The 72,089-nt window shown below is 40.5% G+C and overlaps 3 protein-coding genes across 3 annotated transcripts; 2 read left to right on the forward strand and 1 right to left on the reverse strand.

Moving 5' to 3' along the window:
- Positions 1 to 16,452: 16,452 nt before the first annotated feature.
- Vom1r2-ps1 (vomeronasal 1 receptor 2, pseudogene 1) lies at positions 16,453 to 17,494 on the reverse strand. The gene has a single exon (XM_063280766.1). The coding sequence runs from the start codon at positions 17,492 to 17,494 to the stop codon at positions 16,547 to 16,549; it is 948 nt and encodes a 315-aa protein (XP_063136836.1). The 3' UTR covers positions 16,453 to 16,546.
- Positions 17,495 to 45,447: 27,953 nt separating this feature from the next.
- Positions 45,448 to 46,823, forward strand: Eif3el1 (eukaryotic translation initiation factor 3, subunit E like 1). The gene has a single exon (XM_039100808.2). The coding sequence runs from the start codon at positions 45,466 to 45,468 to the stop codon at positions 46,801 to 46,803; it is 1,338 nt and encodes a 445-aa protein (XP_038956736.1). The 5' UTR covers positions 45,448 to 45,465; the 3' UTR covers positions 46,804 to 46,823.
- A 9,145-nt stretch (positions 46,824 to 55,968) lies between these two features.
- Positions 55,969 to 58,242, forward strand: LOC120097724 (vomeronasal type-1 receptor 2-like). The gene has a single exon (XM_063280908.1). The coding sequence runs from the start codon at positions 56,894 to 56,896 to the stop codon at positions 57,848 to 57,850; it is 957 nt and encodes a 318-aa protein (XP_063136978.1). The 5' UTR covers positions 55,969 to 56,893; the 3' UTR covers positions 57,851 to 58,242.
- The last annotated feature ends 13,847 nt before the right edge of the window (positions 58,243 to 72,089 follow it).

The raw sequence follows: 72,089 nt of genomic DNA on the forward strand, positions 1-72,089 counted from the left end.
TATTCTTTGGTTGGTGGTTTAGTCCCTGGGAGCTCTGGGGGATTTGGTTGGTTGATACTGTTTGTCTTCCTATGGGGTTGCAAACCCCTTCAGCTCCTTCAGTCCTTCTCCTAACTTCTCCATTGGGGTCCCCCTGCTCAATCTGATGCCTGGATGCAAGCATCCACATCTGTATTGGTAAGGCTCTGGCAGAGTCTCTCAGGAGACATCCATATCAGGTTCCTGTCAGCAAGCACTTCTTGGCGTCAGCAATAGTGTCTGGGTTTGGTGGCCGCATCTGGGATGGATCTCTAGGTGGGGCAGTCTCTGGATGGCATTTCCTGCAGTCTCTGCTCCACTCTTTGTCCCCATATTTCCTTTAGATAAGAGCAATTCTGGGATAAAATTTTGTATGTGGGTGGGTGGCTCCTTCCTTCAACTGGGGGCTGTGCTTAACCTCTGGATATGGTCTCTACAGGTTCTCTCTCCCCTTTGTATTTCAGCTAATGTCATCCCTGTCGGGTCCTGGGAACCTCTTGCTCTCCTGGCATCTGGGACTTTCTGTTGTCTACCCCAATTCCCCATCCCCATTGCTACACACCTTTGTTCATTTTTCTGACCCTCTGTACATCTTCCTTGTCTCTTTCCACACCTGATCCTGACTGCTTTTTTCCTCTCCCCTCTTATCTTCCCCCTGTCTTACCCACCATTTACTTCCTATGATTATTTTGTTCCCCCTTCTAGGTAGGACTGAGGCATCCACACTTGGGTCTTCCTTTTTCTTGACCTTCATATGGTCTGTAAGTTGTATCATGGGTATTACAAGGTTTTTTTCCCTAATATTTACTGATCAGTGAGTACATACTATGTGTGTTCTTTTGTGACTGTCTTACCTCATTCAGGATATTTTCTAGTTTGATCTATTTGCAGGTGAATTTCATGAAGTCACTGATTTTGATATCTGAGTGGTACTCCATTGCATAAATGTACCTCATTTTCTATATCCATTCCTCTGTTGAGGGACATCTGGGTTGTTTCTAGCTTCTGGCTGTTATATATAGGGTTGCTATGAACATAATGGAATATGTGTCCTTGCTATATGTTGGAGCATCTATTGGGCATATACCGTGGAGAGGTATAGCTGGGTCCTCAGGTAGTAATATGTCCAATTTTCTGAGGAACCTCCAGACTGATTTCCAGAGTGGTTTTACCAGCTTAGAATCCTACCATTAATGGAGGAATGTTCCTCTTTCTTCACATCCTTGCCAGCATTTGCTGCCACTTGATTTTTTTTATCCAAGCCATTCTGACTGGTTTGAGGTAGATTCTCAGGGTTGTTTTGATTTGCATTTCCCTGATGACTAAGGATGTTGAACATTTCATTAGGTACTTCTCATCCATTCAGTATTCCTTAGTTGAGAATTCTCTGTTTCACTCTGTACCTCATTTTTTTTTATATTTATCAAGCAGGTTGTATTTATGTATTTAAAGGAAATATGGAACAACAACAATTAATAAAAAGAAGTTATGGGTTTCAAAGAGAGCAAGGAAGAATATATGAAACAGCTTGAAGGGAGGAAAGGGAAGGGGTAAATAATGTAATTGTATTACTCAAAAACAAAAAAAAATAATAAAAATGGCTACTGGAATGACTGATATGACAATGAGCTTGATTTGCTAACACCACATTGGATATTTATATCACAATACCACATTGTGCCACATCTAATATACAATTGTTAGTTAAAAATTTAAAGGGAATAAATAAATGTAAAGAAAAGATGGATAGCATTGGAGAGGATGAACTAGAGTATATATTGCTTTAATTTCAAATATATTTTGTTGAACTACCACATGTGAGTCCCACTTCTCGGGAAAAGTAGCAACTAACAATAGATCATACATATGTCTGTACCTCATTTTTTTTTATTAACTTGAGTATTTCTTATCTACATTTCGAGTGTTATTCCCTTTCCCGGTTTCCGGGCAAACATCCCCCTAATCCCTCCCCCTCCCCTTCTTTATGGGTGTTCCCCTCCCCATCCTCCCCCCATTGCCGCTCTCCCCCCAACAATCACGTTCACTGGGGGTTCAGTCTTAGCAGGACCAAGGGCTTCACTTTCCACTGGTGATCTTACTAGGATATTCATTGCTACCTATGAGGTCAGAGTCCAGGGTCAGTCCATGTATATAGTCTTTAGGTAGTGGCTTAGTCCCTGCAAGCTCTGGTTAGTTGGCATGGTTGTTCATAAGGGGTCTCGAGCTCCTTCAAGCTCTTCGAGTTCTTTCTCTGATTCCTTCAACGGGGGTCCCGTTCTCAGTTCAGTGGTTTGCTGCTGGCATTCGCCTCTGTATTTGCTGTATTCTGGCTGTGTCTCTCAGGAGCGATCTACATCCGGCTCCTGTTGGTCTGCAATTCTTTGCTTCATCCATCTTGTCTAATTGGATGGCTGTATATGTATGGGCCACCTGTGGGGCAGGCTCTGAATGGGTGTTCCTTCTGCCTCTGTTTTAATCTTTGCCTCTCTATTCCCTGCCAAGGGTATTCTTGTTCCCCTTTTAAAGAAGGAGTGAAGCATTCACATTTTGATCATCCTTCTTGAGTTTCATTTGTTCTAAGGATCTAGGGTAATTCAAGCATTTGGGCTAATAGCCACTTATCAATGAGTGCATACCATGTATGTCTTTCTGTGATTGGGTTAGCTCACTCAGGATGATATTTTCCAGTTCCAACCATTTGCCTACGAATTTCATAAAGTCATTGTTTTTGATAGCTGAGTAATATTCCATTGTGTAGATGTACCACATTTTCTGTATCCATTCCTCTGTTGAAGGGCATCTGGGTTCTTTCCATTTTCTGGCTATTATAAATAAGGCTGCGATGAACATAGTGGAGCATGTGTCTCTTTTATATGTTGAGGCATCTTTTGGGTATATGCCCAAGAGAGGTATAGCTGGATCCTCAGGCAGTTCAATGTCCAATTTTCTGAGGAACCTCCAGACTGATTTCCAGAATGGTTTTACCAGTCTGCAATCCCACCAACAATGGAGGAGTGTTCCTCTTTCTCCACATCCTCGCCAGCATCTGCTGTCACCTGAGTTTTTTTTTTTTTCTTTTCTTTTTTTTTATTAACTTGAGTATTTCTTATATACATTTCAAGTGTTATTCCCTTTCCCGGTTTCCGGACAAACATCACCCTCCCCCCTCCCCTTCCTTATGGGTGTTCCCCTCCCAAACCTCCCCCCATTGCCACCCTCCCCGCATAGTCTAGTTCACTGGGGGTTCAGTCTTAGCAGGACCCAGGGCTTCCCCTTCCACTGGTGCTCTTACTAGGATATTCATTGCTACCTATGGGGACAGAGTCCAGGGTCAGTCCATGTATAGTCTTTAGGTAGTGGCTTAGTCCCTGGAAGCTCTGGTTGCTTGACATTGTTGTACTTTTGGGGTCTCGAGCACCTTCAAGCTCTTCCAGTTCTTTCTCTGATTCCTTCAACGGGGGACCTATTCTCAGTTCAGTGGTTTGCTGCTGGCATTCGCCTCTGTATTTGCTGTATTCTGGCTGTGTCTCTCAGGAGCGATCTACATCCAGCACCTGTCGGTCTGCACTTCTTTGCTTCATCCATCTTGTCTAATTGGGTGGCTGTATATGTATGGGCCACCTGTGGGGCAGGCTCTGAATGGGTGTTCCTTCAGTCTCTGTTTTAATCTTTGCCTCTCCCTTCCCTGCCAAGGGTATTCTTTTTCCTCATTTAAAGAAGGAGTGAAGCATTCACATTTTGATCATCCCTCTTGAGTTTCCTTTGTTCTAGGGATCTAGGGTAATTCAAGCATTTGGGCTAATAGCCACTTATCAATGAGTGCATACCATGTATGTCTTTCTGTGATTGGGTTAGCTCACTCAGGATGATATTTTCCAGTTCCAACCATTTGCCTACGAATTTCATAAACTCGTTGTTTTTGATAGCTGAGTAATATTCCATTGTGTAGATGTACCACATTTTCTGTATCCATTCCTCTGTTGAAGGGCATCTGGGTTCTTTCCAGTTTCTGGCTATTATAAATAAGGCTCCGATGAACATAGTGGAGCACGTGTCTCTTTTATATGTTGAGGCATCTTTTGGGTATATGCCCAAGAGAGGTATGGCTGGATCCTCAGGCAGTTCAATGTCCAATTTGCTGAGGAACCTCCAGACTGATTTCCAGAATGGTTTTACCAGTCTGCAATCCCACCAACAATGGAGGAGTGTTCCTCTTTCTCCACATCCTCGCCAGCATCTGCTGTCACCTGAGTTTTTGATCTTAGCCATTCTCACTGGTGTGAGGTGAAATCTCAGGGTTGTTTTGATTTGCATTTCCCTTATGACTAAAGATGTTGAACATTTCTTTAGGTGTTTCTCAGCCATTCGGCATTCCTCAGCTGTGAATTCTTTGTTTAGCTCTGAACCCCATTTTTTAATAGGGTTATTTGTTTCCCTGCGGTCTAACTTCTTGAGTTCTTTGTATATTTTGGATATAAGGCCTCTATCTGTTATAGGATTGGTAAAGATCTTTTCCCAATCTGTTGGTTGCCGTTTTGTCCTAACCACAGTGTCCTTTGCCTTACAGAAGCTTTGCAGTTTTATGAGATCCCATTTGTCGATTCTTGATCTTAGAGCATAAGCCATTGGTGTTTTGTTCAGGAAATTTTTTCCAGTGCCCATGTGTTCCAGATGCTTCCCTAGTTTTTCTTCTATTAGTTTGAGTGTGTCTGGTTTGATGTGGAGGTCCTTGATCCACTTGGACTTAAGCTTTGTACAGGGTGATAAGCATGGATCGATCTGCATTCTTCTACATGTTGACCTCCAGTTGAACCAGCACCATTTGCTGAAAATGCTATCTTTTTTCCATTGGATGGTTTTGGCTCCTTTGTCAAAAATCAAGTGACCATAGGTGTGTGGGTTCATTTCTGGGTCTTCAATTCTATTCCATTGGTCTATCTGTCTGTCTCTGTACCAATACCATGCAGTTTTTATCACTATTGCTCTGTAATACTGCTTGAGTTCAGGGATAGTGATTCCCCCTGAAGTCCTCTTATTGTTGAGGATAGCTTTAGCTATCCTGGGTTTTTTGTTATTCCAGATGAATTTGCAAATTGTTCTGTCTAACTCTTTGAAGAATTGGATTGGTATTTTGATGGGGATTGCATTGAATCTGTAGATTGCTTTTGGTAAAATGGCCATTTTTACTATATTAATCCTGCCAATCCATGAGCATGGGAGATCTTTCCATCTTCTGAGGTCTTCTTCAATTTCTTTCCTCAGTGTCTTGAAGTTCTTATTGTACAGATCTTTTACTTGCTTGGTTAAAGTCACACCGAGGTACTTTATATTATTTGGGTCTATTATGAAGGGTGTTGTTTCCCTAATTTCTTTCTCGGCTTGTTTCTCTTTTGTATAGAGGAAGGCAACTGATTTATTTGAGTTAATTTTATACCCAGCCACTTTGCTGAAGTTGTTTATCAGCTTTAGTAGTTCTCTGGTGGAACTTTTGGGATCACTTAAATATACTATCATGTCGTCTGCAAATAGTGATATTTTGACTTCTTCTTTTCCGATCTGTATCCCCTTGACATCCTTTTGTTGTCTGATTGCCCTGGCTAGAACTTCAAGAACTATATTGAATAAGTAGGGAGAGAGTGGGCAGCCTTGTCTAGTCCCTGATTTTAGTGGGATTGCTTCAAGTTTCTCTCCATTTAGTTTAATGTTAGCAACTGGTTTGCTGTATATGGCTTTTACTATGTTTAGGTATGGGCCTTGAATACCTATTCTTTCCAGGACTTTTATCATGAAGGGGTGTTGAATTTTGTCAAATGCTTTCTCAGCATCTAATGAAATGATCATGTGGTTCTGTTCTTTCAGTTTGTTTATATGATGGATCACGTTGATGGTTTTCCTTATATTAAACCATCCCTGCATGCCTGGGATGAAGCCTACTTGATCATGGTGGATGATTGTTTTGATGTGCTCTTGAATTCGGTTTGCCAGAATTTTATTGAGTATTTTTGCGTCGATATTCATAAGGGAAATTGGTCTGAAGTTCTCTTTCTTTGTTGTGTCTTTGTGTGGTTTAGGTATAAGAGTAATTGTGGCTTCGTAGAAGGAATTCGGTAGTGCTCCATCTGTTTCAATTTTGTGGAATAGTTTGGATAATATTGGTATGAGGTCTTCTATGAAGGTTTGATAGAATTCTGCACTAAACCCGTCTGGACCTGGGCTCTTTTTGGTTGGGAGACCTTTAATGACTGCTTCTATTTCCTTAGGAGTTATGGGGTTGTTTAACTGGTTTATCTGTTCCTGATTTAACTTCGATACCTGGTATCTGTCTAGGAAATTGTCCATTTCCTGAAGATTTTCAAGTTTTGTTGAATATAGGTTTTTATAGTAAGATCTGATGATTTTTTGAATTTCCTCTGAATCTGTAGTTATGTCTCCCTTTTCATTTCTGATTTTGTTAATTTGGACACACTCTCTGTGTCCTCTCGTTAGTCTGGCTAAGGGTTTATCTATCTTGTTGATTTTCTCAAAGAACCAACTTTTGGTTCTGTTGATTCTTTCTATGGTCCTTTTTGTTTCTACTTGGTTGATTTCAGCTCTGAGTTTGATTATTTCCTGCCTTCTACTCCTCCTGGGTGTATTTGCTTCTTTTTGTTCTAGAGCTTTTAGGTGTGCTGTCAAGCTGCTGACATATGCTCTTTCCTGTTTCTTTCTGCAGGCACTCAGCGCTATGAGTTTTCCTCTTAGCACAGCTTTCATTGTGTCCCATAAGTTTGGGTATGTTGTACCTTCATTTTCATTAAATTCTAAAAAGTTTTTAATTTCTTTCTTTATTTCTTCCTTGACCAGGTTATCATTGAGTAGAGCATTGTTCAATTTCCACGTATATGTGGGCATTCTTCCCTTATTGTTATTGAAGACCAGTTTTAGGCCGTGGTGGTCCGATAGCACGCATGGGATTATTTCTATCTTTCTGTACCTGTTGAGGCCCGTTTTTTGACCAATTATATGGTCAATTTTGGAGAAAGTACCATGAGGAGCTGAGAAGAAGGTATATCCTTTTGCTTTAGGATAGAATGTTCTATAAATATCCGTTAGGTCCATTTGGCTCATGACTTCTCTTAGTCTGTCTACATCTCTGTTTAATTTCTGTCCATGATCTGTCCATTGATGAGAGTTGGGTGTTGAAATCTCCCACTATTATTGTGTGAGGTGCAATGTGTGTTTTGAGCTTTAGTAAGGTTTCTTTTACATATGTAGGTGCCCTTGTATTTGGGGCATAGATATTTAGGATTGAGACTTCATCTTGGTGGATTTTTCCTTTGATGAATATGAAGTGTCCTTCCTTATCTTTTTTGATGACTTTTAGTTGAAAATTGATTTTATTTGATATTAGAATGGCTACTCCAGCTTGCTTCTTCTGACCATTTGCTTGGAAAATTGTTTTCCAGCCTTTCACTCTGAGGTAATGTCTGTCTTTGTCTCTGAGGTGTGTTTCCTGTAGGCAGCAGAATGCAGGGTCCTCGTTGCGTATCCAGTTTGTTAATCTATGTCTTTTTATTGGGGAGTTGAGGCCATTGATATTGAGAGATATTAAGGAATAGTGATTATTGCTTCCCGTTATATTCATATTTGGAAGTGGGGTTATGATTGTGTGCTTTCATTCTCTTTGTTTTGTTGCCAAGATGATTAGTTTCTTGCTTCTAGGGTATAGCTTGCCTCCCTATGTTGGGCTTTACCATTTATTATCCTTTGTAGTGCTGGATTTGTAGAAAGATATTGTGTAAATTTGGTTTTCTCATGGAATATCTTGGTTTCTCCATCTATGTTAATTGAGAGTTTTGCAGGATACAGTAACCTGGGCTGGCATTTGTGTTCTCTTAGGGTCTGTATGACATCTGTCCAGGATCTTCTGGCCTTCATAGTTTCTGGTGAAAAGTCTGGTGTGATTCTGATAGGTCTGCCTTTATATGTTACTTGACCTTTTTCCCTTACTGCTTTTAATATTCTTTCTTTATTTTGTGCATTTGGTGTTTTGACTATTATGTGACGGGAGGTGTTTCTTTTCTGGTCCAATCTATTTGGAGTTCTGTAGGCTTCTTGTATGCCTATGGGTATCTCTTTTTTTAGGTTAGGGAAGTTTTCTTCTATGATTTTGTTGAAGATATTTACTGGTCCTTTGAGCTGGGAGTCTTCACTCTCTTCTATACCTATTATCCTTAGGTTTGATCTTCTCATTGAGTCCTGGATTTCCTGTATGTTTTGGACCAGTAGCTTTTTCCGCTTTACATTATCTTTGACAGTTGAGTCAATGATTTCTATGGAATCTTCTGCTCCCGAGATTCTCTCTTCCATCTCTTGAATTCTGTTGGTGAAGCTTGTATCTACAGCTCCTTGTCTTTTCTTTTGATTTTCTATGTCCAGGGTTGTTTCCATGTGTTCTTTCTTGATTGCTTCTATTTCCATTTTTAATTCCTTCAACTGTTTGATTGTGTTTTCCTGGAATTCTTTCAGGGATTTTTGCGATTCCTCTCTGTAGGCTTCTACTTGTTCTCTAAGGGAGTTCTTTATGTCTTTCTTGAAGTCCTCCAGCATCATGATCAAATATGATTTTGAAACTAGGTCTTGCTTTTCTGGTGTGTTTGGATATTCCGTGTTTGCTTTGGTGGGAGAATTGGGCTTCGATGATGCCATGTAGTCTTGGTTTCTGTTGCTTGGGTTCCTGTGCTTGCCTCTCGCCATCAGATTATCTCTAGTGTTACTTTGTTCTGCTATTTCTGGCAGTGGCTAGACTGTCCTATAACCTGTGTGTCAGGAGTGCTGTAGACCTGTTTTCCTGTTTTCTTTCAGCCAGTTATGGGGACAGAGTGTTCTGCTTTCGGGCGTGTAGTTTTTCCTCTCTACAGGTCTTCAGCTGTTCCTGTGGGCCTGTGTCTTGAGTTCACCAGGCAGGTTTCTTGCAAGGGAAAAGTTGGTCCTACCTGCAGTTCCAAGGCTCAAGTTTGCTCGTGGGGTACTGCCTAAGTCCTCTCCGCCTTGGCAGCAACCGGGAAGATCTGGGCCGCTCTTTCCAGGAGCCTCCGTGCACCAGGGTTCCAGATGGTGTTTGGTGTTTTCCTCTGGCGCCTGGATGTGCACAGAGTGCAGTCTCTTCTGGTTTCCCAGGCGTGTCCGCCTCTCTGAAGTTTCAGCTCTCCCTCCCATGGGATTTGGGTGCAGAGAACTGTTTATCTGGTCTGTTTCCTTCAGGTTCCGGCAGTGTCTCAGGCGCAGGGGTCCTGCCGCTCCCGGGCCCTCCCCTACGGGAACCCAGAGGCCTTATACAGTTGCCTCTTGGGCCAGGGATGTGGGCAGGGGTGGGCAGTGTTGGTGGTCTCCTCCGCTCTGCAGCCTCAGGAGTGCCCACCTGATCAGGCGGTGGGGTCTCTCTCCCACAGGGTTTGGGAGCAGAGAGCTGCTGCGGTCCGGGATCCGCCGGTGTGGGACTTCCGGTAAACACAGGAAGTGCCCGGCCTTAGAGGAATTTTGCCTCTGTCGTCACCTGAGTTTTTGATCTTAGCCATTCTCACTGGTGTGAGGTGAAATCTCAGGGTTGTTTTGATTTGCATTTCCCTTATGACTAAAGATGTTGAACATTTCTTTAGGTGTCTCTCAGCCATTCGGCATTCCTCAGCTGTGAATTGTTTGTTTAGCTCTGAACCCCATTTTTAATAGGGTTACTTGTCTCCCTGCAGTCTAACTTCTTGAGTTCTTTGTATATTTTGGATATAAGGCCTCTATCTGTTGTAGAATTGGTAAAGATCTTTTCCCAAGGAAAAGAGGAATTTTGCCTCCGTGTGTCCTGAGTTCACCAGGCAGGTCACTTGCAGCAGAAAAGTTGGTCTTACCTGTGGTCCCGAGGCTCAAGTTTGCTCATGGGGTGTTGCTTATGAGCTCTCCGCGGCTGCAGCAACCAGGAAGATCCGTGCCACCCTCTGTACCTCAGTTTTAAATAGAGTTATTTAGTTCTCTGGAGTCTAATTTCTTGGGTTCTTTGTATATTTTGGATATTAGCCCTCTATCAGATGTAGGATTGGTAAAGATATTTTCTGAAACTGCAGTTTGCCATTTTGTCTTATTGACAGTGTCCTTTGCTTATTACAGAAGCTTTTCAATTTTATGAGGTTCCAATTGTTGATTCTTGATCTTAGGGCATAAGCCGTTGGGGTTCTGTTCAGGAAAATTTCCCCTGTCCCCATGTGTTGGAAGCTCTTCGCCACTTTCTCTTCTTTTAGATTCAGTGTATCTGGTTTTGTGTGGAGGTCCTTGATCCACTTGGACTTGAGCTTTGTACAAGGAGATAAGAATGGGACTATGGTGAATTGTGTCATTTCCCTAATTTCTTTCTCAGCCTGTTTATTCTTTGAGTAAAGAAGGCTACTGATTTGTTTGAGTTAATTTTATACCCAGACACTTTGCTGAAGTTGTTTATCAGGCTTAGTGGTTCTGGTGGAACTTTTGGGTCACTTAAGTATACTATCATATCTTCTGCAAATATTCCCTCCATTTAGTTTAATGTTAGTTACTGGTTTGCTGTATATTGCTTTTACTATGTTTAGGAATGTGCCTTGAATATCTGATCTTTCCAGGACTTTTATCATGAAGGGGTGTTGAATTTTGTCAAATGCTTTTCAGCATCTAATGAAATGATCACGTGGTTTTTCTTCGAGTTTGTTTATATAATGGATCACGTTGATGGTTTTCCATATATTGAACCCTTCCCTGCATCCCTGAGATGAAGCCTACTTGACCATGATGGATGATCGTTTTGATGTGTTCTTGGATTTGGTTTGCAAGAATTTTATTGAGTATTTTTGCATCGATATTCATAAGGGAAATTGGTCTGAAGTTCTCTTTCTTTGTTGGGTCTTTGTGTGCTTTAGGTGAAGCATAATTGTGATTTCATAGAAGGAATTTAGTAGTTCTCTGTTTCTGGTTTTTTTTTTTTTTTGGTTTGGCATAGCTTTATTTTATTGGATATATTTCTTTATTTACATTTCAAATGTTATTCCCTTTCCTGGTTTCCTGTCCATAAGCCCCCAATCCCCTCTCCCTCTCCCATAAAGGTGTTCCCCCCATAAATCCCTCCTTACCACAACACCCCTCCAACATTCCCCTGCACTGGGAGTTCAAACTTGGCAGGACCAAGGGTTTCCCCTTCCACTGGTGTCCCAACAAGGCTATTCTCTGCTACATATGCAGTTGGAGCCCTGGGTCAGTCCATGTATAGTCTTTCGGTAGTGGTTTAGTCCCTGGAAGCTCTGGTTGGTTGGCATTGTTTTTTTTATGGGGTTGCAAGCTCCTTCAACTCTTTCAATATTTCCTCTAATTCCCCCAAAGGGGGTCGGTCCTATTCTCAGTTTGGTGGTTTGCTGCTAGCATTGATCTCTGTATTGGACATGCTCTGGATGTGTCTCTCAGGGGAGATCTATATTCAGTTCCTTTCCACACACATTTTTTAGCTTCATCAGTCTTATCTAGTTTTGGTGGCTGTATATATATGGGCCACATGTATGTCAGGCTCTGAATGGCCATTCCTTAAGTCACTGTTCTAAACCTTGCTTCCATATCCCCTCCTATGAATATTTTTCCCCCTTTTAAGAAGGAGTGGGAGCATCTGCATTTTGGTCATCCTTCTTCTTGAGCTTCGAATGGTCTGTGGATTGCATCTTGGGTAATTTGAGCTTTTTGGCTAATAGCCACTTATCAATGCGTGCATACCATGTGTGTTTTTCTGTGATTGGGTTACCTCACTCAGGATATTTTCCACTTCCATCCATTTGCCTACGAATTTCATGAAGTCATTGTTTTCGATAGCTGAGTAGTAGTCCATTGTGTAGATGTACCACATTTTTTGAATCCATTCCTCTGTAGAAGGGAATCTGGGTTCTTTCCAGCTTCTGGCTATTATAAATAAGGCTGCTATGAACATAGTGGAGCATGTGTCTTTGTTGTATGTTGGAGCATCTTTTGGGCATATGCCCAAGAGAGGTTTAGCTGGGTCCTCAGGTAGTTCAATGTCCAATTTTCTGAGGAACCTCCAGACTGATTTCCAGAGTGGTTGCATCAGTTTGCAATCCCACCACCAATGGAGGAGTGTTCCTCTTTCTCCACATCCTCGCCAGCATCTGCTGTCACCTGAGTTTTTTATCTTAGTCATTCTGACTGGTGTGGGGTGGAATCTCAGGGTTGATTTGATTTGAATTTCCCTGATGGCTAAAGATGTTGAACATTTTTTTTTCCAGAGCTGGGGACCGATCCCAGGGCCTGGCGCTTTATAGGCAAGTGCTCTACCACTGAGCTAAATCCCCAACACCATTGAACATTTCTTTAGTTGCTTTTTGGCCATTCGATAATCCTCAGCTGAGAATGTTTTGGTTAGCTTGTACCCCATTTTTTAATATGCTGATTTGGCTCTCCGTAGTCTAACTTTTTGAGTTCTATATATATATATATGTATATATTGTGTGTGTTTCTATTTTTTTTTTAAGAAAATTTTTTATCTTTATTAACTTGAATATTTCTTCTTTACATTTCGATTGTTATTCCCCTTCCCAGTTTCCAGGCCAACAGCCCCCCTCCCCCTCCCCTTCTATATGGGCGTGCCCCTCCCCATCCTTCCCCCATTACCGCCCTCCCCCCAACAATCACGTTCAATGGGGGTTCAGTCTTAGCAGGACCAAGGGCTTCCCCTTCCACTGGTGCTCTTACTAGGCTATTCATTGCTACTTATGAGGTTGGAGCCCAGGGTCAGTCCATATCTAGTCATTGAGTATTGGCTCAGTCCCTGGAAGCTCTGGTTGGTTGGGATTGTTGATCATATGGGGTCTTGAGCCCCTTCAAGCTATTCCAGTCCTTTCTCTGATTCCTTCAACGGGGGTCCTGTTCTCAGTTCAGTGGTTTGCTGCTGGCATTCGCCTCTGTATTTGCTGTATTCTGGCTGTGTCTCTCAGGAGAGATCTACATCCTGTTCCTGTTGGCCTGCACTTCTTTGCTTCATCCATCTTGTCTAATTGGGTGGCTGTATATGTATGGGCCACATGTGGGGCAGGCTCTGAATGGGTGTTCCTTCTGCCTCTGTTTAAATCTTTGCCTCCCTATTCCCTGCCAAGGGTATTCTTGTTCCCCTTTTAAAGAAGGAGTGAAGCATTCACATTTTGATCATCTGTCTTGAGTTTCATGTGTTCTGTGCATCTAGGGTAATTCAAGCCTTTGGGCTAATAGCCAATTATCACTAAGTGCATACCATGTGTGTTTTTCTGTGATTGGGTTACCTCACTCAGGATGATATTTTCCAGTTCCCTCCATTTGCCTATGAATTTCATAAAGTCATTGTTTTTGATAGCTGAGTAATATTTCATTGTGTAGATGTACCACGTTTTCTGTATCCATTCCTCTCTTGAAGGGCATCTGGTGAACCCCATTTTTTAATAGGGTTATTTGTCTCCCTGCGGTCTAACTTCTTGAGTTCTTTGTATATTTTGGATATAAGGCCTCTAATTGTTGTAGGCCCAATCTGTTGGTTGCCATTTTGTCCTAACCACAGTGTCCTTTGCCTTACAGAAGCTTTGCAGTTTTATGAGATCCCATTTGTCGATACTTGATCTTAGAGCATAAGCCATTGGTGTTTTGTTCAGGAAAATTTCCACAGTGCCCATGTGTTGGAGATGCTTCCCCACTTTTTCTTCTATTAGTTTGAGTGTATCTGGTTTGATGTGGAGGTCCTTGATCCACTTGGACTTAAGCTTTGTACAGGGTGATAAGCATGGATCGATCTGCATTCTTCTACATGTTGACCTCCAGTTGAACCAGCACCATTTGCTGAAAATGCTATCTTTTTTCCATTGGATGGTTTTGGCTCCTTTGTCAAAAATCAAGTGACCATAGGTGTGTGGGTTCATTTCTGGGTCTTCAATTCTATTCCATTGGTCTATCTGTCTGTCTCTGTACCAGTACCATGCAGTTTTTATCACTATTGCTCTGTAATACTGCTTGAGTTCAGGGATAGTGATTCCCCCTGAAGTCCTTTTATTGTTGAGGATAGTTTTAGCTATCTTGGGTCTTTTGTTATTTAGATGAATTTGCAAATTTTTCTGTCTAACTTTATGAAGAATTGGGTTGGAATTGATGGGGATTGCATTGAATCTGTAGATCGCTCTTGGTAAAATGGCCATTTTTACTATATTAATCCTGCCAATCCATGAGCATGGGAGATCTTTTCATCTTCTGAGATCCTCTTCATTTTCTTTCTTCAGAGACTTGAAATTCTTATCATACAGATCTTTCACTTTGCTTGGTTAAAGTCACACTGAGGTATTTTATATTATTTGGGACTATTATGAAGGGTGTCATTTCCCTAATTTCTTTCTTGGCTTGTTTCTCTTTTGTGTAGAGGAAGGCTACTGATTTATTTGAGTTAATTTTATACCCAGCCACTTTGCTGAAGTTGTTTATCAGCTTTAGTAGTTCTCTGGTGGAACTTTTGGTATCACTTAAATATACAATCATATCATCTGCAAATATTGATATTTTGACTTGTTCTTTTCCGATCTGTATCCCCTTGACCTCCTTTTGTTGTCTGATTGCTCTGGCTAGAACTTCAAGAGCTATGTTGAATAAGTAGGGAGAGAGTGGGCAGCCTTGTCTAGTCCCTGATTTTAGTGGGATTGCTTAAAGTTTCTCTCCATTTGGATTAATGTTATCTACTGGTTTGCTGTATATGGCTTTTACTATGTTTAGGTATGGGCCTTGAATTCCTGTTCTTTCAGGAGATTGTTTTGCAGCAGACGTAGGCTACCGTAGAGAGCCACAACTTATCAAAATTCAGAAGTGACCTTGGGGTACCCATTCTCAATTAATACAATGCAATCTTTACCCCTCAATCTCAGAGTCGACATTAGAAGAGGGGTTCCACAGATTGTAAGTCCCATAAGACTAGTATAGTTACTGTAGTACATGACAGGGAAGCTGCAACTATGCAATCTCAACAATGTGGTTGTCCAGATGATACCTGCATAATGACAGCACCAGCGGAGATGCCAAAATGGTTGGGACAATTTCACAAGACCTCACCCCCAAATGAAGAATTATAGGGAATCGATGACTGCTGAGAGAAGGGGAATCAGTATAAAGCCCCTGAGATTTTATCCATCCTTAAGTAATCAGCCTTTGAAACAGATACAGACAAGCAACACTAACAGGATTCAGTAGTTTACATATATTCAATGTATAATATGTATGTGTAAGTATATGTATATAATAGTAATAATTATAAAGGAAGAGTCCATGAGTTTGAGAAAGAGTAGGGTGATAGGGGAGTGTGAGGGCCTAAGGGGGAGTTGGAAATGCTGTAAATGTATTACTAGGTTTTTCTTGGCAGACACTCCAATCCAATTCAAGTTTGAATACAAAATGTTGTGCTTAGTTGCCAGCAGTTGCAGAAGATTTTATATTGGGTTATGTAAGAAAACATTCACCCCAGATAGAGAAGCTTATAACATATCAAAGGATTGCAGTCATGGCAAGATTGTTGAAAATGTTTTATTTGAATTCATTAGAAAAGTATGGATGATCAGATCCAGAATGATAAGTGCATATTCTTTTTCATATTTGGTTCCTAGTTCCAAATCTTCAGATCAAAAAGAGACCATCACAGAAAGCAAAAACTGACCACAGTGTTGTAGATATCAACAGATTGTGTGGAGCCCCACTCCAATGGCTACTTCTACACCAAAGTTCCTGCATCTATGGCCTAGGGAACATTGCAGAAGAGGAGGTAAAAAGATTTTAAGAGCCAGAATACCAGTAAGTTTGCCATGAAAGAGTCTCATCTACAAATGGCTATATAATCAAGATGGACACAATGACAATAACAATGGACAAATTAACTTGGGGGGATTCTCATGGAGGTACTGATCTTAGACAAAAACTTATATGCAACTTAGGACTGCTTGAAGGAGAATTAGCATCTCCCAGGATGAACTCTTTTATTGGTTGTCCAATGCAGAGTGGTCATTATGTATGCAAACAACAGAAATAGATTTAGCATATGGTATATCTATATATTGGTGCATATACATATATACACACACATACACCTGTGTGTAACGATCATAATTGAGGGACAAAGTGCTATGAACTTAACAGTGTATGTGGGGGATGGAATAGGAGAGGGAAGGTATAAGGGAAGGTTGTTGGGTGGGTCAGGAGGAAAGAAAAAGAGGTGGGTATATGATGTAATTCTATTTGGCACATGCCTTTAATCTCAGCATGTGGGAGGCAGAGGCCTATAGGTCTCTGTGAGTTCAAGGCAAACCCGGTCTACAAAGTGAGTTGAAGGACACCCAAGGCCACACAGATAAACCCTGTTTAAAAAAAATCAAACCAAAGTAAAGCAAAGCAAAGCAAACCAAACCAGCTAGGTCTGCATTCAAATTCTTAATTCTATGAAAATTGTTAAGACATTGTTTTATTGCCTAGACGTGGGTGTTTCTGTTCAGTCATGGAGTGAACTTTGAAAACAGGTCATTCTCAGTACAGAAAATGAAGAAATGAATTGCAGAATAACTTTATTATTCTTCATGAGTAAAAAAGAGCAGATGGTTGGGTAGCATGTTGTCAAAAGTGAATTTACTGACTCCAGTTTTGGAATTTTTTCCTTTGCATAAAAGCCATAAAGAGTGACAGAGTTGTTCAACCAATAAATTAACACAAAGCAGCTAACCAGAGACAGGATGCTGTGGGTGGCTTTGCGCTCAGGAGATGTCTGGGAGGAAAGATTAGGGCTGCGGAGATGCTGGGCTACCTTGCGGTGTCTGTCGAGGAAAATCACCATGTAGAGGCTGGCCCACATCATGATGGTCACATAGAAGAGATCATGAATAAGGATAATGCTAAGAAATGACCCTGAATTTTGGTTCCCAGGGTGCTTGTTTATACAATAACCATCTGAATATCCATGGCCAGCAAGAGTATTATTGGATTTGGCTACTACCATTGGAAGCATATATCCATAGATGAGTATGTTAATAAGCCAGGAGCAAAGTAAAGAAGAAAAAGCCCATGTAGAGAGTCTAGGCTTAAGCCAGGCACACTTAGAAGTACTGGGAGTGATGGTGATGACTTGGAACGTGCTTAAAACACAGGTGCTGCAGATGGACAGACCCCGGCTGACTCTGAATGAAAACAAAACTGCCTTACAACCGATATCGTGCAGAAAATTGGGTACTCCAAAGGATAACATGATATCTTTTGTCAATAGGAATATGATCAGCAAAATATTGACTATTGTCAGGTGAATACAAACTGAATCTATCAACTTCTTATACTGAGGCCTGAAGACGAAAGTGTATATATATAACAAAAATAGTGCTGAGTTCCCTAGAACACCAAGACTGAACTGCAATATGAGAAAGATCTGGAAGATGGTGTCACCTGAAAGCATGATGTTCATGTGGGTCAGGTTTGTTAGGTCTAGAGTACCAAATGAATGAACTGTATTCAAAAAATATAAATGGTGTTTGTAGAAAAATATACTGCTCAGGAGCAGAGAGATTGGATGAAATGTCCAATTCTTTCCTTTTCTCTTCTACCTCCTCCTTCTCTTCTTTGTATCTTCTTTTGGTTTTTCAGGTCAGGGATTCTCTGTGTAGCCCTGTCTGGAACTTGCTGTGTAGACCAGGCTGGCCTCACACTCACAGAGATCCACCTAACTCTACCTCCCAAGTGCTGGGTTCAAGGTTGTGCACCACCACCAACTGGAGAAATGTAAAACTCATTTCAATGTTAGGTCCATAGATGACACTTTAGCAACTGCATTCCTGGGATTCTTGGCCATCTTAGGGGATAAAATAAAGTGTTGAGAATAATAAAGGGTCGAGTCCACCCAAACATCCTGAATTCTATTATTTCAGGCAGAAGGATATGTTGACCTACGTGAAAGCCAAATGTTCATGTTATGAGGGACTTAAAAATTATTTATACCAGGTATATGAGTGTTTTGCCTGCATGTCTGTACATTATATAAAAGCCTTGGAATCAAACACTGGATCTCTGTAAGAGCAGTTAATGGTCTTTAACTGTTGAGCCATCATTTCTATCTAGTAGTTAATATTATTTCTTTAACATTAAGTATCAATGTTTTCATGTTTACAGCAACATTTGCTTCTATCACATATGTAGTAATGTGTGTACATGACCTTTAGTGTTTGGACCGCACATACATTTCTGTCAGCATAGTGATTACTAAATTCTTATTCTTTCCCTGTGGGACTCTTTGCCTCTCATTCTACTCTACAGGTTACCCAGCACTATTCTGAGGCATTTCATTTGATTTTTATCTATTTACTTTGCTCACAACTTAGAGCTGAGCAGCTGATAGGCAGAACACAAAGGTCAGCATGAGAGACTACATATCCCACAGTATTCATCACATCTTCAGAGAAATGTGTTTTCTGCGATATTCAGTGACCAAAACTATCAGGCTGGTTCTGATTGATAAACCCACTCTGACAAAGATTTATATATTTTGTTATTGTGACATCTGAATTCTATTTCTATTTGAAGCTTCTTTTGTATTCATGGTACAGAAGTAGATTTCTTGGGACCACAGTTACACAGAGAATGACAATGACACAAGATTCCTGAACTGTGACCATGGACTTCACAACATTGTTATGCCACCCATGTTCTGTGGATTTTGGTGTATGTGTGTGGAGTTGTTGTATAACAACTTTAGACTTAATCCTGCACTGATATCCCTATTTTTGTTACCTGAAATGCAAGCGTTTATTCCTTGAAGGTTATCTGTGGATTCCTGAACAGTCTCTTTTTATCCTGACAAGATCTATTAGAATTTTCCCAATGTGCCTGTCTGAATTCTTCTTATACACTATAAATATGATATGGCATGAGTGCCAGGACATTCAAGATATTCTACATAAAGAGACCTACATTTGAACTACTTAAAGAATGAGTTATATAGGCACAATGCCTAAGAGTAAAAATATTAATTTTAAATTTTATATCAATATATTAAGATTTATACCAATGGAAACTTTAAACTTTTATCAATATATAAATTTTCCCCAATGTAAGAAAATATAACCTTAATTTCGTATCACAATTTAGAGATTTTTGCCAATGTAAAATTATGCCTATAAATTGTGTTGTTTAAGAGTAAGTTTAGTAATCTATTCCCACAACTCATTCAAGAATACAAGGCTAAGTGTCAGTCCTTTTAATAGATTCTGTAACAAACTGATTAAGATGATTAAGTAATACAAGTTAAAGATCAGATAATAAACTCATGGTAATGTAAGATTCTGATTTAATTATAATAAAATGTTTGCAATATTATTAAAAGAGTAAATAGCTAAGAGTAATCAATGTTTGACAATTTAGTTATGCTACATATGTAGATAGATGGTTTTCAAAAATGTCAAAGATCCACAAAACATGACATTTCTAATCACTTCATTATTAATAGATCTTTTGAGAAGGAGAAATGTCTGCTACTCACAGTATACCCATTCTACTTTAAAGAAAAAAGTAAATATCATTACCTCTACATAGTGTTGCTACAATTGTGACAAGCTAGCCACTGGGTAAAAAGTTCCCTAGTTAATCTACAGACAAAAAAATACTGTCCAGGAAAGGACACATGATTTATATCCAATATGATATAGTCAAGAACTTACCTCTGCCAAGACAGGATAAGATAGTCCTTCATAATTCCTGCTTTACTTAAAGTCTGTCATTTGTTTTAGGTCCAGAAGGCTAAACACAGATGCTTCAAAATTATAGGGATATAGGAGACTGTCCAGGCAGTCAGCTGTCTCTACAAACTGTTTAAGTTGGAAGCTATGTCTTTGTGTTTCCTACAAATTCAGCTAATGTTTAATCCCTTCTCAGATTTCTGATGCGGTTGAAAACTAGTTATAGACTCATAATCAAACTTAACTTATTTGCCATTAAAGAGGATGTTTTAGATTTAAAAGAATGGTTTTCAGATGGTGATACAAGTAAAAAAATCAACATAATTCAGACACAAAATATAAACTCATTAAGTTAGGAAAGATAATAGATTACTATATCTAAATGTACAGAATTGATAGACTAGATGTTAAGTGTATATCAGACCTTATAATTTATATTATTGTTATAGTTATGTTCAACTTATGTCTCAGAGAAAGGAACCTTTCTAAATGGGCAAAAATTGTAAAATGTAGTACTTTTGGCCTAATGCTGCTTGTATTATGTTAATTTGGGTCCACAGAATTGCTTGCCCAGAATCTGCATGTCCATATGTAAGACAGTGAGGGACCCTGCTCTCAGTTGGTTCTCCTTGTTTGTGTGCAGCCAATGGCTGGGAAGGGTAGTTTGTGGTCAGACTTCTAGGAATCCCAGGTTAGGAACAGAGAGGAAGGAGGAGGAAAATGGAGATCTGCCATGCAGGGAGGAGTTTAAAGGCACCAGGACTGAGAAGATGCAGGACAGAGAGCATAGGCACAATGTAGGATCCAGGGGTGAGCAGGATCCCAAGAGGGCTGTCTGACTGGGTTCATGCAAGCCAATATGGAGTATAGAGTTTATTAAGCAATAATTTGGAAATACTGGGGGAAGGTGGAATAGCCCCGTGGATGTTAGGAAGTAGTCCAGCCATTGAACTTTTAAGGCATATTAAAAATATGTGTGTGTGTGTGTGTGTGTGTGTGTGTGTGTGTGTGTGTGTGTGTGTGTATGTGTGTGTGGGCGCACGTGTGCGGGTGTGTGTGTCATTCAGGAACCCAGAACACTGGGGCAGATAGTGAGGAATGTGCTGCTGGAGGGATTGATTTGAGTAATTAATTAATTGGGTACTCTACAATACATTATATAATTAAACAAGACCCACCATCCTCTAAGCTTTGAAAACACATTTCATCTCTCCTGTTCCTTATGGATATTTTAGACTCATATTTATTTCTTTGGAATCACCAAGAGCTTCCCAAGTTTTATCCCAGATTGATGGTTACCCTCCTCACTCTTCATCAGAAATTTGTTTTTACTTATCCTTTTTCCTAGTTCTCTATCTATCTGTAGATGTACCAACTTTTCACACGTTTCATCCCTAGCATGGTCCTGAAAATTCCCTCCCACTAGTCATGTCTTTAGTATTTCTACTGCAAAGAATAAGAGGTCGTGGATAAAATACCAGACTACCATCTGAATACAAATGGAAGAGACTCACTATGACTAGCAGAGGCAGATACCATCAATGATCAGTGGAATCACAAAAGAGTAGCAAGCACTATTTTTGTCATTCAAGAAAACAGAATTCCAAATAATATAAAGTACCTCGGAGTGACTTTAACAAAGCAAGTAAAAGATCTGTACAATAAGAACTTCAAGACACTGAAGAAGGAAATTGAAGAAGACCTCAGAAGATGGAAAGATCTCCCATGCTCATGGATTGGCAGGATTAATATAGTAAAAATGGCCATTTTACCAAAAGCAATCTACAGATTCAATGCAATCCCCATCAAAATACCAATCCAATTCTTCAAAGAGTTAGACAGAACAATTTGCAAATTCATCTGGAATAACAAAAAACCCAGGATAGCTAAAGCTATCCTCAACAATGAAAGGACTTCAGGGGGAATCACTATCCCTGAACTCAAGCAGTATTACAGAGCAATAGTGATAAAAACTGCATGGTATTGGTACAGAGACAGACAGATAGACCAATGGAATAGAAATGAAGACCCAGAAATGAACCCACACACATATGGTCACTTGATTTTTGACAAAGGAGCCAAAACCATCCAATGGAAAAAAGATAGCATTTTCAGCAAATGGTGCTGGTTCAACTGGAGGTCAACATGTAGAAGAATGCAGATCGATCCATGCTTATCACCCTGTACAAAGCTTAAGTCCAAGTGGATCAAGGACCTCCACATCAAACCAGACACACTCAAACTAATAGAAGAAAAACTAGGGAAGCATCTGGAACACATGGGCACTGGAAAAAATTTCCTGAACAAAACACCAATGGCTTACGCTCTAAGATCAAGAATTGACAAATGGGATCTCATAAAACTGCAAAGCTTCTGTAAGGCAAAGGACACTGTGGTTAGGACAAAACGGCAACCAACAGATTGGGAAAAGATCTTTACCAATCCTACAAGAGATAGAGGCCTTATATCCAAAATATACAAAGAACTCAAGAAGTTAGACCACAGGGAAACAAATAACCCTATTAAAAAATGGGGCTCAGAGCTAAACAAAGAATTCACAGCTGAGGAATGCCGAATGGCGGAGAAACACCTAAAGAAATGTTCAACATCTTTAGTCATAAGGGAAATGCAAATCAAAACAACCCTGAGATTTCACCTCACACCAGTGAGAATGGCTAAGATCAAAAACTCAGGGGACAACAGATGCTGGCGAGGATGTGGAGAAAGAGGAACACTCCTCCATTGTTGGTGGGATTGCAAACTGGTACAACCATTCTGGAAATCAGTCTGGAGGATCCTCAGAAAATTGGACATTGAACTGCCTGAGGATCCAGCTATACCTCTCTTGGGCATATACCCAAAAGATGCCCCAACATATAAAAAAGACACGTGCTCCACTATGTTCATTGCAGCCTTATTTATAATAGCCAGAAGCTGGAAAGAACCCAGATGCCCTTCAACAGAGGAATGGATACAGAAAATGTGGTACATCTACACAATGGAATATTACTCAGCTATCAAAAACAACGAGTTTATGAAATTCGTAGGCAAATGGCTGGAACTGGAAAATATCATCCTGAGTGAGCTAACCCAAACACAGAAAGACATACATGGTATGCACTCACTGATAAGTGGCTATTAGCCCAAATGCTTGAATTACCCTAAATGCCTAGAACAAATGAAACTCAAGACAGATGATCAAAATGTGAATGGTTCACTCCTTCTTTAAAAGGGGAACAAGAATACCCTTGGCAGGGAAGGGAGAGGCAAAGATTAAAACAGAGACTGAAGGAACACCCATTCAGAGTCTGCCCCACATGTGGCCCATGCATATACAGCCATCCAATTAGACAAGATGGATGAAGCAAAGAAGTGCAGACCAACAGGAGCCGGATGTAGATCGCTCCTGAGAGACACAGCCAGAATACAGCAAATACAGACGCGAATACCAGCAGCAAACCACTGAACTGAGAATAGGACCCCCGTTGAAGGAATCAGAGAAAGAACTGGAAGAGCTTGAAGGGGCTCGAGACCCCATATGTACAACAATGCCAAGCAACCAGAGCTTCCAGGGACTAAGCCACTACCTAAAGACTATACATGGACTGACCCTGGACTCTGACCTCATAGGTAGCAATGAATATCCTAGTAAGATCACCAGTGGAAGGGGAAGCCCTGGGTCCTGCTAAGACTGAACCCCCAGTGAACTAGACTGTTGGGGGGAGGGGGACAATGGGGGGAGGGTGGGGAGGGGAACACCGATAAGAAAGGGGAGGGGGGAGGGGGATGTTGGCCCGGAAACTGGGAAAGGGAATAACACTCGAAATGTATATAAGAAATACTCAAGTTAATAATAAAAAAAAAAGAAAACAGAATTTAAATACTGATAAACAAATATACTAAAAAATGAAATAAAAATAAAAAGGATATCAGTTGTAAAAAAGTGATGAATTCAAATAAATATTCATATTTAATTGTACACAAGTGTGAAGTTCTCAAGCATAAAGAAAAATCTCAATAAAAATTTAAACCATGGGGGTTGGGGATTTAGCTCAGTGGAAGAGCGCTTGCCTAGCGAGCGCAAGGCCCTGGGTTTGGTCCCCAGCTCCGAAAAAAAGAAAGAAAAAAAATTTAAACCATAAGAAATATACAGATGTGTTCCAAACACTAAGCAATGAACTATCCAGTTGTAAAAACACATGTAAGAAATGGAAATGGGATTCTTGGGGGGGTGGCAATGGGGGGAGGATTGGGAGGGGAACACCCATACAGAAGGGGAGGAAAAGGGGTTAGGGGGATGTTGGCATGGAAATTGGGAAAGGGAATAACATTTGAAACATAAATAAGAAATACCCAATTTAATAAAGATGGAAAAAAAAGAAATGGAAAATAAGAATGTTGATTTTAATTCAATCACATTCACCATCCCCAAAATACAGATGACACATATTACTTAGGACAGGCTCTTTGAATTTTACTGAGAGCAAAATTGGAAATATTCTTTTTTTTTCTGTGAATGAAACCATCAGTATGTTGGCATGCTAGAGGAATGGTGAAAAAGATGCACATTTTAGCTGAGTGTTAAAAGACTTACCACTTTACACCACTGCAAACACTGCAAAAAAAAAAAAAGTACAATTGAGAAGGGGGAAAATGTCCCTTGTGCATATGATGCTCAGCATACAGCTGGAGTGTTCCAATGTACATTAGAAAAACTATTCCTTACAACACTGGCTATCTATGCATACACAGTGTATGCACTGTACACTTTGCATATACTGTGTATCTATGATATTCAACTGTAAGGAAGATGTACAAATATTCCATATTAAAAATGGAAGAATTTTAACTAATAGGAAGTTTTCACCTTAAATAAGTTATATTTTAGAAAAGAAATGTTACGGAAACACGATTTCTGTATGTAAAACAACCCTATTTCCACAGCAACATTAAACTTAATTTTAGGATAAAATTAAGGTACAGATAATCAAGCTTAGAAAATTATAGACGGTATAACAATCACAACCAATATGATGGGATTTTTTGAGACAGGATTTCACTATGTACTTGGCTATGGCTGTCCTGAAACTCACTGTGCAGACCAGGCTGGCCTTTAACTCACAGAGATCTGCCTGCTTCTGTGTCCCAGGTACTGAAAGTGAAGGTGTGTGCTAACATACTCGCCTTGATGGAAAATCTTAACAAAGTCTTCTAGCATTTCACCAAGCTAACAGATAGAATGGGGTCTAAAAAATTGAGCCAGATATAGCCCCAGTGTAATGAAACCCTACACAGTCAGGGTAAAGCAGCAATCGTTTGCCATCAGCATATATGCATTAAGGAATAAATGTGGCCTTTTAACCAACATTAATGAAATGATTATCAATGATTTAATTTGCTTTTAGATAAAATTTTATGTCCATAATATTGTGTTATAAAGGAACATCACAGGACTGGAAAGACAAACCTGAGGAAAAGTACTTGTCAGGCAAGCATCAGAAAGTGAGTTCAGAAAATCCCTGAAAGAATTCCAGGAAAACATAAATAAACAAGTAGAAGCCCATAGAGAGGAGACACAAAAATCCCGGAAAGAATTCCAGGAAAACACAATCAAACAGTTGAAGGAATTAAAAATGGAAATAGAAGCAATCAAGAAAGAACACATGGAAACAACCCTGGATATAGAAAACCAAAAGAAGAGACAAGGAGCTGTAGATACAGGCTTCACCAACAGAATACAAGAGATGGAAGAGAGAATCTCAGGAGCAGAAGATTCCATAGAAATCATTGACTCAACTGTCAAAGATAATGTAAAGCGGAAAAAGCTACTGGTCCAAAACATACAGGAAATCCAGGACTCAATGAGAAGATCAAACCTAAGGATAATAGGTATAGAAGAGAGTGAAGACTCCCAGCTCAAAGGACCAGTAAATATCTTCAACAAAATCATAGAAGAAAACTTCCCTAACCTAAAAAAAGAGATACCCATAGACATACAAGAAGCCTACAGAACTCCAAATAGATTGGACCAGAAAAGAAACACCTCCCGTCACATAATTGTCAAAACACCAAACGCACAAAATAAAGAAAGAATATTAAAAGCAGTAAGGGAAAAAGGTCAAGTAACATATAAAGGGAGACCTATCAGAATCACACCAGACTTCTCGCCAGAAACTATGAAGGCCAGAAGATCCTGGACTGATGTCATACAGACCCTAAGAGAACACAAATGCCAGCCCAGGTTACTGTATCCAGCAAAACTCTCAATTAACATAGATGGAGAAACCAAGATATTCCATGACAAAACCAAATTTACACAATATCTTTCTACAAATCAAGCACTACAAAGGATAATAAATTGTAAAGCCCAACATAAGGAGGCAAGTTATACCCTAGAAGAAGCAAGAAACTAATCGTCTTGGCAACAAAACAAAGAGAATGAAAGCACACAAACATAACCTCACATCCAAATATGAATATAAAGGGAAGCAATAATCAGTATTCCTTAATATCTCTCAATATCAATGGCCTCAACTCCCCAATAAAAAGAAATAGATTAACAAACTGGATACGCAACGAGGACCCTGCATTCTGCTGCCTACAGGAAACACACCTCAGAGACAAAGACAGACACTACCTCAGAGTGAAAGGCTGGAAAACAACTTTCCAAGCAAATGGTCAGAAGAAGCAAGCTGGAGTAGCCATTCTAATATCAAATAAAATCAATTTCCAACTAAAAGTCATCAAAAAAGATAAGGAAGGACACTTCATATTCATCAAAGGAAAAATCCACCAAGATGAACTCTCAATCCTAAATATCTATGCCCCAAATACAAGGGCACCTACATACGTAAAAGAAACCTTACTAAAGCTCAAAACACACATTGGACCTCACACAATAATAGTGGGAGATTTCAACACCCCACTCTCATCAATGGACAGATCATGGAAACAGAAATTAAACAGTGATGTCGACAGACTAAGAGAAGTCATGAGCCAAATGGACTTAACGGATATTTATAGAACATTCTATCCTAAAGCAAAAGGATATACCTTCTTCTCAGCTCCTCATGGTACTTTCTCCAAAATTGACCATATAATTGGTCAAAAAACGGGCCTCAACAGGTACAGAAAGATAGAAATAATCCCATGCGTGCTATCGGACCACCACGGCCTAAAACTGGTCTTCAATAACAATAAGGGAAGAATGCCCACATATACGTGGAAATTGAACAATGCTCTACTCATTGATAACCTGGTCAAGGAAGAAATAAAGAAAGAAATTAAAAACTTTTTAGAATTTAATGAAAATGAAGATACAACATACCCAAACTTATGGGACACAATGAAAGCTGTGCTAAGAGGAAAACTCATAGCGCTGAGTGCCTGCAGAAAGAAACAGGAAAGAGCATATGTCAGCATCTTGACAGCACACCTAAAAGCTCTAGAACAAAAAGAAGCAAATACACCCAGGAGGAGTAGAAGGCAGGAAATAATCAAACTCAGAGCTGAAATCAACCAAGTAGAAACAAAAAGGACCATAGAAAGAATCAGCAGAACCAAAAGTTGGTTCTTTGAGAAAATCAACAAGATAGATAAACCCTTAGCCAGACTAACGAGAGGACACAGAGAGTGCGTCCAAATTAACAAAATCAGAAATGAAAAGGGAGACATAACTACAGATTCAGAGGAAATTCAAAAAATCATCAGATCTTACTATAAAAACCTATATTCAACAAAATTTGAAAATCTTCAGGAAATGGACAATTTCCTAGACAGATACCAGGTATCGAAGTTAAATCAGGAACAGATAAACCAGTTAAACAACCCCATAACTCCTAAGGAAATAGAAGCAGTCATTAAAGGTCTCCCAACCAAAAAGAGCCCAGGTCCAGACGGGTTTAGTGCAGAATTCTATCAAACCTTCATAGAAGACCTCATACCAATATTATCCAAACTATTCCACAAAATTGAAACAGATGGAGCACTACCGAATTCCTTCTACGAAGCCACAATTACTCTTATACCTAAACCACACAAAGACACAACAAAGAAAGAGAACTTCAGACCAATTTCCCTTATGAATATCGACGCAAAAATACTCAATAAAATTCTGGCAAACCGAATTCAAGAGCACATCAAAACAATCATCCACCATGATCAAGTAGGCTTCATCCTAGGCATGCAGGGATGGTTTAATATACGGAAAACCATCAACGTGATCCATTATATAAACAAACTGAAAGAAAAAAACCACATGATCATTTCATTAGATGCTGAGAAAGCATTTGACAAAATTCAACACCCCTTCATGATAAAAGTCCTGGAAAGAATAGGAATTCAAGGCCCATACCTAAACATAGTAAAAGCCATATACAGCAAACCAGTTGCTAACATTAAACTAAATGGAGAGAAACTTGAAGCAATCCCACTAAAATCAGGGACTAGACAAGGCTGCCCACTCTCTCCCTACTTATTTAATATAGTTCTTGAAGTTCTAGCCAGAGGAATCAGACAACAAAAGGAGATCAAGGGGATACAGATCGGAAAAGAAGAGGTCAAAATATCACTATTTGCAGATGACATGATTGTATATTTAAGTGATCCCAAAAGTTCCACCAGAGAACTACTAAAGCTGATAAACAACTTCAGCAAAGTGGCTGGGTATAAAATTAACTCAAATAAATCAGTTGCCTTCCTCTATACAAAAGAGAAACAAGCTGAGAAAGAAATTAGGGAAACGACACCCTTCATAAGAGACCCAAATAATATAAAGTACCTCGGTGTGACTTTAACCAAGCAAGTAAAAGATCTGTACAATAAGAACTTCAAGACACTGAGGAAAGAAATTGAAGAAGACCTCAGAAGATGGAAAGATCTCCCATGCTCATGGATTGGCAGGATTAATATAGTAAAAATGGCCATTTTACCAAAAGCAATCTACAGATTCAATGCAATCCCCATCAAAATACCAATCCAATTCTTCAAAGAGTTAGACAGAACAATTTGCAAATTCATCTGGAATAACAAAAAACCCAGGATAGCTAAAGCTATCCTCAACAATGAAAGGACTTCAGGGGGAATCACTATCCCTGAACTCAAGCAGTATTACAGAGCAATAGTGATAAAAACTGCATGGTATTGGTACAGAGACAGACAGATAGACCAATGGAACAGAATTGAAGACCCAGAAATGAACCCACACACATATGGTCACTTGATTTTTGACAAAGGAATCAAAACCATCCAATGGAAAAAAGATAGCATTTTCAGCAAATGGTGCTGGTTCAACTGGAGGTCAACATGTAGAAGAATGCAGATCGATCCATGCTTATCACCCTGTACAAAGCTTAAGTCCAAGTGGATCAAGGACCTCCACATCAAACCATACACACTCCAACTAATAGAAGAAAAACTAGGGAAGCATCTGGAACACATAGGCACTGGAAAAAATTTCCTGAACAAAACACCAATGGCTTACGCTCTAAGATCAAGAATCGACAAATGGGATCTCATAAAACTGCAAAGCTTCTGTAAGGCAAAGGACACTGTGGTTAGGACAAAACGGCAACCAACAGATTGGGAAAAGATCTTTACCAATCCTACAACAGATAGAGGCCTTATATCCAAAATATACAAAGAACTCAAGAAGTTAGACCGCAGGGAAACAAATAACCCTATTAAAAAATGGGGTTCAGAGCTAAACAAAGAATTCACAGCTGAGGAATGCCGAATGGCTGAGAAACACCTAAAGAAATGTTCAACATCTTTAGTCATAAGGGAAATGCAAATCAAAACAACCCTGAGATTTCACCTCACACCAGTGAGAATGGCTAAGATCAAAAACTCAGGTGACAGCAGATGCTGGCGAGGATGTGGAGAAAGAGGAACACTCCTCCATTGTTGGTGGGATTGCAGACTGGTAAAACCATTCTGGAAATCAGTCTGGAGGTTCCTCAGAAAATTGGACATTGAACTGCCTGAGGATCCAGCTATACCTCTCTTGGGCATATACCCAAAAGATGCCTCAACATATAAAAGAGACACGTGCTCCACTATGTTCATTGCAGCCTTATTTATAATAGCCAGAAGCTGGAAAGAACCCAGATGCCCTTCAACAGAGGAATGGATACAGAAAATGTGGTACATCTACACAATGGAACTCAGCTATCAAAAACAACGAGTTCATGAAATTCGTAGGCAAATGGTTGGAACTGGAAAATATCATCCTGAGTGAGCTAACCCAATCACAGAAAGACATACATGGTATGCACTCATTGATAAGTGGCTATTAGCCCAAATGCTTGAATTACCCTAGATCCCTAGAACAAACGAAACTCAAGACAGATGATCAAAATGTGAATGCTTCACTCCTTCTTTAAATGAGGAAAAAGAATACCCTTGGCAGGGAAGGGAGAGGCAAAGATTAAAACAGAGACTGAAGGAACACCCATTCAGAGCCTGCACCACATGTGGCCCATACATATACAGCCACCCAATTAGACAAGATGGATGAAGCAAAGAAGTGCAGACCGACAGGCGCCGGATGTAGATCGCTCCTGAGAGACACAGCCAGAATACAGCAAATACAGAGGCGAATGCCAGCAGTAAACCACTGAACTGAGAATAGGTCCCCTGTTGAAGGAATCAGAGAAAGAACTGGAAGAGCTTGAAGGGGCTCGAGGCCCCAAAAGTACAACAATGCCAAGGAACCAGAGCTTCCAGGGACTAAGCCACTACCTAAAGACTATACATGGACCCACCCTGGACTCTGACCTCATAGGTAGCAATGAATATCCTAGTAAGAGCACCAGTGGAAGGGGAAGCCCTGGGTCCTGCTAAGACTGAACCCCCAGTGAACTAGTCTATGGGGGGAGGGCGGCAATGGGGGGAGGGTTGGGAGGGGAACACCCATAAGGAAGGGGAGGGGGGAGGGGGATGTTTGCCCGGAAACTGGGAAAGGGAATAACACTCGAAATGTATATAAGAAATACTCAAGTTAATTAAAAAAAAAAAAAGAAAGTGAGTTCAGATGTCAAGCATCAATGTAAACTTGAATGTGGTAGGCTGGGCAGGGGCTGACAGGTGGATCACTGAAGCCCACTGACCAGCTAGACTAGCAACTCATGAACTCCAGGTTGAGTGAGAGATCCTGTCTCAAACAATTTGGGGGAGACGAAAGAAGGCACATGATGCCAATGTGTATCCTTACACATACATTCACAATTGAACACACACATACATGCACACACCTCACGCAACACAAAAAAGTGAAAACCTGCCCAACTCCCAGCAAGTTAAAAGTGAATACAATTTTTGACAATCACATAATGAAAAAATTCAGTATTAAAATGATTTACAGAGTGTCTCCTATAGAAATGTGTGCGTTAAATAGATAAGAGATGTGAGAAAATGACAGCATATTTAAGGAGAAATTTAATATGAAATCCAAGATAAAGGAGTTAAATAAACAAAAGCAGAACAATAGCAAGCAACAGAAATTTACAGGAAAAACACAGCAAAAGCCACGATCCTGTAGAGGAGATGCTAACATTCCAAGGTTGGACTGCACTGTTGTCCAGAAGGAAAGACACGGCAACAGGATTTAATGTAGTATACAGCAGCTGGGAAACTCCAAATGTCTGTTAAAAGATTACATTATGACTACTTGAGCCAATACAGGGCTTTAAGAGAAATGTGTAAAATTCTATAAGAACAAAACATCCTTGGAAAGATTTTGGAATTGTAAAAATTCAGATGGGCATTGTTCTCCTGAGTTTGAATCATTGATTGGATCAGATACAAAAGTATTAACAAAGGAAAATCTGGGGGTTTGAAACGACTCAGTTTTTAAGAGCACTGGCCGATCATCCAGAGAACCTGGATTCAATTCCCATTACCATATGGAGGCCTTACCTGTCTGTAAGACCTCTTCCAGAGGATCTGACGCCTCTGCTGTTTTCCTGCAGCATTATAATCATGTGTTTCACAGACATGCATGTAGGTAAACCAATAGACACATAAAATACATAAATAAAAAATTAAAGAATAAAACACCTTTATGAAGACCAAGAGAAATATTATACAGATAAAATAAGAAAGGGGATGTCCTAACTTGACAGAAAAATAGTGGAAAAACATATCTGAAGAGCAAAACAAAAACCCCAAAATATAAGGTATTATAAGATATTGTTAATGTAATGGTAGAATAGGGGAGAAGAGAGAAACTGTGGGAACGGTGCCATACCTCCTCTCTGAGTGTGGAGTGCTACAAACCCTTGTTCACGGTAGTGTGAATCCCACTGATATTAAGCAGCACAGGCACGAAGTGTCTTGGAAAGGCTGCCTCACAGGAGCCATGACTAAATAAGGGACAAGACAGAAGGACTCTCTCTCCCATGGCATCAATGACCCTGTTTACTATGTGTCATTTTAATGCACTCCAAGGAAAACATTACTCTCCCAGATACAATGTGATTCTCATGGTAATTGATTAAGCAAAGTAAAGAAGAGTTCAGTCTCTGCCTGAAGATGTGCATTTTCCCAAATTGAACTACGTCAGAAAGGAAACTGCGATCTAGGAAATCATTAAAAGTTTTCAAGCAGATGTGGAAATTATCATAGAGATAGCTGTTACCATCTGATGCCAGATATTTCCTCATTTCCCTGTTGATTTTGGCAATGATCCACTCTTCCTCCAAAATTGTGCTGTTCAGTCTTCAAATCTTTGTGCAATTTCTCTTGCTACTTATTTCTAGTTTTATTATTCTATAATCTGATAGGGTACAAATGATTATACTGGTCCTTTTGTCTTTATATTATTAGTATTACTAGTATTATTGTTATTATTAATTTGTGTGTATATGCATAAATGTTGTCCACATGTTATCTGTGCATCACACGCATGCAGTGCTCATGGAGTTCAGAAGAGGGTATTGGATTCCCTGGAACTGGTTATAGATGGTTGTGAGCTACCATGTAGGTTCTCAGAATTAATCAAACCAGGGTCTTCTGGAACAGGAGCCAGTGTTGTTAACCATTGGGCCATGTCTCCAGCCCCCTCATTTCTAATTTTAATAATTTTGATTTTCTCTTTACATCTTTTCATTACTTTGGGTCAAAGTTTGTCCACCTTAGCTGGGCAGTGGTGAAACATGTCTTTAAACCCAGCACTCAGGAGGCAGAGGCAGATGGATATCTGACTTCAAGGCCAGCTTGGTGTACAAAGCTAGTTTTAGGAGAACAAGGGCCAGCCAGGGAAACCCTATCTTGAAACAACAATAGCAGCAGCAGCAGCAGCAGCAGCAGCAGCAACAACACAAACAAACCAAACCCACAAACAAACTAAACCCAAACAAAAAGGTTTGTCAATCCTGTTGAATGTTCTCACAGAACCAACTCTAGTTCATTGATTCTTTGTATTCTTACTCTTGTTTCTAGTTCATCACTTCAGCCCCGAGTTTGATCATTTCTTGCAGTATACTCTTTCTGGGTGTTATTTCTTCTTTTTGTTCTAGAGCTTTGAGGACTGCTGCAAAGTTACTTGTATGAGATCTCTCCAGGTTTATTATGTAGGCACTTAACACTATGAACTTGCATCAAAGAACTGCCCCCATTGCATCCCAAATGTTTGGGTATGCTGAGTATTCATTTTTATTCAATGCTGAAACATTTTAAGTTTCTTGATTTATGTATTAACTCAGTTGACACCTGGTTTTCAGTTTTAATCATCAGCAATCCCTTTCCCTCCACTGTCCCTCTCTCCCTGCCTCCCCTGTGGTTGCTTTCTATTCCCTCCCAAGTGGTACTGAGGCATCCTCACTTGGGCCCTTTAGCTTGTTGACCTTTTTGAATTCTGTGGACTGTATCTTGGGTATTCACATGTTGGCAAGGATGGGAAGAAAGAGGGACACTCCTCCTTTGCTGGTGGAATTGCGAACTGGTACAACCACTCTGGAAATCAATTTAGAGCTTCCTCAGAAAATTGGAAATAGACCTAGTCAGCAATACTACTCTTGGGAATATACCCTAAAGCTGCCCCACCATGCCACAGGGCCACATGTTCCACTATGTTCATAGTAGCCTTAATTGTGGTAGCCTGAAGCTGGAAACATCCCAGATGTCTCACAACAGAAGAATGGATACAGAAAATGTGTTTGATTTACACAATGGAATACTACTCAGCTATTAAAAAAGGGAACATCCTGAGTTTTTCAGGCAAATGGATGGAACTAGAAAATATCCTGAGTCAGGTAAATCAGACCCAGAAGGATATAATCGGTATATTCTCACTAACAAGTGGATATTCTCCCCACTCTCAACCCCAAAAAGTACAGAATGCCCAAGAATCTGTGTCTTTTTTATTGGGGAATTGAGATTGTGAATGTTGACAGTTATCAGTGAATAGCGTTTATTGATTTCTTTTTTTCGATGTTATGGTGTGCTGCCTTCCTTTGATGTGGTAAACTGGTAACGTGTGTGCCTCCTTTTGATGTTCTGAACTGGGATTATTTATTTCTTGTGTCTTCTTGGGTGTGACTAAATTCTTCAGGTAAAAGCTGATTGGGAGGTAGAAATTGTTTAAGTTTGTTTATATTGTTTTTCTTGTTCTGTTTATTGTAACTGAGAGTTTTTCTGGGTAAAGTAGTCTAAGCCAACATGTGAGCTCTCTTACAGTTTGTAGAACATCCATTTAAGCCCTTTTGGTTTTTAGAGTGTCTATTGAGAAACAGGTGTTATTCTAATGAGTTGTATTCATATGTTACTTGGTTTATAACTGTTACAACATTTAATAATCTTTATTTGTTTTGCACACTCAGTGATTTGATTAAGCTCTTTGGGGAATTTCTTTTCTGATCTAGTATGTTTGGAGTTTTGGCTTCTTGCATCTTGATAGGAACTTTTTTCTTTTGAGTAGGAAAATTACCTTTTATGGTTTTGTTAACAATATTTTCTGTAATGTTAAGTTGGGTTTCTTTTTCTTCACTATCCTTACCATTCACAGATTTGATTTTTTTCATAGAGTCCTTTATTTCCAGGATATTTTATGCTTCTAAATTTTTTCCATTAATAAATTTATTTATTTATTTATTTATTTATTTATTTATTTATTTATTTATTTTACACCCTGATCACTGCTGGTCCTGGCCCCTCCTCACCCAGTCTTTTGGCCTCCCACTCCCCTTCTCCTCTGAGAGCCTGGGTGCTCTGCTGGTTATCTCTTCATCTTGACACATCAAATCTCTGCAGGGTTAATGCCTGTATTTTTAAAGGACTTAACATTTTCTTTGACTGAGCCACCCATTTTTTTCTGTCTTCCACTCCTGAGATTCTCTCTTCTCTGCCTTGCACTCTGTTGGTGAGGTTTACCTTTGAGATTTTGGTTTGAAATGCTAAATTTTTCATTTACACTTTTGTTTCACTTTGATTTTCTTTAGCAATTTTACTTCTACCTTTATATCTAGAATTGCTTTCATTACTTCACTCAACTATTTCTTTGTGTTTTCACAGACTTCATAAAGAGATTTACTCATATCCTCTTCAAATTCCTTGACCACAGTCATAATTGATATCTTGAAGTTCTTGTGCATTGCTTCTAGTATATTGTAAATGTCAGGATCTACTGTAATAAGGTTAGCGGGTTTTGGTGGAAACATTGTTTTGCTTATTTGTGTTTGTATTTTTGAGCATGTGGAATTATGATGCTAGGGGTCTTTTTTTCTTTTTTTCTTTATTAACTTGAGTATTTCTTATTTACATTTCGATTGTTATGTTGGTTTCAGGGCCAACATCCCCCAGCCCCTCTTTCTCCCCTTCTATATGGGTGTTCCCCTCCCCATTCTCCCCTCATTACCGCCCTCCCCCAACAATCACGTTCACTGGGGGTTCAGTCTTGGCAGGACCATGGGCTTCCCCTTCCACTGGTGCTCTTACTAGGCTATTCATTGCTGCCTGTGAGGTTGGAGCCCAGGGTCAGTCCATGTATAGTCTTTAGGTAGTGGCTTACTCCCTCTGGCTGCTTGACATTGTTGTTCATATGGGGTATCGAGCCCCTTCAATCTCTTTCAGTCCTTTCTCTGATTCCTTCAATGGGGGTCCCGTTCTCAGTTCAGTGGTTTGCTGCTGGCATTCGCCTCTGTATTTGCTGTATTCTGGCTGTGTCTCTCAGGAGAGATCTACATCCCGTTCCTGTTGGCCTGCACTTCTTTGCTTCATCCATCTTATATAGTTTGGTGGCTGTATATGTATGGGCCACATGTGGGGCAGGCTCTGAATGGGTGTTCCTTCTGCCTCTGTTCTATACTTTGCCTCACTATTCCCTCCCAAGGGTATTCTTGTTCCCATTTTAAAGAAGGAGTGAAGCATTGGCATTCTGGTCATTCTTCTTGAGTTTTATGTGTTCTGTGCATCTAGAGCAATTCAAGTATTTCAGCTAATAGCCACTTATCAGTGAGTGCATACAACGTGTGTTTTTCTGTGATTGGGTTACCTCATTCAGGATGATATTTTCCAGTTCCCTCCATTTGCCTATGAATTTCATAAAGTCATTGTTTTTGATAGCTGAGTAATATTTCATTGTGTAGATGTACCACATTTCTGTATCCATTCCTCTGTTGAAGGGCATCTGGGTTCTTTCCAGCTTCTGGCTATTATAAATAAGGCCGCTATGAACATAGTGGAGTACGTGTCTTTGTTGTATGTTGGGGCATCTTTTGGGTACATGCCCAAGAGAGGTATAGCTGGGTCCTCAGTTAGTTCAATGTCCAATTTTCTGAGGAACCTCCAGACTGATTTCCAGAATGGTTGTACCAGTATGCAATCCCACGAACAATGGAGGAGTGTTCCTCTTTCTCCACATCCTTACCAGCATTTCCTGTCACCTGAGTTTTTGATCTTAGCCATTCTCACTGGTGGGAGGTGAAATCTCAGGGTTGTTTTGATTTGCATTTCCCTTATGACTAAAGATGTTGAACATTTCTTTAGGTGTTTCTCAGCCATTCGGCATTCCTCAGCTGTGAATTCTTTGTTTAGCTCTGAACCCCATTTTTTTCAATCCAAATCATTGCAGATGCAATCTGCATTTTTTATTTTTATTTTTCCTTCTTTTTATTTAATCTCTTCTTTTCACACTCCAGATTTTATTCCCCTCCTGGTCCACTCTCCGACTGTTCCACATCCCATACCTCCTCCCTACTGCCTTGTCTCCACGAGGATGTTCCCACCCCGAATGCCCTTTCCACGAGACCTCTAAACTCTCTGGGGCCTCCAGTCTCTTGAGGATTTGGGGCATCTTCTCTGACTGAACGCAGACCCGGGAGTCCTCTGCTGTGTATGTGTTGGGGGCCTCAACTGGTGTATGCTGCCTGGTTGGTGATCCAGTGTCTGATGAACCCCATTTTTTAATAGGGTTATTTGTCTCCCTGCGGTCTAACTTCTTGAGTTCTTTGTATATTTTGGATATAAGCCGTTTATCTGTTGTAAGATTGGTAAAGATCTTTTCCCAATCTGCTGGTTGCCATTTTGTCCTAACCACAGTGTCCTTTGCCTTACAGAAGCTTTGCAGTTTTATGAGATCCCATTTGTCGATTCTTGATCTTAGAGCATAAGCCATTGGTGTTTTGTTCAGGAAATTTTCTCCAGTGCCCATGTGTTCGAGATGCTTCCCCACTTTTTATTCTATTAGTTTGAATGTATCTGGTTTGATGTGGAGGTCCTTGATCCACTTGGACTTAAGCTTTGTACAGGGTGATAAGCATGGATCGATCTGCATTCTTCTACATGTTGACCTCCAGTTGAACCAGCACCATTTGCTGAAAATGCTATCTTTTTTCCATTGGATGGTTTTGGCTCCTTTGTCAAAAATCAAGTGACCATAGGTGTGTGGGTTCATTTCTGGGTCTTCAATTCTGTTCCATTGGTCTATCTGTCTGTCTCTGTACCAGTACCATGCAGTTTTTATCACTATTGCTCTGTAATACTGCTTGAGTTCAGGGATAGTGATTCCCCCTGAAGTCCTTTTATTGTTGAGGATAGCTTTAGCTATCCTGGGTTTTTTGTTATTCCAGATGAATTTGCAAATTGTTCTGTCTAACTCTTTGAAGAATTGGATTGGTATTTTGATGGGGATTGCACTGAATCTGTAGATTGCTTTTGGTAAAATGGCCATTTTTACTATATTAATCCTGCCAATCCATGAGCATGGGAGATCTTTCCATCATCTGAGGTCTTCTTCAATTTCCTTCTTCAGTGTCTTGAAGTTCTTATTCTACAGATCTTTTACTTACTTTGTTAAAGTCATACCGAGGTACTTTATATTATTTGGGTCTATTATGAAGGGTGTCGTTTTCCTAATTTCTTTCTCAGCTTGTTTCTCTTTTGTGTAGAGGAAGGCTACTAATTTATTTGAGTTAATTTTATACCCAGCCACTTTGCTGAAGTTGTTTATCAGCTCTAGTAGTTCTCTGGTGAAACTTTTGGTATTACTTAAATATACTATCACATCATCTGCAAATATTTTGACTTCTTCTTTTCCAATCTGTATCCCCTTGATCTCCTTTTGTTGTCTGATTGCTCTGGCTAGAACTTCAAGAACTATATTGAATAAGTAGGGAGAGAGTGGGCAGCCTTGTCTAGTCCCTGATTTTAGTGGAATTGCTTCAAGTTTCTCTCCATTTATTTTAATGTTAGCAACTGGTTTGCTGTATATGGCTTTTACTATGTTTAGGTATGGGCTTTGAATTCCTATTCTTTCCAGGACTTTTATCATGAAGGGGTGTTGAATTTTGTCAAATGCTTTCTCAGCATCTAATGAAATGATCATGTGGTTTTGTTCTCTTTTTTTTTATTATTATTAACTTGAGTATTTCTTATATACATTTCGAGTGTTATTCCCTTTCCCAGTTTCCGGGCAAACATCCCCCTCCCCCCTCCCCTTTCATATCGGTGTTCTCCTCTCCCCCCTCCCCCCATTGTCCCCCTCCCCCCAACAGTCTAGTTCACTGGGGGTTCAGTCTTAGCAGGACCCAGGGCTTCCCCTTCCACTGGTGCTCTTACTAGGATATTCACTGCTACCTATGAGGTCAGAGTCCAGGGTCAGTCCATGTATAGTCTTTAGGTAGTGGCTTAGTCCCTGGAAGCTCTGGTTGCTTGGCATTGTTGTACATATGGGGTCTCGAGCCCCTTCAAGCTCTTCCAGTTCTTTCTCTGATTCCTTCAACGGGGGTCCTATTCTCAGTTCAGTGGTTTGCTGCTGGTATTCGCCTCCGTATTTGCTGTATTCTGGCTGTGTCTCTCAGGAGCGATCTACATCCGGCTCCTGTCGGTCTGCACTTCTTTGCTTCATCCATCTTGTCTAATTGGATGGCTGTATATGCATGGGCCACATGTGGGGCAGACTCTGAATGGGTGTTCCTTCAGTCTCTGTTTTAATCTTTGCCTCTCTCTTCCCTGCCAAGGGTATTCTTGTTACCCTTTTAAAGAAGGAGTGAACCATTCACATTTTAATCATCTGTCTTGAGTTTCATTTGCTCTAGGCATTTAGGGTAATTCAAGCATTTGGGCTAATAGCCACTTATCAGTGAGTGCACACCATGTATGTCTTTCTGTGTTTGGGTTAGCTCACTCAGGATGATATTTTCCAGTTCCAGCCATTTGCCTACGAATTTCATAAAGTCGTTGTTTTTGATAGCTGAGTAATATTCCATTGTGTAGATGTACCACATTTTCTGTATCCATTCCTCTGTTGAAGGGCATCTGGGTTCTTTCCAGCTTCTGGCTATTATAAATAAGGCTGCAATGAACATAGTGGAGCACGTGTCTTTTTTATATGTTGGGGCATCTTTTGGGTATATGCCCAAGAGAGGTATGGCTGGATCCTCAGGCAGTTCAATGTCCAATTTTCTGAGGATCCTCCAGACTGATTTCCAGAATGGTTGTACCAGTTTGCAATCCCACCAACAATGGAGGAGTGTTCCTCTTTCTCCACATCCTCGCCAGCATCTGTTGTCCCCTGAGTTTTTGATCTTAGCCATTCTCACTGGTGTGAGGTGAAATCTCAGGGTTGTTTTGATTTGCATTTCCCTTATGACTAAAGATGTTGAACATTTCTTTAGGTGTTTCTCAGCCATTCGGCATTCCTCAGCTGTGAATTCTTTGTTTAGCTCTGAGGCCCATTTTTTAATAGGGTTATTTGTTTCCCTGTGGTCTAACTTCTTGAGTTCTTTGTATATTTTGGATATAAGGCCTCTATCTCTTGTAGGATTGGTAAAGATCTTTTCCCAATCTGTTGGTTGCCGTTTTGTCCTAACCACAGTGTCCTTTGCCTTACAGAAGCTTTGCAGTTTTATGAGATCCCATTTGTCGATTCTTGATCTTAGAGCGTAAGCCATTGGTGTTTTGTTCAGGAAATTTTTTCCAGTGCCCATGTGTTCCAGATGCTTCCCTAGTTTTTCTTCTATTAGTTTGAGTGTGTCTGCTTTGATGTGGAGGTCCTTGATCCACTTGGACTTAAGCTTTGTACAGGGTGATAAGCATGGATCGATCTGCATTCTTCTACATGTTGACCTCCAGTTGAACCAGCACCATTTGCTGAAAATGCTATCTTTTTTCCATTGGATGGTTTTGGCTCCTTTGTCAAAAATCAAGTGACCATATGTGTGTGGGTTCATTTCTGGGTCTTCATTTCTATTCCATTGGTCTATCTGTCTGTCTCTGTACCAATACCATGCAGTTTTTATCACTATTGCTCTGTAATACTGCTTGAGTTCAGGGATAGTGATTCCCCCTGAAGTCCTTTTATTGTTGAGGATAGCTTTAGCTATCCTGGGTTTTTTGTTATTCCAGATGAATTTGCAAATTGTTCTGTCTAACTCTTTGAAGAATTGGATTGGTATTTTGATGGGGATTGCATTGAATCTGTAGATTGCTTTTGGTAAAATGGCCATTTTTACTATATTAATCCTGCCAATCCATGAGCATGGGAGATCTTTCCATCTTCTGAGGTCTTCTTCAATTTCCTTCTTCAGTGTCTTGAAGTTCTTATTGTACAGATCTTTTACTTGCTTTGTTAAAGTCACTCCGAGGTACTTTATATTATTGGGTCTATTATGAAGGGTGTCGTTTCCCTAATTTCTTTCTCGGCTTGTTTCTCTTTTGTATAGAGGAAGGCAACTGATTTATTTGAGTTAATTTTATACCCAGCCACTTTGCTGAAGTTGTTTATCAGCTTTAGTAGTTCTCTGGTGGAACTTTTGGGATCACTTAAATATACTATCATATCATCTGCAAATAGTGATATTTTGACTTCTTCTTTTCCGATCTGTATCCCCTTGACATCCTTTTGTTGTCTGATTGCTCTGGCTAGAACTTCAAGAACTATATTGAATAAGTAGGGAGAGAGTGGGCAGCCTTGTCTAGTCCCTGATTTTAGTGGAATTGCTTCAAGTTTCTCTCCATTTATTTTAATGTTAGCAACTGGTTTGCTGTATATGGCTTTTACTATGTTTAGGTATGGGCTTTGAATTCCTATTCTTTCCAGGACTTTTATCATGAAGGGGTGTTGAATTTTGTCAAATGCTTTCTCAGCATCTAATGAAATGATCATGCGGTTTTGTTCTTTCAGTTTGTTTATATAATGGATCATGTTGATGGTTTTCCTTATATTCAACCATCCCTGCATGCCTGGGATGAAGTCTACTTGATCATGGTGGATGATTGTTTTGATGTGCTCTGGGATTTGGTTTGACAGAATTTTATTGAGTATTTTTGCGTCAATATTCATAAGGGAAATTAGTCTGAAGTTCTCTTTCTTTGTTGGGTCTTTGTGTGGTTTAGATATAAGAGTAATTGTGGCTTCATAGAAGGAATTCGGTAGCGCTCCATCTGTTTCAATTTTGTGGAATAGTTTGGATAGTATTGGTATGAGGTCTTCTATGAATGTCTGATAGAATTCTCCACTAAACCTGTCTGGACCTGTGCTCTCTTTGGTTGGGAGATCTTTAATGACTACTTCTATTTCCTTAGGAGTTATGGGGTTGTTTAACTGGTTTAATCTGTTCCTGATTTAACTTTGGTACCTGATATCTGTCTAGGAAATTGTCCATTTCCTGCAGATTTTCAAGTTTTGTTGAATATAGGCTTTTGTAGTAGGATCTGATGATTTTTTGAATTTCCTCTGATTCTGTAGTTATGTCTCCCTTTTCATTTCTGATTTTGTTAATTTGGACACACTCTCTGTGTCCTCTCGTTAGTCTGGCTAAGGGTTTATCTACCTTGTTGATTTTCTCAAAGAACGAACTTTTGTTTTTATCGATTCTTTCTATGGTCCTTTTTGTTTCTACTTCTTTGATTTCAGCTCTGAGTTTGATTATTTCCTGCCTTCTACTCCTCCTGGGTGTATTTGCTTCTTTTTGTTCTAGAGCTTTTAGGTGTGCTGTCAAGCTGCTGACATATGCTCTCTCCTGCTTCTTTCTGCAGGCACTCAGAGCTATGAGTTTTCCTCTTAGCACAGCTTTCAATGTGTCCCGTAAGTTTGTACCTTCATTTTCACTAAATTCTAAAAAGTCTTTAATTTCTTTCTTTATTTCTTCCTAGATCAGGTTATCATTGAGTAGAGCATTGTTCAAGTTCCATGTATATGTGGGCATTCTTCCCTTGTTGTTATTGAAGACCAGCTTTAGCCCGTGGTGGTCTGATAGGATGCATGGGATTATTTCTATCTTTCTGTATCTGTTGAGGCCTGTCTTTGACCTATTATATGGTCAATTTTGGAGAAAGTACCATGAGGTGGTAAGAAGAAGGCACATCATTTTGTTTTAGGATAGAATGTTCTATAAAATATCTGTTAAGTCCATTTGGTTCATGACTTCTCTTAGCCTGTCTATGTTTCAGTTTAATTTCTGTTTCCATGATCTGTCCGTTGATGAGAGTGGGGTGTTGAAATCTCCCACTGTGATTGTGTGAGGTGCAATGCGTACTTTGAGCTTTAGTAAGGTTTCTTTCATGTGTGTAGGTGCCCTGTATTTGGACCATAGATATTTAGGATCGAGAGTTCATCTTGGTGGATATTTCCTTTGATGAACATGAAGTGTCCTTCCTTATCTTTTTTGATGACTTCTGGTTGAAAATCGATTTTTTTCGATATTAGAATGGCTACTCCAGCTTGCTTGTTTAGACCATTTGCTTGGAAAGTTGTTTTCCAGGCTTTCACTCTGAGGTAGTGTCTGTCTTTGTCTCTGAGGTGTGTTTCCTGTTGGCAGCAAAATGTTGGGTCTTCATTGTGTATTCAGTTTGTTAATCTGTGTGTTTTTATTTTGGAATTGAGTCCATTGTTGTTGAGAGATATTAAGGAAAAGTGATTGTTGCTTCCTGTTGCTTTCGTATTTAGATGTGTGATTAAGTTTGTGTGCTTGTATTCTCTTTGTTTTGTTGCAAGACGGTTTGTTTCTTGCTTTTTCTAAGGTGTACCTTGCCTCCTTATGTTGGTGTTTACCATTTTTTATCCTTTGTAGTGCTGGATTTGTAGAAAGATATTGTGTAAATTTGGTTTTGTCATGGAATATCTTGGTTTCTCCATCTATGTTAATTGAGAGTTTTGCTGGATACAGTATCCTGGACAGCACTTGTTTTTCCTTAGGGTCTGTATGACATCTGTCCAGGATTTTCTGGCTTTCATAGTCTCTGGTCAGAATTCTGGTGTCATTCCGATAGGTCTGCCTTTATATGTTACTTGACCTTTTTCCCTTACTGTTTTTAATATTCTTTCTTTCTTTTTTTTTTTTTTCGGAGCTGGGGACCGAACCCAGGGCCTTGTGCTCGCTAGGCAAGCGCTCTACCGCTGAGCTAAATCCCCAACCCCTTAATATTCTTTCTTTGTTTTGTGCATTTGGTTTTTTGACTATCATGTGATGAGAGGAGTTTCTTTGCTGGTCCAATCTATTTGGAGTTCTGTAGGCTTCTTGTATGTTCATGGGTATCTCTTTCTTTTGGTTAGGGAAGTTTTCTTCTATGATTTTGTTGAAGATATTTACTGGTCCTTTGAGTTGGGAGTCTTCACTCTCTTCTATACCTGTTATCCTTAGGTGTGATATTCTCACTGTGTCCCAGATTTCCTGTATATTTTGGGCCAGTAGCTTTTCCCTTTTTACATTATCTTTAACAGTTGTGTCATTAATTTCTATGGAATCTTCTGTTCCTGAGATTTTCTCTTCTATCTTTTGCATTCTGTTGGTGATGCTTGTATCTATGGTTCTTTGTCTCTTCCTTTGGTTTTCTATATCCAGGGTTGTCTCCCTTTGTGCTTTCTTTATTGCCTCTATTTCCATTTTTATTTCCTTCACCTGTTTGTGTTTTCCTGTAATTCTTTTAGGGATTTTTGTGATTCCTCTCTATAGTCTTCTACTTGTTTATTTATGTTTTCCTGCTTTTCTCTAAGGGAATTCTTTATGTCTTTCTTGAAATCCTCCATCATCATGATCAAATGTGATTTAAAATCTAGATCTTGCTTTTCTGGTGTGTTTGGATATTCGGTGTTTGCTTTGGTGGGAGAATTGTCCTCAATGATGCCATGTAGTCTTGGTTTCTGTTGCTTGGGTTTCTGCACTTGCCTCTTGCCATCAGGTTTTCTCTGATGTTACCTTGTTCTGCTATTTCTGACAGTGACTAGACCATACTATAGGCCTGTGTGTCAGGAGTGCTGTAGACCTGTTTTCCTGTTTTCTTTCAGCCAGTTATGGGAACAGAGTATTCTGCTTTCAGGCATGTAGTCTTTCCTGTCTACTGTTCTTCTGCTGTTCCTTTGGGCACATGTCCTGAGTCCACCAGGCAGGTCACTTGGAGCCTAAAAGTTGGTCTTCCCTCTGCTTTTATGCCTGACATCGCTCCTCAGGTGCTGTGTTTCACCTCTCTGTGAGTCCAGCAACCAGAAGAGCCTCTCCCGCCTTTTCTCATGTCCCTGTGCACAGGGGGTCCAGATGGCCCTAGGCGTTTTCCTCTAGAGTTAGAAGTGTGGGCTGAGTGTAGTCTCCTTTGGCTTCCTAGACGTGTCTGCCCCTCTGAAATTTTAGCTCTCCGTCCCATGGGATTTGGGTGCAGGGAGCTGTTTGACTGGGTCCCTTCCAATCCAGGCTCAGTCTGGAGAGCAGGGGACCTGCAGCTTGAGTGACCCTATCTTCCTGTTCCCAGTGGCCCTATACCCCAAAGTGCTTCTTAGAAGGGAGAATAAAATATTGACAGGAGACAATACAGAGGCAAAGTATGTAGCAGGAAAAGGTCAACCAGAGATGGCCCCACATTGGGCTCCATCCTGTATACTGTCACCAAACCCAGACAATATTGTGGATTTCCAGAACTGCATGCTGACAGGAGCCTGATATTGCTGTTTCCTGAGAGTCTCTGCCAAAGCCTGACAAATACAGAGACAAGTCCTTGTAGTCAACCATTGAACTGAGAACGAGGTCCCTAATGGAGGAGTTAGAGAAAGGACTGAAGCAGTTGAAGGGTTTGCAACCCCATAGCAAGAACAACAATATCAAACAACCAGACCCCCTCAGGTCTTATATAGCCTAATCAACCACCCAAAGAGTTTACAAGGAGGGACCCATTGCTCCAGGCACATATGTAGCAGAGTATGGCCTTTTTGGGCATCCATGGGGGGAAGCCTTTGCCCTGTTAAGACTCAAAGACCCTCCTTTCCCCCGGCAAGATGGCGGAGTACGACTTGACTACTCGCATCGCACACTTTCTGGATCGACACCTGGTCTTTCCGCTTCTTGAGTTTCTCTCTGTGAAAGAGATTTATAATGAGAAAGAATTATTACAAGGAAAATTGGATCTTCTTAGTGATACCAATATGGTGGACTTTGCTATGGATGTTTACAAAAACCTTTATTCCGATGATATTCCCCATGCTCTGAGAGAAAAAAGAACCACAGTTGTTGCACAGCTGAAACAACTCCAGGCAGAAACAGAGCCAATTGTGAAGATGTTTGAAGATCCAGAAACTACAAGGCAGATGCAGTCAACCAGGGATGGCCGGATGTTGTTTGACTACCTGGCAGACAAGCATGGGTTTAGGCAGGAGTACTTAGATATGCTCTACAGATACGCAAAATTCCAATATGAGTGTGGAAATTACTCTGGAGCAGCAGAGTATCTTTACTTCTTTAGAGTTTTGGTTCCAGCAACAGATAGAAATGCTTTAAGTTCACTCTGGGGAAAACTGGCCTCTGAAATATTAATGCAGAATTGGGATGCAGCCATGGAAGACCTTACTCGATTAAAAGAGACCATAGACAATAATTCTGTGAGTTCTCCACTCCAGTCTCTTCAGCAGCGAACATGGCTCATTCACTGGTCTCTGTTTGTTTTTTTCAACCATCCAAAAGGCCGTGATAATATTATTGATCTCTTCCTTTACCAACCACAGTACTTTAATGCAATTCAGACAATGTGTCCACATATTCTCCGCTATTTGACCACTGCCGTCATAACCAACAAAGATGTGCGGAAACGCCGGCAGGTGCTGAAAGACCTAGTGAAAGTTATTCAACAGGAGTCTTACACATATAAAGACCCAATTACAGAATTTGTTGAATGCCTATATGTTAACTTTGATTTTGATGGAGCTCAGAAAAAGCTAAGAGAATGTGAATCAGTGCTTGTGAATGACTTCTTCCTGGTAGCATGTCTTGAGGACTTCATTGAGAATGCCCGTCTCTTCATATTTGAGACTTTCTGTCGTATCCACCAGTGTATCAGCAGTAATATGCTAGCAGATAAACTGAATATGACTCCAGAAGAAGCTGAAAGATGGATTGTGAATTTGATTAGAAATGCGAGGTTGGATGCCAAGATTGATTCTAAACTAGGTCATGTGGTAATGGGCAACAATGCAGTCTCACCCTACCAGCAAGTGATTGAAAAGACTAAAGGTCTTTCTTTTAGAAGCCAAATGTTGGCCATGAATATCGAAAAGAAACTTAATCAGAACAGTAGATCAGAGGCTCCCAACTGGGCAACCCAAGATTCTGGCTTCTATTAAAGGATTATAAAGAAGAAAAAGGAATCAGTGGAAGACACAGTAACCATTATGTATAAAAGACGACGTACATTTTTAGAAGCAATTAACATGTTTGCTAAAAATTTTGGAAATTTGAATAAAATTGGCTATGATTCATTTTTTTATCTTGCTTGAAAAAAAAAGACTCAAAGACCCAGTGTAGGGGAAAGCCAGGGCAGGGAGATGGGAGGGAGTGGTTGGCTGTGTTGGGGAACACTCTCATTTAGAGGCAGGGGGAAGGGGGAAGGAATAAGGGGACTCCAGAGGGGAAATCAGGAAAGGGGATAACATTTAAATATAATTAAAGAAAATAGCCAATAAAAAAGAAAAAGAAATAAAAGAAAATAATATTTATGAGAGAATAAATGTTTTTAACATCCCATTAATTGTATAAGATTCCTTTTATGAATAGCTTGTCAAAAAATAGAATAAAGAAAAAAGAAAGAAAAGAAAATATCATCCTGAGTGAGGTAACCCAGTCACAAAACAACATACATGGTATAAACTCACTGATAAATGGCTATTAGCCCCAAAGCTCAGAATACCCAAGAAAAAATTCACAGACCATATGAAGCTCAAGAAGAAAAAAGATAACAATGTGTATGATTCATTCCTTCTTAGAAAGGTGAATAAAATACTCACGGGACCACACTTGCACATACTTCACAAATATATATGCAAGCAAAACACTGTACAAGTAAAAGGAAAGAATAAATTAAAAAACAATTCTCCAGGACCCCTGCCTGAGACACTGCCGGAACCTGAAAGAAACAGACCGGATAAACAGTTCTCTGCACCCAAATCCCGTGGGAGGGAGAGCTAAACCTTCAGAGAGGCAGACAAGCCTGGGAAACCAGAAGAGACTGCTCTCTGTACATACATCTCGGACGCCAGAGGAAAACACCAAAGGCCATCTGGAACCCTGGTGCACTGAAGCTCCTGGAAGGGGCGGCACAGGTCTTCCTGGTTGCTGCCGCCGCAGAGAGCCTGTGGGCAGCACCCCGAGAGCAAACTTGAGCCTCGGGACCACAGGTAAGACCAACTTGTCTGCTGCAAGAAAGCTGCCTGGTGACACACAGAGGCAGAATTCCTCTAGGACCGGGCACGTCCTGTGTTTACCGGAAGTCCCACACCCGCGGATCCCGGCCCACAGCAGCTCTCTGCTCCCAGACACCGTGGGAAAGAGACCTCACCGCCTGGACAGGTGGGCACTCCTGAGGCTGCAGAGCAGAAGAGACCACCAACACTGCCCACCCCTGCCCACATCCCTGGCCCAAGAGGAAACTGTATAAGGCCTCTGGGCTCCCGTGGGGGAGGGCCCAGGAGCGGCAGGACCCCTGCCTGAGACACCACTGGAACCTGAAGGAAACAGACCAGATAAACAGTTCTCTGCACCCAAATCCCGTGGGAGGGAGAGCTAAACCTTCAGAGAGGCAGACAAGCCTGGGAAACCAGAAGAGTCTGCTCTCTGCACACACATCTCGGACGCCAGAGGAAAAAGCCAAAGACCATCTGGAACCCTGGTGCACTGAAGCTCCCAGAAGGGGTGGGACAGGTCTTCCTGGTTGCTGCCGACGCATAGAGCCCCTGGGCAGCACCCCGCGAGCGAACTTGAGCCTTGGGACCACAGGTAAGACCAACTTGTATGCTGCAAGTGACCTGCCTGGTGAACTCAAGACACAGGCCCACAGGAACAGCTGAAGACCTGTAGAGAGGAAAAACTACACGCCCGAAAGCAGAACACTCTGTCCCCATAACTGGCTGAAAGAAAACAGTAAAACAGGTCTACAGCACTCCTGACACACAGGCTTATAGGGACAGTCTAGCCACTGTCAGAAATAGCAGAACAAAGTAACACTAGAGATAATCTGATGGCGAGAGGCAAGCGCAGGAACCCAAGCAACAGAAACCAAGACTACATGGCATCATCAGAGCCCAATTCTCCCACCAAAATAAACATGGAATGTCCAAACACACCAGAAAAGCAAGATCTAGTTTAAAAATCATATTTGATCATGATGCTGGAGGAATTCAAGAAAGACGTGAAGAACTCCCTTAGAGAAACAAAGGAAAACATTAATAAACAAGTAGAAGCCTACAGAGAGGAATCGCAAAAATGCCTGAAAGAATTCCAGGAAAACATAAATAAACAAGTAGAAGCCCATAGAGAGGAGACACAAAAATCCCTGAAAGAATATCAGGAAATCATAAATAAACAAGTAGAAGCCCATAGAGAGGAGTCACAAAAATCCCTGAAAGAATTCCAGGAAAACACAATCAAACAGTTGAAGGAATTAAAAATGGAAATAGAAGCAATCAAGAAAGAACACATGGAAACAACCCTGGATATAGAAAACCAAAAGAAGAGACAAGGAGCTGTAGATACAAGCTTCACCAACAGAATTCAAGAGAAGGAAGAGAGAATCTCAGGAGCAGAAGATTCCATAGAAATCACTGAGTCAACTGTCAAAGATAATGTAAAGCAGAAAAAGCTACTGGTCCAAAACATACAGGAAATCCAGGACTCAATGAGAAGATCAAACCTAAGGATAATAGGTATAGAAGAGAGTGAAGACTCCCAGCTCAAAGGACCAGTAAATATCTTCAACAAAATCATAGAAGAAAACTTCCCTAACCTAAAAAAAGAGATACCCATAGGCATACAAGAAGCCGACAGAACTCCAAATAGATTGGACCAGAAAATAAACACCTCCTGTCACATAATAGTCAAAACACCAAACGCACAAAATAAAGAAAGAATATTAAAAGCAGTAAGGGAAAAAGGTCAAGTAACATATAAAGGCAGACCTATCAGAATCACACCAGACTTCTCACCAGAAACTATGAAGGCCAGAAGATCCTGGACTGATGTCATACAGACCCAAAGAGAACACAAAGGCCAGCCCAGGTTACTGTATCCTGCAAAACTCTCAATTAACATAGATGGAGAAACCAAGATATTCCATGACAAAACCAAATTTACACAATATCTTTCTACAAATCCAGCACTACAAAGGATAATAAAGGGTAAAGCCCAACATAAGGAGGCAAGCTATACCCTAGAAGAAGCAAGAAACTAATCGTCTTGGCAACAAAACAAAGAGAATGAAAGCACACAAACATAACCTCACATCCAAATATGAATATAACAGGAAGCAAGAATCACTATTCCTTAATATCTCTCAACATCAATGGCCTCAACTCCCCAATAAAAAGACATAGATTAACAAACTGGATACGCAACGAGGACCCTGCATTCTGCTGCCTACAGGAAACACACCTCACAGACAAAGACAGACATTACCTCAGAGTGAAAGGCTGGAAAACAATTTTCTAAGCAAATGGTCAGAAGAAGCAAGCTGGAGTAGCCATTCTAATATCAAATAAAATCAATTTTCAACTAAAAGTCATAAAAAAAGATAAGGAAGGACACTTCATATTCATCAAAGGAAAAATCCACCAAGATGAACTCTCAATCCTAAATATCTATGCCCCAAATACAAGGGCACCTACATATGTAAAAGAAACCTTACTAAAGCTCAAAACACACATTGCACCTCACACAATAATAGTGGGAGATTTCAACACCCCACTCTCATCAATGGACAGATCATGGAAACAGAAATTAAACAGAGATGTAGACAGACTAAGAGAAGTCATGAACCAAATGGACTTAACGGATATTTATAGAACATTCTATCCTAAAGCAAAAGGATATACCTTCTTCTCAGCTCCTCATGGTACTTTCTCCAAAATTGACCATATAATTGGTCAAAAAACGGGTCTCAACAGGTACAGAAAGATAGAAATAATCCCATGCGTGCTATCGGACCACCACGGCCTAAAACTGGTCTTCAATAACAATCAAGGAAGAATGCCCACATATACTTGGAAATTGAACAATGCTCTACTCAATGATAACCTGGTCAAGGAAGAAATAAAGAAAGAAATTAAAAACTTTTTAGAATTTAATGAAAATGAAGATACAACATACCCAAACTTATGGGACACAATGAAAGCTGTGCTAAGAGTAAAACTCATAGCGCTGAGTGCCTGCAGAAAGAAACAGGAAAGAGCATATGTCAGCATCTTGACAGCACACCTAAAAGCTCTAGAGCAAAAAGAAGCAAATACACCCAGGAGGAGTAGAAGGCAGGAAATAATCAAACTCAGAGCTGAAATCAACCAAGTAGAAACAAAAAGGACCAACAGAACCAAAAGTTGGTTCTTTGAGAAAATCAACAAGATCGATAAACCCTTAGCCAGACTAACGAGAGGACACAGAGAGTGCGTCCAAATTAACAAAATCAGAAATGAAAAGGGAGGGAGGGAGAGCTGAACCTTCAGAGAGGCAAACAAGCCTGGGAAACCAGAAGAGACTGCTCTCTGTACATACATCTCGGACGCCAGAGGAAAACACCAAAGGCCATCTGGAACCCTGGTGCACTGAAGCTCCCGGAAGGGGCGGCACAGGTCTTCCTGGTTGCTGCCGCTGCAGAGAGCCCTTGGGCAGCACCCCGCGAGCAAACTTGAGCCTCGGGACCACAGGTAAGACCAACTTGTCTGCTGCAAGAAAGCTGCCTGGTGAACTCAAGACACAGGCCCACAATAACAGCTGAAGACCTGTAGAGAGGAAAAACTACACGCCCGAAAGCAGAACACTCTGTCCCCATAACTGACTGAAAGAGAGGAAAACAGGTCTACAGCACTCCTGACACACAGGCTTATAGGACAGTCTATCCACTGTCAGAAATAGCAGAACAAAGTAACACTAGAGATAATCTGATGGCGAGAGGCAAGCGCTGGAACCCAAGCAACAGAAACCAAGACTACATGCCATCATCGGAGCCCAATTCTCCCACCAAAACACACATGGAATATCCAAACACACCAGAAAAGCAAGATCTAGTTTCAAAATCATATTTGATCATGATGCTGGAGGACTTCAAGAAAGACATGAACACACTTAGGGAAACACAGGAAAACATTAATAAACAAGTAGAAGCCTACAGAGAGGAATCGCAAAAATCCCTGAAAGAATTCCAGGAAAACACAATCAAACAGTTGAAGGAATTAAAAATGGAAATAGAAGCAATCAAGAAAGAACACATGGAAACAACCCTGGATATAGAAAACCAAAAGAAGAGACAAGGAACTGTAGATACAAGCCTCACCAACAGAATTCAAGAGATGGAAGAGAGAATCTCAGGAGCAGAATATTCCATAGAAATCATTGACTCAACTGTCAAAGATAATGTAAAGCGGAAAAAGCTACTGGTCCAAAACATACAGGAAATCCAGGACTCAATGAGAAGATCAAACCTAAGGATAATAGGTATAGAAGAGAGTGAAGACTCCCAGCTCAAAGGACCAGTAAATATCTTCAACAAAATCATAGAAGAAAACTTCCCTAACCTAAAAAAAGAGATACCCGTAGGCATACAAGATGCCTACAGAACTCCAAATAGATTGGACCAGAAAAGAAACACCTCCCGTCACATAATAGTCAAAACACCAAATGCACAAAATAAAGAAAGAATATTAAAAGCAGTAAGGGAAAAAGGTCAAGTAACATATAAAGGGAGACCTATCAGAATCACACCAGACTTCTCGCCAGAAACTATGAAGGCCAGAAGATCCTGGACTGATGTCATACAGACCCTAAGAGAACACAAATGCCAGCCCAGGTTACTGCATCCTGCAAAACTCTCAATTAACATAGACGGAGAAACCAAGATATTCCATGACAAAACCAAATTTACACAATATCTTTCTACAAATCCAGCACTACAAAGGATAATAAAGGGTAAAGCCCAACATAAGGAGGCAAGCTATACCCTAGAAGAAGCAAGAAACTAATCGTCTTGGCAACAAAACAAAGAGAATGAGAGCACACAAACATAACCTCACATCCAAATATGAATATAACGGGAAGCAATAACCACTATTCCTTAATATCTCTCAACATCAATGGCCTCAACTCCCCAATAAAAAGAAATAGATTAACAAACTGGATACGCAACGAGGACCCTGCATTCTGCTGCCTACAGGAAACACACCTCAGAGACAAAGACAGACACTACCTCAGAGTGAAAGGCTGGAAAACAACTTTCCAAGCAAATGGTCAGAAGAAGCAAGCTGGAGTAGCCATTCTAATATCAAATAAAATCAATTTTCAACTAAAAGTCATAAAAAAAGATAAGGAAGGACACTTCATATTCATCAAAGGAAAAATCCACCAAGATGAACTCTCAATCCTAAATATCTATGCCCCAAATACAAGGGCACCTACATATGTAAAAGAAACCTTACTAAAGCTCTTCCATTTGTATTCAGATGGTAGTCTGGTATTTTATCCATGACCTCTTATTCTTTGCAGTAGAAATACTAAAGACATGACTAGTGGGAGGGAATTTTCAGGACCATGCTAGGGATGAAACGTGTGAAAAGTTGGTACATCTACAGATAGATAGAGAACTAGGAAAAAGGATAAGTAAAAACAAATTTCTGATGAAGAGTGAGGAGGGTAACCATCAATCTGGGATAAAACTTGGGAAGCTCTTGGTGATTCCAAAGAAATAAATATGAGTCTAAAATATCCATAAGGAACAGGAGAGATGAAATGTGTTTTCAAAGCTTAGAGGATGGTGGGTCTTGTTTAATTATATAATGTATTGTAGAGTACCCAATTAATTAATTACTCAAATCAATCCCTCCAGCAGCACATTCCTCACTATCTGCCCCAGTGTTCTGGGTTCCTGAATGACACACACACCCGCACACGTGCGCCCACACACACATACACACACACACACACACACACACACACACACACATATTTTTAATATGCCTTAAAAGTTCAATGGCTGGACTACTTCCTAACATCCACGGGGCTATTCCACCTTCCCCCAGTATTTCCAAATTATTGCTTAATAAACTCTATACTCCATATTGGCTTGCATGAACCCAGTCAGACAGCCCTCTTGGGATCCTGCTCACCCCTGGATCCTACATTGTGCCTATGCTCTCTGTCCTGCATCTTCTCAGTCCTGGTGCCTTTAAACTCCTCCCTGCATGGCAGATCTCCATTTTCCTCCTCCTTCCTCTCTGTTCCTAACCTGGGATTCCTAGAAGTCTGACCACAAACTACCCTTCCCAGCCATTGGCTGCACACAAACAAGGAGAACCAACTGAGAGCAGGGTCCCTCACTGTCTTACATATGGACATGCAGATTCTGGGCAAGCAATTCTGTGGACCCAAATTAACATAATACAAGCAGCATTAGGCCAAAAGTACTACATTTTACAATTTTTGCCCATTTAGAAAGGTTCCTTTCTCTGAGACATAAGTTGAACATAACTATAACAATAATATAAATTATAAGGTCTGATATACACTTAACATCTAGTCTATCAATTCTGTACATTTAGATATAGTAATCTATTATCTTTCCTAACTTAATGAGTTTATATTTTGTGTCTGAATTATGTTGATTTTTTTACTTGTATCACCATCTGAAAACCATTCTTTTAAATCTAAAACATCCTCTTTAATGGCAAATAAGTTAAGTTTGATTATGAGTCTATAACTAGTTTTCAACCGCATCAGAAATCTGAGAAGGGATTAAACATTAGCTGAATTTGTAGGAAACACAAAGACATAGCTTCCAACTTAAACAGTTTGTAGAGACAGCTGACTGCCTGGACAGTCTCCTATATCCCTATAATTTTGAAGCATCTGTGTTTAGCCTTCTGGACCTAAAACAAATGACAGACTTTAAGTAAAGCAGGAATTATGAAGGACTATCTTATCCTGTCTTGGCAGAGGTAAGTTCTTGACTATATCATATTGGATATAAATCATGTGTCCTTTCCTGGACAGTATTTTTTTGTCTGTAGATTAACTAGGGAACTTTTTACCCAGTGGCTAGCTTGTCACAATTGTAGCAACACTATGTAGAGGTAATGATATTTACTTTTTTCTTTAAAGTAGAATGGGTATACTGTGAGTAGCAGACATTTCTCCTTCTCAAAAGATCTATTAATAATGAAGTGATTAGAAATGTCATGTTTTGTGGATCTTTGACATTTTTGAAAACCATCTATCTACATATGTAGCATAACTAAATTGTCAAACATTGATTACTCTTAGCTATTTACTCTTTTAATAATATTGCAAACATTTTATTATAATTAAATCAGAATCTTACATTACCATGAGTTTATTATCTGATCTTTAACTTGTATTACTTAATCATCTTAATCAGTTTGTTACAGAATCTATTAAAAGGACTGACACTTAGCCTTGTATTCTTGAATGAGTTGTGGGAATAGATTACTAAACTTACTCTTAAACAACACAATTTATAGGCATAATTTTACATTGGCAAAAATCTCTAAATTGTGATACGAAATTAAGGTTATATTTTCTTACATTGGGGAAAATTTATATATTGATAAAAGTTTAAAGTTTCCATTGGTATAAATCTTAATATATTGATATAAAATTTAAAATTAATATTTTTACTCTTAGGCATTGTGCCTATATAACTCATTCTTTAAGTAGTTCAAATGTAGGTCTCTTTATGTAGAATATCTTGAATGTCCTGGCACTCATGCCATATCATATTTATAGTGTATAAGAAGAATTCAGACAGGCACATTGGGAAAATTCTAATAGATCTTGTCAGGATAAAAAGAGACTGTTCAGGAATCCACAGATAACCTTCAAGGAATAAACGCTTGCATTTCAGGTAACAAAAATAGGGATATCAGTGCAGGATTAAGTCTAAAGTTGTTATACAACAACTCCACACACATACACCAAAATCCACAGAACATGGGTGGCATAACAATGTTGTGAAGTCCATGGTCACAGTTCAGGAATCTTGTGTCATTGTCATTCTCTGTGTAACTGTGGTCCCAAGAAATCTACTTCTGTACCATGAATACAAAAGAAGCTTCAAATAGAAATAGAATTCAGATGTCACAATAACAAAATATATAAATCTTTGTCAGAGTGGGTTTATCAATCAGAACCAGCCTGATAGTTTTGGTCACTGAATATCGCAGAAAACACATTTCTCTGAAGATGTGATGAATACTGTGGGATATGTAGTCTCTCATGCTGACCTTTGTGTTCTGCCTATCAGCTGCTCAGCTCTAAGTTGTGAGCAAAGTAAATAGATAAAAATCAAATGAAATGCCTCAGAATAGTGCTGGGTAACCTGTAGAGTAGAATGAGAGGCAAAGAGTCCCACAGGGAAAGAATAAGAATTTAGTAATCACTATGCTGACAGAAATGTATGTGCGGTCCAAACACTAAAGGTCATGTACACACATTACTACATATGTGATAGAAGCAAATGTTGCTGTAAACATGAAAACATTGATACTTAATGTTAAAGAAATAATATTAACTACTAGATAGAAATGATGGCTCAACAGTTAAAGACCATTAACTGCTCTTACAGAGATCCAGTGTTTGATTCCAAGGCTTTTATATAATGTACAGACATGCAGGCAAAACACTCATATACCTGGTATAAATAATTTTTAAGTCCCTCATAACATGAACATTTGGCTTTCACGTAGGTCAACATATCCTTCTGCCTGAAATAATAGAATTCAGGATGTTTGGGTGGACTCGACCCTTTATTATTCTCAACACTTTATTTTATCCCCTAAGATGGCCAAGAATCCCAGGAATGCAGTTGCTAAAGTGTCATCTATGGACCTAACATTGAAATGAGTTTTACATTTCTCCAGTTGGTGGTGGTGCACAACCTTGAACCCAGCACTTGGGAGGTAGAGTTAGGTGGATCTCTGTGAGTGTGAGGCCAGCCTGGTCTACACAGCAAGTTCCAGACAGGGCTACACAGAGAATCCCTGACCTGAAAAACCAAAAGAAGATACAAAGAAGAGGAGGAGGAGGTAGAAGAGGAAAGGAAAGAATTGGACATTTCATCCATTCTCTCTGCTCCTGAGCAGTATATTTTTCTACAAACACCATTTATATTTTTTGAATACAGTTCATTCATTTGGTACTCTAGACCTAACAAACCTGACCCACATGAACATCATGCTTTCAGGTGACACCATCTTCCAGATCTTTCTCATATTGCAGTTCAGTCTTGGTGTTCTAGGGAACTCAGCACTATTGTTGTTATATATATACACTTTTGTCTTCAGGCCTTATTATAAGAAGTTGATAGATTCAGTTTGTATTCACCTGACAATAGTCAATATTTTGCTGATCATATTCCTATTGACAAAAGATATCATGTTATCCTTTGGAGTAACCAATTTTCTGGATGATATCGGTTGTAAGGCAGTCTTGTTTTCATTCAGAGTCAGCCGGGGTCTGTCCATCTGCAGCACCTGTGTTTTAAGCACGTTCCAAGTCATCACCATCACTCCCAGTACTTCTAAGTGGGCCTGGCTTAAGCCTAAACTGTCTACATGGATTTTTTCTTCCTTACTTTGCTCCTGGCTTATTAACATACTCATCTATGGATATATGCTTCCAATGGTAGTAGCCAAATCCAATAATACTCTTGCTGGCTATGGATATTCAGATGGTTATTGTATAAACAAGCACCCTGGGAACCAAAATTTAGGGTCATTTTTTAGCATTATCCTTATTCATGATCTCTTCTATGTGACCATCATGATGTGGGCCAGCCTCTACATGGTGATTTTCCTCTACAGACACCGCAAGGGAGCCCAGCATCTCCGCAGCCCTAATCTTTCCTCCCAGACATCTCCTGAGCGCAAAGCCACCCACAGCATCCTGTCTCTGGTTAGCTGCTTTGTGTTAATTTATTGGTTGAACAACTCTGTCACTCTTTATGGCTTTTATGCAAAGGAAAAAATTCCAAAACTGGAGTCAGTAAATTCACTTTTGACAACATGCTACCCAACCATCTGCCCTTTTTTACTCATGAAGAATAATAAAGTTATTCTGCAATTCATTTCTTCATTTTCTGTACTGAGAATGACCTGTTTTCAAAGTTCACTCCATGACTGAACAGAAACACCCACGTCTAGGCAATAAAACAATGTCTTAACAATTTTCATAGAATTAAGAATTTGAATGCAGACCTAGCTGGTTTGGTTTGCTTTGCTTTGCTTTACTTTGGTTTGATTTTTTTAAACAGGGTTTATCTGTGTGGCCTTGGGTGTCCTTCAACTCACTTTGTAGACCGGGTTTGCCTTGAACTCACAGAGACCTATAGGCCTCTGCCTCCCACATGCTGAGATTAAAGGCATGTGCCAAATAGAATTACATCATATACCCACCTCTTTTTCTTTCCTCCTGACCCACCCAACAACCTTCCCTTAAACCTTCCCTCTCCTATTCCATCCCCCACATACACTGTTAAGTTCATAGCACTTTGTCCCTCAATTATGATCGTTACACACAGGTGTATGTGTGTGTATATATGTATATGCACCAATATATAGATATACCATATGCTAAATCTATTTCTGTTGTTTGCATACATAATGACCACTCTGCATTGGACAACCAATAAAAGAGTTCATCCTGGGAGATGCTAATTCTCCTTCAAGCAGTCCTAAGTTGCATTTTATCTAAGATCAGTACCTCCATGAGAATCCCCCCAAGTTAATTTGTCCATTGTTATTGTCATTGTGTCCATCTTGATTATATAGCCATTTGTAGATGAGACTCTTTCATGGCAAACTTACTGGTATTCTGGCTCTTAAAATCTTTTTACCTCCTCTTCTGCAATGTTCCCTAGGCCATAGATGCAGGAACTTTGGTGTAGAAGTAGCCATTGGAGTGGGGCTCCACACAATCTGTTGATATCTACAACACTGTGGTCAGTTTTTGCTTTCTGTGATGGTCTCTTTTTGATCTGAGGATTTGGAACCAGGAACCAAATATGAAAAAGAATATGCACTTATCATTCTGGATCTGATCATCCATACTTTTCTAATGAATTCAAATAAAACATTTTCAACAATCTTGCCATGACTGCAATCCTTTGATATGTTATAAGCTTCTCTATCTGGGGTGAATGTTTTCTTACATAACCCAATATAAAATCTTCTGCAACTGCTGGCAACTAAGCACAACATTTTGTATTCAAACTTGAATTGGATTGGAGTGTCTGCCAAGAAAAACCTAGTAATACATTTACAGCATTTCCAACTCCCCCTTAGGCCCTCACACTCCCCTATCACCCTACTCTTTCTCAAACTCATGGACTCTTCCTTTATAATTATTACTATTATATACATATACTTACACATACATATTATACATTGAATATATGTAAACTACTGAATCCTGTTAGTGTTGCTTGTCTGTATCTGTTTCAAAGGCTGATTACTTAAGGATGGATAAAATCTCAGGGGCTTTATACTGATTCCCCTTCTCTCAGCAGTCATCGATTCCCTATAATTCTTCATTTGGGGGTGAGGTCTTGTGAAATTGTCCCAACCATTTTGGCATCTCCGCTGGTGCTGTCATTATGCAGGTATCATCTGGACAACCACATGTTGAGATTGCATAGTTGCAGCTTCCCTGTCATGTACTACAGTAACTATACTAGTCTTATGGGACTTACAATCTGTGGAACCCCTCTTCTAATGTCGACTCTGAGATTGAGGGGTAAAGATTGCATTGTATTAATTGAGAATGGGTACCCCAAGGTCACTTCTGAATTTTGATAAGTTGTGGCTCTCTACGGTAGCCTACGTCTGCTGCAAAACAATCTCCTGAAAGAACAGGAATTCAAGGCCCATACCTAAACATAGTAAAAGCCATATACAGCAAACCAGTAGATAACATTAATCCAAATGGAGAGAAACTTTAAGCAATCCCACTAAAATCAGGGACTAGACAAGGCTGCCCACTCTCTCCCTACTTATTCAACATAGCTCTTGAAGTTCTAGCCAGAGCAATCAGACAACAAAAGGAGGTCAAGGGGATACAGATCGGAAAAGAACAAGTCAAAATATCAATATTTGCAGATGATATGATTGTATATTTAAGTGATACCAAAAGTTCTACAGGAGAACTACTAAACCTGATAAACGCATTTAGCAAAGTGGCTGGGTATAAAATTAACTCAAATAAATCAGTAGCCTTCCTCTACACAAAGAGAAACAAGCCAAGAAAGAAATTAGGGAAATGACACCCTTCATAATAGTCCCAAATAATATAAAATACCTCAGTGTGACTTTAACCAAGCAAAGTGAAAGATCTGTATGATAAGAATTTCAAGTCTCTGAAGAAAGAAAATGAAGAGGATCTCAGAAGATGAAAAGATCTCCCATGCTCATGGATTGGCAGGATTAATATAGTAAAAATGGCCATTTTACCAAGAGCGATCTACAGATTCAATGCAATCCCCATCAATTCCAACCCAATTCTTCATAAAGTTAGACAGAAAAATTTGCAAATTCATCTAAATAACAAAAGACCCAAGATAGCTAAAACTATCCTCAACAATAAAAGGACTTCAGGGGGAATCACTATCCCTGAACTCAAGCAGTATTACAGAGCAATAGTGATAAAAACTGCATGGTACTGGTACAGAGACAGACAGATAGACCAGTGGAATAGAATTGAAGACCCAGAAATGAACCCACACACCTATGGTCACTTGATTTTTGACAAAGGAGCCAAAACCATCCAATGGAAAAAAGATAGCATTTTCAGCAAATGGTGCTGGTTCAACTGGAGGTCAACATGTAGAAGAATGCAGATTGATCCATGCTTATCACCCTGTACAAAGCTTAAGTCCAAGTGGATCAAGGACCTCCACATCAAACCAGATACACTCAAACTAATAGAAGAAAAAGTGGGGAAGCATCTCCAACACATGGGCACTGTGGAAATTTTCCTGAACAAAACACCAATGGCTTATGCTCTAAGATCAAGTATCGACAAATGGGATCTCATAAAACTGCAAAGCTTCTGTAAGGCAAAGGACACTGTGGTTAGGACAAAATGGCAACCAACAGATTGGGCCTACAACAATTAGAGGCCTTATATCCAAAATATACAAAGAACTCAAGAAGTTAGACCGCAGGGAGACAAATAACCCTATTAAAAAATGGGGTTCACCAGATGCCCTTCAAGAGAGGAATGGATACAGAAAACGTGGTACATCTACACAATGAAATATTACTCAGCTATCAAAAACAATGACTTTATGAAATTCATAGGCAAATGGAGGGAACTGGAAAATATCATCCTGAGTGAGGTAACCCAATCACAGAAAAACACACATGGTATGCACTTAGTGATAATTGGCTATTAGCCCAAAGGCTTGAATTACCCTAGATGCACAGAACACATGAAACTCAAGACAGATGATCAAAATGTGAATGCTTCACTCCTTCTTTAAAAGGGGAACAAGAATACCCTTGGCAGGGAATAGGGAGGCAAAGATTTAAACAGAGGCAGAAGGAACACCCATTCAGAGCCTGCCCCACATGTGGCCCATACATATACAGCCACCCAATTAGACAAGATGGATGAAGCAAAGAAGTGCAGGCCAACAGGAACAGGATGTAGATCTCTCCTGAGAGACACAGCCAGAATACAGCAAATACAGAGGCGAATGCCAGCAGCAAACCACTGAACTGAGAACAGGACCCCCGTTGAAGGAATCAGAGAAAGGACTGGAATAGCTTGAAGGGGCTCAAGACCCCATATGATCAACAATCCCAACCAACCAGAGCTTCCAGGGACTGAGCCAATACTCAATGACTAGATATGGACTGACCCTGGGCTCCAACCTCATAAGTAGCAATGAATAGCCTAGTAAGAGCACCAGTGGAAGGGGAAGCCCTTGGTCCTGCTAAGACTGAACCCCCATTGAACGTGATTGTTGGGGGGAGGGCGGTAATGGGGGAAGGATGGGGAGGGGCACGCCCATATAGAAGGGGAGGGGGAGGGGGGCTGTTGGCCTGGAAACTGGGAAGGGGAATAACAATCGAAATGTAAAGAAGAAATATTCAAGTTAATAAAGATAAAAAATTTTCTTAAAAAAAAAATAGAAACACACACAATATATACATATATATATATATAGAACTCAAAAAGTTAGACTACGGAGAGCCAAATCAGCATATTAAAAAATGGGGTACAAGCTAACCAAAACATTCTCAGCTGAGGATTATCGAATGGCCAAAAAGCAACTAAAGAAATGTTCAATGGTGTTGGGGATTTAGCTCAGTGGTAGAGCACTTGCCTATAAAGCGCCAGGCCCTGGGATCGGTCCCCAGCTCTGGAAAAAAAAATGTTCAACATCTTTAGCCATCAGGGAAATTCAAATCAAATCAACCCTGAGATTCCACCCCACACCAGTCAGAATGACTAAGATAAAAAACTCAGGTGACAGCAGATGCTGGCGAGGATGTGGAGAAAGAGGAACACTCCTCCATTGGTGGTGGGATTGCAAACTGATGCAACCACTCTGGAAATCAGTCTGGAGGTTCCTCAGAAAATTGGACATTGAACTACCTGAGGACCCAGCTAAACCTCTCTTGGGCATATGCCCAAAAGATGCTCCAACATACAACAAAGACACATGCTCCACTATGTTCATAGCAGCCTTATTTATAATAGCCAGAAGCTGGAAAGAACCCAGATTCCCTTCTACAGAGGAATGGATTCAAAAAATGTGGTACATCTACACAATGGAGTACTACTCAGCTATCGAAAACAATGACTTCATGAAATTCGTAGGCAAATGGATGGAAGTGGAAAATATCCTGAGTGAGGTAACCCAATCACAGAAAAACACACATGGTATGCACGCATTGATAAGTGGCTATTAGCCAAAAAGCTCAAATTACCCAAGATGCAATCCACAGACCATTCGAAGCTCAAGAAGAAGGATGACCAAAATGCAGATGCTCCCACTCCTTCTTAAAAGGGGGAAAAATATTCATAGGAGGGGATATGGAAGCAAGGTTTAGAACAGTGACTTAAGGAATGGCCATTCAGAGCCTGACATACATGTGGCCCATATATATACAGCCACCAAAACTAGATAAGACTGATGAAGCTAAAAAATGTGTGTGGAAAGGGACTGAATATAGATCTCCCCTGAGAGACACATCCAGAGCATGTCCAATACAGAGATCAATGCTAGCAGCAAACCACCAAACTGAGAATAGGACCGACCCCCTTTGGGGGAATTAGAGGAAATATTGAAAGAGTTGAAGGAGCTTGCAACCCCATAAAAAAAACAATGCCAACCAACCAAGCTTCCAGGGACTAAACCACTACCGAAAGACTATACATGGACTGACCCAAGGCTCCAACTGCATATGTAGCAGAGAATAGCCTTGTTGGGACACCAGTGGAAGGGGAAGCCCTTGGTCCTGCCAAGGTTGGACCCCCGATGCAGGGGAATATGGGGTGGCAATAAGGGGGATTTGTGGGGGAATACCCATATTGGGGAGGAGAAGGGGAGGGGTTGGGGGCTTATGGACAAGAAACCGGGAAGAGGAATAACATTTGAAATGTAAGTAAAGAAATATATCTAATAAAAAAAATTTAAAAAACAAAAGAAAATATCATCATGAGTGAGGTGACTTAACCAAAGAAAAACATACATGGTATGCACTCATTGATAAATTGATATTAGCCCAAAAGCTTGAATTACCCAAGATGCAATCCACAGACCACAGGAAGCTCAAGAAGAGGATGAACAAAATGCAGATGCTTCCACTCCTTCTTAAAAGGGGGAACAAAAATATTCATAGGAGAGGATATGGAGGCAAAGTTTAGAGCAGAGACTAAAGGAACTGCCATTCAGAGCCTGCCCCACATGAGGCCCATATATATACAGCCACCAAAACTAGATAAGATTGATGAAGCTAAGAAGTGCATGCTGACAGGATCAGGATCTAGATCTCTCCTGAGAGACACAACCAGAGCATGTCAAATACGGAGGTAAATGCTAGCAGCAAACCACTGAACTGAGAATGGGACCTCCTTGGGGGAATTAAAGAAAGGATCGAAAGAGCTGAAGGGGCTTGTAACCCCATAAGAACTACAATGCCAACCAACCAGAGCTTCCAGGGACTAAACCACTACCGAAAGACTATACATGGACTGACCCAGGGCTCCAACTGCATATGTAGCAGAGAATAGCCTTGTTGGGCACCAGTAGAAAGGGAAACCCTTGGTCCTGCCAAGTTTGAACTCCCAGTGCAGGGGAATGTTGGAGGGGTGTTGTGGTAAGGAGGGATTTATGGGGGGAACACCTTTATGGGGGAGGGAGAGGGGATTGGGGGCTTATGGACAGGAAACCAGGAAAGGGAATAACATTTGAAATGTAAATAAAGAAATATATCCAATAAAATAAAGCTATGCCAAACCAAAACAAAAAACAAACAAACAAACAAACAAACAAACAAAAAAAAAAACAGAAACAGAGAACTACTAAATTCCTTCTATGAAATCACAATTATGCTTTACCTAAAGCACACAAAGACCCAACAAAGAAAGAGAACTTCAGACCAATTTCCCTTATGAATATCGATGCAAAAATACTCAATAAAATTCTTGCAAACCAAATCCAAGAACACATCAAAACGATCATCCATCATGGTCAAGTAGGCTTCATCTCAGGGATGCAGGGAAGGGTTCAATATATGGAAAACCATCAACGTAATCCACTATATAAACAAACTCGAGACAGGTCTTCCTGGTTGCTGCCGCTGCAGAGAGCCCGTGGGCAGCACCCCACGAGCGAACTTGAGCCCCGGGACCACAGGTAAGACCAACTTTTCTGCTGCAAGAAAGCTGCCTGGTGAGCTTGGGACACACGGAAGCAGATTTCCTGTAGGACCGGGCACGTTCTGTGTTTACCGGAAGTCCCACACCCGCGGATCCCGGCCCGCAGCAGCTCTCTGCCCCCAGACCCTGTGAGAGAGAGACCCAACCGCCTGGTCAGGTGGGCACTCCTGAGGCTGCAGAGCGGAAGAGACCACCAACACTGCTCACCCCTGCCCACATCCCTGGCCCAAGAGGAAACTGTATAAGGCCTCTGGGCTCCCGTGGAGGAGGGCCCAGGAGCGGCAGGACCCCTGTGCCTGAGACACCACCAGAACCAGAAGGAAACAGACCGGATAAACAGTTCTCTGCACCCAAATCCCGTGGGAGGGAGAGCTGAACCTTCAGAGAGGCAAACAAGCCTGGGAAACCAGAAGAGACTGCTCTCTGCACACACATCTCGGACGCCAGAGGAAAAAGCCAAAGACCATCTGGAACCCTGGTGCACTGAAGCTCCCGGAAACGGCGGCACAGGTCTTCCTGGTTGCTGCCTCTGCAGAGAGCCCGTGGGTAGCACCCCACAAGCAAACTTGAGCCTCGGGACCACAGGTAAGACCAACTTTTCTGCTGCAAGAAAGCTGCCTGGTGAACTCAAGACACAGGCCCACAGGAACAGCTGAAGACCTGTAGAGAGGAAAAACCACACGCCGGAAAGCAGAACACTCTGTCCCCATAACTGACTGAAAGAGAGGAAAACAGGTCTACAGCACTCCTGACACACAGGCTTATAGGACAGTCTATCCACTGTCAGAAATAGCAGAACAAAGTAACACTAGAGATAATCTGATGGCGAGAGGCAAGCGCAGGAACCCAAGCAACAGAAACCAAGACTACATGGCACCATCGGAGCCCAATTCTCCCATCAAAACAAACATGGAATATCCAAACACACCAGAAAAGCAAGATCTAGTTCCAAAATCATTTTTGATCATGATGCTGGAGGACTTCAAGAAAGACGTGAAGAACTCCCTTAGAGAACAAGTAGAAGCCTACAGAGAGGAATCGCAAAAATGCCTGAAAGAATCGCAAAAATCCCTGAAAGAATTCCAGGAAAACATAAATAAACAAGTAGAAGCCCATAGAGAGGAGACACAAAAATCCCTGAAAGAATTCCAGGAAAACATAAATAAACAAGTAGAAGCCCATAGAGAGGAGACACAAAAATCCCTGAAAGAATTCCAGGAAAACACAATCAAACAGTTGAAGGAATTAAAAATGGAAATAGAAGCAATCAAGAAAGAACAAATGGTAACAACCCTGGATATAGAAAACCAAAAGAAGAGACAAGGAGCTGTAGATACAAGCTTCACCAACAGAATACAAGAGATGGAAGAGAGAATCTCAGTAGCAGAAGATTCCATAGAAATCATTGACTCAACTGTCAAAGATAATGTAAAGCGGAAAAAGCTACTGGTCCAAAACATACAGGAAATCCAGGACTCAATGAGAAGATCAAACCTAAGGATAATAGGTATAGAAGGGAGTGAAGACTCCCAGCTCAAAGGACCAGTAAATATCTTCAACAAAATCATAGAAGAAAACTTCCCTACCCTAAAAAAAGAGATACCCATAGACATACAAGAAGCCTACAGAACTCCAAATAGATTGGACTAGAAAAGAAACACCTCCCGTCACATAATTGTCAAAACACCAAACGCACAAAATAAAGAAAGAATATTAAAAGCAGTAAGGGAAAAAGGTCAAGTAACATATAAAGGGAGACCTATCAGAATCACACCAGACTTCTCGCCAGAAACTATGAAGGCCAGAAGATCCTGGACTGATGTTATACAGACCCTAAGAGAACACATATGCCAGCCCAGGTTACTGTATCCAGCAAAACTCTCAATTAACATTGATCGAGAAACCAAGATATTCCATGACAAAACCAAATTTACACAATATCTTTCTACAAATCCAGCACTACAAAGGATAATAAATGGTAAAGCCCAACATAAGGAGGCAAGCTATACCCTAGAAGAAGCAAGAAACTAATCATCTTGGCAACAAAACAAAGAGAATGAAAGCACACAAACATAACCTCACATCCAAATATGAATATAACGGGAAGCAACAATCACTATTCCTTAATATCTCTCAATATCAATGACCTCAACTCCCCAATAAAAAGACATAGATTAACAAACTGGATACACAACGAGGACCCTGCATTCTGCTGCCTACAGGAAACACACCTCAGAGACAAAGACAGACACTACCTCAGATTGAAAGGCTGGAAAACAACTTTCCAAGCAAATGGTCAGAAGAAGCAAGCTGGAGTAGCCATTCTAATATCAAATAAAATCGATTTTCAACTAAAAGCAATCAAAAAAGATAAGGAAGGACACTTCATATTCATCAAAGGAAAAATCCACCAACATGAACTCTCAATCCTAAATATCTATGCCCCAAATACAAGGGCACCTACATATGTAAAAGAAACCTTACTAAAGCTCAAAACACACATTGCACCTCACACAATAATAGTGGGAGATTTCAACACCCCACTCTCATCAATGGACAGATCATGGAAACAGAAATTAAACAGAGATGTAGACAGACTAAGAGAAGTCACGAGCCAAATGGACCTAACGGATATTTATAGAACATTCTATCCTAAAGCAAAAGGATATACCTTCTTCTCAGCTCCTCATGGTACTTTCTCCAAAATTGATCATATAATTGGTCAAAAAACGGGCCTCAACAGATACAGAAAGATAGAAATAATCCCATGCGTGCTATCGGACCACCACGGCCTAAAACTGGTCTTCAATAACAATAAGGGAAGAATGCCCACATATACGTGGAAATTGAACAATGCTCTACTCAATGATAACCTGGTCAAGGAAGAAATAAAGAAAGAAATTAAAAACTTCTTAGAATTTAATGAAAATGAAGGTACAACATACCCAAACTTATGGGACACAATGAAAGCTGTGCTAAGAGGAAAACTCATAGCGCTGAGTGCCTGCAGAAAGAAACAGGAAAGAGCATATGTCAGCAGCTTGACAGCACACCTAAAAGCTCTAGAACAAAAAGAAGCAAATACACCCAGGAGGAGTAGAAGGCAGGAAATAATCAAACTCAGAGCTGAAATCAACCAAGTAGAAACAAAAAGGCCCATAGAAAGAATCAACAGAACCAAAAGTTGGTTCTTTGAGAAAATCAACAAGATAGATAAACCCTTAGCCAGACTAACAAGAGGACACAGAGAGTGCGTCCAAATTAACAAAATCAGAAATGAAAAGGGAGACATAACTACAGGTTCAGAGGAAATTAAAAAAATCATCAGATCTTACTATAAAAACCTATATTCAACAAAACTTGAAAATCTTCAGGAAATGGACAATTTCCTAGACAGATACCAGGTATCGAAGTTAAATCAGGAACAGATAAACCAGTTAAACAACCCCATAACTCCTAAGGAAATAGAAGCAGTCATTAAAGGTCTCCCAACCAAAAAGAGCCCAGGTCCAGACGGGTTTAGTGCAGAATTCTATCCGACCTTCATAGAAGACCTCATACCAATATTGTCCAAACTATTCCACAAAAATGAAACAGATGGATCACTACCGAATACCTTGGGTATATAATTTTTGTCACGGGAAGGAATTTCCTTTTATTTCCATTTCTTTCCTTCCTTCCTGGTGTTCCAGTTTGTGAATGGCTAGTACTTGAATTTCATGGTATGTTTCCATTGGGAGTAGGGCAGTGGAAATCTCAATATGTAAAAAGCATAACCTGAATCTCTTGATGGCTGAGAATTTCATCCTTTTTCTTGGGGTGTTACATGTTTTATATGCCCTGACATTGCTCACTTGGTGTTTACAAGGAGAGAAAAGCTGCATACAGCACTATGAGGAAGGCACTGGGAAATGGCATAAGCACTTTCAGGTGATGTTCTTCCAATTTCCAGGGCCTCCAGCATACACTTGCACTCCTGAGGACATGATTCTGTGGCTGCCTCTGTGGCAGACAAAGTATGAATAAAGCCCACTCTGCCTTTAGCCCTCAGGAAAGCACTGTGCTCTAAAGGCAAAGGGAATATGGTCAGGGAGCAGACTGGGCCACTATATAGTGCCACAGTGAGTAGTGGCACCATTTGAAGACACATATGGGAGGCATAGGCATGCATGGCTTGGTTTCCCAGAGACATGTACACAGACGGGGCCCTAGACTGATTCTAGTGTAACCAGGAAGACTGTATATCATAATGATGGTTGCTGATTTGGCATCAAAGGTGTGGTACTGTGAAGGCCACAATGACTGAAAATGGCAACAACATGCTGAAGCCAGAGAAGTGAGTGTCAACGTGTATGTAACCAGAGTGTGTTCTGTGAGTGCCTTAGCCAGTAGTTCAGAGCTTTACAGGAAGGCCACTCTATCTGGCAAGCTTCTCTTGGGACAGTGTCTCCCATGGAGCCTTTGAGGCACTTATATAGCATGTTTCTGTGTCCACTCCCTTGCTAGTCTGTTGTATTTCTCTCTGTCTGCCTTGTTGGTATGGGCTATTTTTGGCACCAGTGGGTCATCAGAGTTGGAATTGCAGAGTAGAGAGCAGATGGCCAAGAGAACTAGGAAGAAATGAAAGGGTCACTCAGCTGATGCCCTGAGGCTGTGGGTTCCTTAGGCCTAGTGAACCTCCTAAAGTAATTTCTGCTTCCCTCACCACTCCAATTTAAGGATTCTGTTCAAGTCGTGGTAATATTTGATGTTGAAATATCAGCAGAATACACATCACAGTATTTTCTTAGCACACTATTCTAGGACACCTCCTTCCTCTATGTGGTCCCAATTTTTACTTCCCCCTTTCACTGAAACCCCTGTGGTTTTAGCTCTCACACTCTTCCAAACCCCCAGTCTATGCCCATACCACACATCTTTAGTGGGCCAGAAGTCTTCGTACTGACAAGAAAACAGGAATTCAGAATGCTGAAGTTAGAGACTGAACCAGGACTTTGAGGCCAATACATCCCCCACCCCTGCTTCTGTGCTCTCCTGTGTTGGGGATATGGCTGTCTACCTAAGGTACAACCCAGAAAAGAGCCATTGTGGCAGAATATTTACATGTTTCCTAAATGTGTCACCCTGATAGAGCATACTGTGACCCTGCACAGTACAGTGGTTCTGTTCTTCTGGATTTAACATATTCACATCTGCAGGCCTTTTCTAGCATTCCAAAGTCTGTCCTGCTTGTCGTCCTCATGCCCAAGGCCTTATGCTCCACTTACCTGGGAGTAGGTAGCTTGTTGTCCCACCCATCTATACCCATACTCAATCTTAGTTTCAGATTACCTATAGCTCTATAGCACGTGTGTTAGGGTTTAAATCTCGGCCAGTGTCCAGACAGAACACATCAAGCCAACATGGTTCCATGTGGAGAGGTTTAATGAGAGAAGAAGAGTTGAAGGGGGGAGAAGTAAAGGAGGCTGGCCATTGGCACATGGAGGGAGGGTGGTGGATGGGGAGAGAAAGGACAGAGGGGAAGAGGGCAAAAGAAGAGCAAAGAGCAAAGAGAAAGAGCAAGAGAAAAAGGAGGGGTCAAGCATAGCTGGCTGTTGCCAGGTAGCTGTGGGGTGGAGCTCAAAATTCCCCCATTTTGGTTTAATTAAAAAGGAAAAATTAGAAGCAATGGTGGAGCAGGAATAGGGACATTGTGATCTCTGACTACTTTCTGCTTGCTTTGGGGTGATGTGTCTCTAGGGAACCTAGAAAAAAATGAGTATGGGATGTTTGTCCAGTTTTAGAGTTGACTGTTTCCTTGTTGTTCAGGGTCTGTGAAACCATCTGAGGATAGGTCAGAAGGAACAGGTCCAATAGAAGCATCTGTGTCTGTGAGAGGAGATTGAACATGTAGAGGTGGCTTCTCTGGAGCTGTCCTGGGTGTAGTAAGTGCCTGAACTTGACAAGATGTGGAAACACACATATATTTATTATAGGCAGAGAATAAGATTAAGCCTGTTTTGGAGAAAAGAAATTTATTTTAGATGTACATTTGAAACCCAGAGGAGTCCCACCCTTTGGAATAGGTAGTAAGTGGGAACTTTAGGCAGATGTAGTTATCTGTGTGGAGTCTATTTGGTCTATGAGAGGTGGGTTTGAGGGGGGTTTCCTATAGCTTATAAGTCTACAAAAGAAATAATATGAATTAACAACATGGACATTCTTTTTTTTTTCTTTTATCTGGAGCTGGGGACTGAACCCAGGGCCTTGCGCTTGCTAGGCAAGCACTCTACCACTGAGCTAAATCCCCAACCCCATGAACATTCTTTTTTTTTTTTTATTAACTTGAGTATTTCTTATATACATTTCGAGTGTTATTCCCTTTCCCGGTTTCTAGGCAAACATCCCCCTCCCCCCTCCCCTTCCTTATGGGTGTTCCCCTCCCAACCCTACCCCCATTACCGCCCTCCCCCCATAGACTAGTTCACTGGGGGTTCAGTCTTAGCAGGACCCAGGGCTTCCCCTTCCACTGGTGCTCTTACTAGGATATTCAATGCTACCTATGAGGTCAGAGTCCAGGGTCAGTCCATGTATAGTCTTTAGGTAGTGGCTTAGTCCCTGGAAGGTCTGGTTGCTTGGCATTGTTGTACTTTTGGGGTCTCGAGCCCCTTCAAGCTCTTCCAGTTCTTTCTCTGATTCCTTCAATAGGGGACCTATTCTCAGTTCAGTGGTTTGCTGCTGGCATTCGCCTCTGTATTTGCTGTATTCTGGCTGTGTCTCTCAGGAGCGATCTACATCCGGCTCCTGTCGGTCTGCACTTCTTTGCTTCATCCATCTTGTCTAATTGGGTGGCTGTATATGTATGGGCCACATGTGGGGCAGGCTCTGAATGGGTGTTCCTTCAGTCTCTGTTTTAATCTTTGCCTCTCCCTTCCCTGCCAAGGGTATTTTTTTTCCTCATTTAAAGAAGGAGTGAAGCATTCACATTTTGATCATCCGTCTTGAGTTTCGTTTGTTCTAGGGATCTAGGGTAATTCAAGCATTTGGGCTAATAGCCACTTATCAATGAGTGCATACCATGTATGTCTTTCTGTGATTGGGTTAGCTCACTCAGGATGATATTTTCCAGTTCCAACCATTTGCCTACGAATTTCATAAACTCGTTGTTTTTGATAGCTGAGTAATATTCCATTGTGTAGATGTACCACATTTTCTGTATCCATTCCTCTGTTGAAGGGCATCTGGGTTCTTTCCAGCTTCTGGCTATTATAAATAAGGCTGCGATGAACATAGTGGAGCACGTGTCTCTTTTATATGTTGAGGCATCTTTTGGGTATATGCCCAAGAGAGGTATAGCTGGATCCTCAGGCAGTTCAATGTCCAATTTTCTGAGGAACCTCCAGACTGATTTCCAGAATGGTTTTACCAGTCTGCAATCCCACCAACAATGGAGGAGTGTTCCTCTTTCTCACATCCTCGCCAGCATCTGCTGTCA

Source organism: Rattus norvegicus, chromosome 1 (assembly GCF_036323735.1).
Source record: "Rattus norvegicus strain BN/NHsdMcwi chromosome 1, GRCr8, whole genome shotgun sequence".
Classification (NCBI taxonomy): Eukaryota; Metazoa; Chordata; class Mammalia; order Rodentia; family Muridae; genus Rattus; species Rattus norvegicus.

Excerpts from the sequence above, each read along its gene's own strand:
- Eif3el1 (XM_039100808.2), top strand. The coding sequence starts at position 45,466 with ATGGCGGAGTACGACTTGACTACTCGCATCGCACACTTTCTGGATCGA.
- Vom1r2-ps1 (XM_063280766.1), bottom strand. The coding sequence starts at position 17,494 with ATGCTTTCAGGTGACACCATCTTCCAGATCTTTCTCATATTGCAGTTC.
- LOC120097724 (XM_063280908.1), top strand. The coding sequence starts at position 56,894 with ATGAACATCATGCTTTCAGGTGACACCATCTTCCAGATCTTTCTCATA.